Source organism: Brachyistius frenatus, unplaced genomic scaffold (assembly GCF_029030835.1).
Source record: "Brachyistius frenatus isolate BFR_SWC_R1_liver_20210118 unplaced genomic scaffold, ASM2903083v1 Contig_9, whole genome shotgun sequence".
NCBI lineage: Eukaryota > Metazoa > Chordata > Actinopteri > Embiotocidae > Brachyistius > Brachyistius frenatus.
This window is the reverse complement of record NW_027210608.1, coordinates 1581670-1636969: the sequence shown is the minus strand read 5'-3', so window position 1 is coordinate 1636969 and position 55300 is coordinate 1581670. Positions and strand designations below refer to the sequence as shown.

The following is a 55300-nucleotide window of genomic DNA, read 5'->3' as shown; positions in this document are numbered from 1 at the left end:
TAAAACACCATCATTAAAAAAAAACTACAATCCTATAATCCCGCTATCTTATTATGATGTGTTTTTTAATGTCAATCTTCAGATTCAGATGTTTGTCTTTTTTAGTGACACTTTTTTTTTTTTTTTACGCTTTCATGTTTGTTTTTGTTTTTTTTCAAGAGGATGACGGAGAAAAAGAAACAAGACGCAGTGAATGTGCTCCTCGAATTGTCATCAGTGCCGGACGCTGAGGATGAATCCCAGCGTGACAACAAACCAGGCAGAAAAAAGATCGCAAGCTCACCAGGAGGGAGGAAAACCAAAGGCATCAATCCATCAGGAACATTTGATGAACAGCTGAACAATTTACAGGTCTCAACATGAACTTTGGGCTCTTGGTGCACATTATTATTATTATTATTATTATTATTATTATTTTAACAGTTTGGGAACTAAGGAAGCTCCCATGTTTCAAAAAGACTTTCCAATGATCCTTCAACAGATAAACATCTTTTTATGACAAATTATTAAATGTATGGAGAAATTGGTTTTAGTCACATGTGTTTCTTGCCATGTACAAACAGGAGGCCAGCAGTACCTGTGTACTTTCGCACCACTGCTTCATGTAGTCACTGTACAAAGAGAGCCTCTGCTCCTCACGCTGCAGCTCCTCCTTCCTCTCAGTCAGCTCAGCATGCTGGTCCTGCAGCTCCTTTATCGTTGCCTCCTGTTGAAGCCTTTCTTCCTCCGCCCTCTCTACTTTCTGGAAGACTTTATCAAGCTCTGTCTGTGAGAGGGAAACGGAGCTTTAGTGGGTTTGTTGTTCCTGGTCCAGCCATACAATTGAAATCCAACGTGTACAGTCCAAGAGGAGCGGATGTGAAGTGGACTCTGATCGTACCTCGAGGAACTCCTCGAACTTAAAGATTAAGTCCTGTGTTTTCTTAATGTTCTTGTTCAGCTCCTCTTCACGCTGAGCCCAACCCTCCAAAGTCTACAGAAAAACCACACAATGCAGAAAAAAAAGGAAAGATTACTGAGGAACATTTATGAAGCATGGACTTTCAAGACAGTTGTAAATGTTGTATTTTTTTTTACTCCATGATGTTTTTCTGACAGATTTGGATATTAGTTGCTTTATGAAATTCATATTTTCACATATACGTAATTATAAATTGCTTCGTTGTAAATTACACTACTCGACACAAGCAGAGCTGAACGCTTAGTCGATGCATTGAGGTTTGTTGGATTGGCTTGGCGATGAGATGGTGTCACTTTTGGCTCTGGGTATCTGTGATCTCATCTCAAGGATCTTTCAGTTCATCAAGAAAATAATCAGCACACTGATATAAAAATGATCACTAGTCAGAGTCCTCTAAAAAAAATAGTTAAAAATGAGGCCCACCTCTACGATACCAGTCTGATAATATAACAAATAAACTCAGTTCATATATTATATTGCCTCTTTTTTAGGAACAGCATGCTAACAATAGTTAGTTAAAATTACTCTCAAACAGCCTCATTTACTTTGAGTTTATGCTTCATGTTAACATGATTCCTCACATTATTTCTGCTTTTTAAATAAGCAGAAAAATGTCAAATGTGCAGCTAAAAACATGTTTTTCTCCTGTTCTACCAAATCCAAAAGATGTTTGGAGATCTGGTGACTGCGGAGGTCGCTGATCTCAGTCAGGTCCATCAAACCAGCTTGTGAAGACATTTGCTTCTTGACACGAGTCATCATGCTGGTAATAATTGCACTTATGAAGGGATGCACATGAACAGGAACAAAACGGGGCAGCGGCACCAGACCATGTCTGACCCAAAGTGTGGCAAGAAACCCCCCCACCCCGTCCCACTCCGGACATCCCCGCGACCAGCTGATTCAGCACCTGTTTGCGCTCCTTCAGCGTCGCCTCGAGCGAATCCTTCTCCAACTCGTCCAACTGTCTTTTATAGAGGACACCGCCGCCGTCACGTGCTGTTGCAGTCACGTGTTTCTTCCTGCGGGTCGACATCCTTTTCGCACACAAACACAGAAGGACGTCGTTGGCGTCGTTCGTCCAGCTTCACGGGCTCAAACGGGGATAAACGCTCATGAACTGACCTTTGAAGCTCTTCAGACGGAGGCAGCGACCAGCGACGTCACAGGGTTTTTTTTTCACGACTCCTCCGGTTTTGCTTATTTTCAAACTGGCGTTCATCCCCGTCGTTGATGTGGCAACGCACACCAGGACATTTATTTCATTTAAATCAAACTAATGTATGATTCGTGTAATAAATCAGTTTTATATGAATTAATTAACAACTGGAGATTTAAATGTCGGCTCATTGGAAAGCAGTGTCCCACAAAAAGCTTCAAAAACACAATTTATTTTTTTACTTAATTTAACCTATAAACCATCTCTTAAATTATATTTTATTTAGTTTATAAATCGATTGATGGAATGAATTGGCAACTACTTTGATTGGAAGAAACTCCCGTCCCTCCTCTCCCCAAAGACATTTTGTAAAACATAAAACATATCAGCTTTGTATTATCATTAATTTTTTTAGTGTGTGTGTGTGTGTGTGTGTGTGTGTGTGTGTGTGTGTGTGTGTGTGTGTGTGTGTGTGTGTGTGTGTGTGTGTGTGTGTTGAGGGCAGTCAGCCAATCAAACGAACGTGCACATTAGAGCATGTTAGTCGATTATTACTGTTTAAATGAGTAAATTTAAGAAACTTTCACAGATAACAGATAAAGTTATTGGAGTGTGCAGTTAAATAATCACCGGTACCAGTCCTACAGGTAGAAATGGGAGAAATGCCGTGGGAATTTAGAAGATTACAACTGATGGCAAACTACTGGCCTAGTCTGCAGCGACAGTGATTGTCACCTCACAAAAGGTGTAATGAGAAAATGGTGGTAATAACAGATGGATAACTTTGGAGATTGAAAGAAAAGAAAAAGATAAAAACTTCATTAGGGCATTCCAGGATCATGCAATAAGACAATATGGGGATTTTATACATACACTCGAGGAAATAATTATTTGATCCCTTGACAATTTTGTAAATTTGCCCACTGACAAAGAAATGAACGGTCTATAATTGTAATGGAGGTTTATTTTAACAGTGAGACAGAATATATGTTTAAAAAAAAAAAAAAAAAAAAATCCAGAAAATCACATCATATAAAAGTTATAAATTGATTTGTGTGAAATAAGTATTTGATCCCCTAGAAAAACATGACTCAGTACTTGGTGGAGAAACCGTTGTTGTCAAGCACAGAGGTCAGATGTTTCTTGTAGTTGTTCACCAGGTTTGAACACATCTCAGGGTGTGAGAAGGTTTCAAGGCTGTCGCTTGGCAACTCGAAGCTTCAGCTCCCTCCACAGATGTGATATGGGATGAAGGTCCGGAGACCGACTCGGCCACTCCATGACCTGAATGTGCTTCTTCCTGAGTCGCTCCTTTGTTGCCTTGGCTGTATGTTTTGGGTCATTGTCGAGCTGGAAGACCGTCCACGACCCGTCTTCAGTGTCCTGGCTGAGGGAAGGAGGTTGTCGTCCAAGATTTCACGGTACGTGGCCCCGTCCATCGTCCCCTCGATGCGGCGAAGTGGTCCTGTCCCCTTAGCAGAGAAACACCCCCAAAGCATAATGTGTCCACCTCCATGCTTGACGGTGGGGACGGTGTTCTCGGGGTTATCGTCAGCATTTCTCTTCCTCCAAACACGGCGAGTCGAGCTGATGCCAAAGAGTTTGATTTAGGTCTCATCTGACCACATCACCTTCTCCCAAAACTTCTCTGAATCATTCAGGTGTTCATTGGCCGACTTCAGACGGGCCTGTACATGTGTCTTCTTGAGCAGGGGGACCTTGCAGCGCTGCAGGATTTTAATCCATTATGGTGTCGTGTGTTACCGATGGTTGTCTTGGTGACTGGGGTCCCAGCTGTCTTCAGATCATTAACAAGTTCTTCCTGTGTAGTTCTGGGCTGATCCCTCGTCTTTCTCATGATCATCGATACCCCACGAGGCCAGATCTTGTGCAGAGCTCCAGACCGAAGGCGATCGATGGTCATTTTGTGTTTCTTCCATTTCCAAATAATCACACCAACAGTTGTCTTCTTCTCACCGAGCTGCTTGCCGATGGTCTTGTAGTCCATTCCAGCCTTGTGAAGGTCTACAATCTTGTCCCTGACGTCCTTAGACAGCTCTTTGGTCTCGCCCATGGCGGAGAGGTTGGAATCTGATTGATTGATTCTTTGGACAGGTGTCTTTTATACAGGTAATGAGTTGAGATTCGGAGTACTTCCCTCAAGCGAGAGGACTAATCTAACCGGTCTGTGGGAGACAGAATTCTTTCTGGTTGGTAGAGGATCAAATACTTATTTCACACAATCAAATGCAAATCAATTTATAACTTTTATATGATGTGATTTTCTGGATTTAAAAAAAAAAAAAAATTCTCTCTCTGTTAAAATAAACCTCCATTGCAATTATAGACCGTTCATTTCTTTGTCAGTGGGAAAATGTACAAAATCGGCAAGGGATGAAATAATTATTTCCTCCACTGTATATACACAAATGGTGCAAAAAACAAAACAAAGACAGGAGTGACAGGATTTGGGGTGGCAGTATACAGCAAGAGGGCTATGGGGTTAATAGAAGAACACTGGATAAATTAGGGATTTACTGTGGAGCAGTAATGCAGAGGTCAAATGTAGCCTGTAATATGAGAAGAAAAAAAAAATCAACCAAATGTGGCAAGAAAGGTGGAACAGAGGTCTGGGAATTTACATGGAAAGGTGTATTGAGCACGCAGAGCTCATCTTTTTTTGTAGGATATGATGGGGTATCAGTGCTGGGGTGGATTGTGTGTCGTCCGATTCACACTCCGGAGCGGAAGGTGGCGCTAATGCACCAAACACGCTGGATGCCAACACGCCGTAAAACAATCGGTGGAGAGTCGTCCTGCATGTCTGCACACTCCCGGCGGGTTCCTCGACCAGTGTGAAGGCTTTGACCACCTGTGTGAAAGAAGGATTTCGCAGTATGGCGTTAAATCTCACCATCAACACAAGCAACCCGCCTCTCGGTGAGTCCTGAATGAACCCGTCGGTGCTTCTTCTACGACAGCTGCTGAGCTAGCTGTAGCCTCGCTACGTGTCATCGTTACATATTTTGGGGGAAAAATTATTCCAGTTTATTTGTGTATTATCAACACTGGATGGCTGCCTGTCGAAATGAGGAGAGCGGACCGGTCTTTAGGGTGATGTGGATAATGCGACTGGATTGGAAGACAATTAAATGTAAAACACTAAAAAGTTGTGTTTATTTAGTTGAGATCATCTGATGTTGTTCTCTGAAACCAGACGAATTAAAGAGCAGGTTCCGGAGAACTCAGGAAATAACGTGACTTAGCACGCAGCTTCGTAGTTTGTTTCTCCCGGAACAAAGACTGTAACTTGGCCCGTAAATGAATGAGAGCTGGTCGGGCTGCGTGTTGTGGTCGCTGTTCTCTGACGTCACGAGCCCCCCTTTCCCTCCCCCGGTAGCAACGATAAGCTAATGCTAACTAGCGTGTAGTCGTGGCACTGAGAAGACCACACGTGGACGGTTGGTGGACATGTCCTTTTAGTTCAGTCTCACACGTAACGTGTCCACCGTCACGGTGAGGGTCGATAAACACGTCGTTTAAATACGTGGAAGAAGAACTTGGAAATGTCTCCTTGACAAATGACAGGATCCGGGAGCGTGAAGTGACCCCGGTCGGTTCATGTCCGCGTGGCTGAAGATTTTATTTACGACGTCGTACGTCACTGATCGTGTCTCCACGTGGCAGCTCGCTCTGTCGCGTTCAATAAAGGGCTTTGCGATGGTTATTGTGAACAAGCGTTGCACCCACACAGTTGGTGTTTGCGTGAAGGTGAGCTGCTGAAATGCGCAGTCACTAAACAGCGCCGCTGTTAGGTTTGGACGGAGTACTGCAGGCTGATGCAAGCACCCTGAAACGTGGACTCCGTGGACGGACTGGACAGTTTCCCACTGATTTCTGTTTCGTTTGCTTCACACTGGCACTCTTACTGGAAAGTGGTATTTCTCTGTAGAGATGAACCTGACTGAACCATGTCTGCAGCTTTTCATCAAGCAACTTGAATATGACTTCGTAGGAGACAGACAGCGAGTTAGAGATGCTTACAGAATGAGGAGATTGATTACTTAATCAGAATTTGCACTCCATTTTAAACGTTTTGCATTAGAAACTACCCTGATGTCGCTTACAAGCAGCTTAGTCCCAAACGGTTTACGTGTATTGACATCGTCCATGAGATTATGAGTTTTCTACTCAACACTCGCTCAATGTTTACATAATAAAAAGCCACTGCATGAAATTACTGAGTGTTTTGCCATGTAAGCTTATTTAAGGATGGTTGGTTTGGCAGAGCTTGAGGAAACACTGGAGTTTGCCTGCTTTATATCACAGGACCAGTTCAACTGGTTGTCAAATCTGTGGCGATTCCAGCTGGCCTTAATAAAGCACTTCTCGATTAACTTATCAAAGCTGACTGCTTTCTGAAGCTGTTTTCAGACATATTTTGTGAGACTCTTAGGCCGGCGTTGCACAGACCCAAAATCACTGCATGAATGAATATATGACTGCCACCCTCCATCGAGCATTAATTACAGTCATCGTCTCCTACCTGCTGTAGACCTCGGGTTGATTTTGAAACTATTAGAAGAGCCTTTGACTAATCAGCTCTGACCAGCATATGTGCTGAAACTCCACCACTTCAACTACATTTAGATAAAAACGCTTGATTTCTGTGTCATCGCACTTAGCCATCAACTGATTGTTTCGCTCTTCAGAGTGGCTTTGCGAGCCTTAATGCTAACAGGGTTTCCAGATTATAATCACTGCAAAAAAAAAAAAACCTCCTTAAACTGTGAGCAGTTGTCCGGTAACGCCAGGTTAAGACTCCTATCCAGTAATGAGGTAAAAACAACCCGACCACTAACAAACAGTGTATTCTCCTCTCTGTCCTGCAGGAGCACTTCTAGCAGCTGAGCATGTGAAGAGCAGCGTGCAGGTATCAGTGGAGGAGGGCAAAGACACCCGGCTTCACATCTCAGAGTGGGTGACACACTTCTCAAACTGCTTTTCCCGTTTAAATTGCAGAATGTGTAAAGAGCGTGTGAACATACAGGATTTGGAATTTGTTATTTTAGTTTTTGACTTATTGCTCATCTTTTCGTCCCTCAGTTCGATCCAGTTCAATGATGCCAACTCCATCAGTCGCTACTTGGCCCGGGTGGCTCCCGCTCTCGGCCTTTATGGAGCCAACACAATGGAGCAGACTGAGGTGTGTATGTTTCTGTGTGTGAGAGATATTTTGTAACAGCTTTGGATTCGTCATCCACATTTGAGATTCTGTGTTTTCAGGTCGACCACTGGCTGGAGTTCAGTGCTCGGCGTCTGTGTGATCAGTCCGGTTTGACCGCTGCACTCGGTGACCTGGACAAGGCCCTCTCTCTGCGGACCTTCCTGGTCGGACATGCCCTGACCCTGGCTGACCTGTCTGTCTGGGCCGCCCTCAAAGGTCAGTAACGTCCAGGACGTGCCAGTTTTCCTGTCTGTCTGCCTTTACTATTACACCTTTGTGGTTAAACAGGTAAAATGCAGCGCTGCATGTCGTGGCTGTTTCCCTGCAGGTCATGGGGAATGGCCGAGCAAAGACAAATCCTTCCACCACGTTAGTCGCTGGTTCTCTTTCCTGAGCTCCCAGGTTCCTTTCTCTGCTGTTGGCAACAAGTACGCCAGTAAGAAAGCTCCACTGAACAAATCCAGTGTAAGTGTCATTTCAGGTTTAAACAAATAGTTTCTATAAAAAATTCAGTTCATCAAAGTGAATGTAAAACTCTGCGAGGTTGACCCAGGGACTTACACAGAGTCACTAAACTGACGATCAATATCTTTATTTTATACCAAACCTTGATCTTCACAGATTGATTGGCTCCTTAGATTAAAACATAAGTGGCCAGGATAAGGTTATGACATAATTGCATATTTTTTTGTCATATTTCCGACTGTTTGTGTGTCTGTTCGACAGTCAGACGAGAAGAAGCAGGATGTCGGGAAGTTTGTTGATTTGCCAGAAGCCGAAATGGGAAAGGTGGTGGTTCGATTCCCTCCTGAGGCCAGTGGGTAAGTGTTGAACTGACCGTTAGGAGATCGACTGATTATAAACGACCATTGTGCCTTTAGAGTTTAGTACTTTTCTTAACCATTGCTCTGCCTGTCTGTAACCAGATACCTGCACATCGGCCATGCCAAGGCCGCCCTGCTCAACCAGCACTACCAGGTCACATTTAAGGGAAAGCTCATCATGCGCTTTGATGACACCAACCCTGAGAAGGAGAAGGAGGACTTTGAGAAGGTGAGTTACCTGTGGTTTCAGAGCATATGAAAACTGGTCAGATCGGAAAAAAAATACGAGAAAAGTTAGTTTTGTCTTCTTATTTCGACATTTCTTTGCTCCTCCTCAGGTGATCCTGGAAGATGTTTCCATGCTCCAGATCCATCCCGACCAGTTCACCTACACCAGTGACCATTTTCCCATCATAATGAAATTTGGAGAGCAGCTGCTTTCCGAGGGCAAAGCCTACATCGACGACACCCCTCCTGAGCAGATGAAACAGGAGAGGGAGCAGCGTGCCGAGTCCAAATGCAGAAGCAACAGTACGCCTCTCAGTTCCCTGGGGAAACCCACAACAATTACCAGTCTGTGAATATTGAAGCTCTACAACATGCAATTTTTTTTCCACAACTTCTCCATTTCTACTCTGTAGCTGTGGAGCAGAACATGAAGATGTGGTCGGAGATGAAATCGGGGACAGAGCGCGGTCAAACCTGCTGCATGAGGGCCAAGATTGACATGAACTCCAACAACGGCTGTCTGAGAGACCCCACCTTGTACCGCTGCAAGAACACCCCCCACCCTCGCACTGGAAGCACCTACAGGTACTCGGCTGATGGAACCAGGGACGGGCACAATAGATTTGATTTGACAGCAACGTTTTAAGGCATTTATGACAGTAGGGGTGTGTCTTATTGTATTGTTCAGAATAATCCTGTTATTTTTAATATGATAAAAAAATATAAAAAAAAATATTACATTTTGAGTTTTGTTGATGTGATGACATACCGTCTGGTAGCGTAACAGTCTGAATCCCATTATGTCCTGATAGATCACCCCTACAGTGCAGCGTGGTGGTAGCATCATGTTATGCCGGTGCTTCTCCTATTTAGTCCTGTCAGAATTTGAACATGATCGCGGTTATTTAGGCTGTCATGTTTCATCACTATTTCCATGTCATTTTCCAGTTTCAGGTTTTACTGACGTTTTTTTTTTGTATTATTATTATTATTATTGCGTCATTTAATTGCGCCCTCTCTTTCTGCTGTGGGTCAATGTGACATGAGTGGACAAGTAGCGTCACCTACTGTTTATCTTAAAACATCTTTAAAATTCAACCTACGGCATTTAGATGAACATGGATTTAGTCGCAAAACCAAAAACCCCAGCCAATAAAGGGCTCTGTCTTCATAAGTATGTATGTGTGTTATTAAACTATTATTAGTTTAACTACTACAATAGTTGTAGAATGTGAACTGAAAATTTAATGACGGCGCTACTGAGAGTGAATGTGACTGATTTGTCCAAATAACAGCCCCAACTATTTGGGGTTTGTGTCAAATATTGTAAATATTCAGGTATTGATTGTCCTCACCCTCCCCCTCCAGAGTCTACCCTACATACGACTTCGCCTGCCCCATCGTGGACAGTTTGGAGGGAGTGACCCACGCTCTCAGAACTACCGAGTACCACGATCGTGACGAGCAGTTCTACTGGATAATCAATGCTCTGCGCCTCAGGAAGCCCTACATCTGGGAGTACGCCAGACTCAATCTCAACAACACAGTGCTGTCCAAGAGGAAGCTCACCTGGTTCGTCGAGCAGGGATATGTCGATGGATGGTGAGTTTCTTTGTGTATCTGATGTGATGCGTTGTAGTGTGCCTTTTTTTTTCTTTTCTTTTTTTTTTCCTCTCCACCCCGAAGATTTATTTTCACTCTTTCTCATCTCGTCCTTCAGGGATGATCCCCGCTTCCCAACTGTCAGAGGAGTCCTGAGGAGAGGGATGACAGTGGAGGGTCTGAAACAGTTCATAGCAGCACAGGTACATCTGTCAGCCGGTTAAAAAGGAACAGGAGAAAAACCTGTTTTCGCAGATCACACGAAAGGTTGTGTCAAATATTATATACCATGTGATGTCTCTTTATAGGCATAGACCACATTATAATGTCATATTTTTCAGTTTTCTATTTGCTGTAAATGTTCAGGATACTTTTTAAACAACAGGACTCTGTAGTCTGTGCCAATGTCAATGTCATGAATTAATTTAAGTCTTTTCTTGTCTCTTCCTCTTTCCAGGGTGGATCGAGGTCTGTGGTGAACATGGAGTGGGACAAGATCTGGGCCTTCAATAAGAAGGTACATTTATAAACGTTGTCATCTCAAACTTCGGTCTGATTGTCTGAACCTAGTGATGAAGATGATTCTGATCATGAATTTTAATCAGTTGCCATTAAAAGCTGTTCAGGTTTGCTGCGGCAGTACAAAAAACACCCAAAACATTTAGATTTGTCTCACTGGACATCTCTTAAAAGAGCACGGAGGACAGACGTGTGAATTGTTAATTACACAAATAAAACACATTTACTTTTCCCATTTCATAAATCAGTTATGGTTCATGCAAAAATAGTGACTCTCTTTTTAGCCTGCTGGTGATGCTTTTTTAATTTAATTTAATTCAGACTGAAATATTTGCTGTAATTTATGTTTCATGCTAATTAACAAATGTCAGCATGCAAGCATGGCAAACTGAGTTAGTGACAGAGTTAACTGTTATTGGCTGACGGCTCTTTGTATTGTTAAAATACAACGGCAGGTCATTTTGATGAATTAACTTCTATCTAATGAACTAGCTCTTTGAAGTTTAAGGGCTCTTTGAAGTTTAAGGGCTTTTAATGAACCAGAATAAATCATATGTAATGAATGAACAGGACACAAACCTCTCAGACTGACGCCTGTCGTTGACACGGGTTCAGAGAATTGCCTGTGTTCTTCACTGCTGGCATGGCTTCGATCTGCTTGTCTGTTCTCATTCTGTTAAATGCTTTCATTTGCTTCCACCTCCTCTCCTCTGCCTCATTATCCCTTCCTCACACTTTTTATTAACTCTAATTATAATGACGGCCTCAAAAACCACATTAGTTTGGATTCATGATTTGTTGTTCCCATTTTCATCCGTCTGGACTTCCATCAGTGTTGCTTCCTCTGTGTGGTTTTCCTTGCTGGCACTTGCTGCTTCATCCCAGGGTCAGGTAGAAGGTGTGAAACATGTACACAAACACAGGGAGCTCAGTTTTATTTAAAAGTCCATTGGACAAGTTCTGACTGATGGAGGTGGATAAGACACATTTAACAGCAACCAAGTGTAGTGATCAGTTATAGTTAGGATGAGACTTAAAAACAAACAGCTCTGTCCATTCATCTGCATGTGTAACTAACCCGCTCCTCCCTGCCCTCTGACAATTTCATGCCCCTAAACTTCCTTCATGTGAACTTGGGTATATGTAAAGCTTCTGTATGTTTAAATGTGGTTGCCAGCGTTCCTCACACGTGTTCAGTTCTACCTGGGAAGTTTTACATGTTGTATCTGTGTGGTCTTTTAAAGGAGACTTTTCTCACTATTGTCTCATAGAGTTGCTCCTAAACACCTCAGCACATTTGCAATTCCAGATGTTTGAGGGTAAAAGGCCTTCTCGTTAAATCTCTGTTTTCTGTGGTGATGATTCAGATTTTCAATATAATGGAACTATATGCCCGTACACTGTAACTAGGGCTCTATGTGCCACACCGATAAAAGAAAAGCACCACGAAGAGAGCTATTATCCTTTTACAAACTGAAAACATTGTAAATACAAATTTGAGATTTGTGTCTGGAAGGTTTATATTTAGGATCGATTGTTTTCTGTGTCCTCGTAAAGCCAGGCTTTAGTGTTAGTGCTCTGTTTGGAATACGGGCGTAGCTAATATTAGCTAGGTCTTATATATGTTTTTAAATTGGGACAGGAGTTGGCATTTGAATGTGAAAGAGACGCACATTGCTCTCATTCCACCGCGTGTTTCATTGGTGTCAGGGTCAAGAACAGGTTTGTCGTGCTGCCATTTTGAGTTCAACATTTTTATAAGCTTCAAACAGCACCGTGCTGTTTTTGACATCTGACTTTGCAAAATCAAACTATTTCCAAATCACTGAAGCATCGTGATTACCTCTCTTCAGTGTGTTTGACTGCTATTTGCACATATTTCGGTACAATCATGACTCCAGAAATCTACTGTCAATTAAGGTTTTTTTCTCTTTTTTTCACATCAGGCAAAAAAATTCATACTATTTATATGAACTTGATATACAGGCTTAGTTTGTTGAAATCTTAGTGAACTAAATCGCAGTCCACTTTAGCCAATGCTAAGGAATTTTATCAAAGTTTATTTAGTATTGATTCAGCTTCCACTTGCTCCTCTTTTGATCCCCCGTGTACTCAAGTGCAATTTTAACAGTGATGCGCAATTAGGTGTGATGGGGAGCAACGATTGTGTTGTTGTGGGTGAGAAATGTGATCGTTTTGTACGTGTTAAGAGAGGGCGCGTTGTCATGATGGAGAACCGATCAGCCATTGCACAGAGTGTTTAATCTCAGAACATCACAGTGCAACTTGGTGTTGACAGTCTGACCATGGGGGAAGAATTCATGGTGCACAACCCCTGGTTCAAGAAAACGAACCTGCTTGTGCTCCTAACCTGAACCACCACCCTGTCTGGGACAATGAGGCTCTGCCACTCTTGAAACTCAATTAGCACTCACCACACCTCACCCAGGCTCACTGCTTCATTGCTGTTTGATGCACTTCAAGGGTCTCTGTTGTAGATTTCCCAAATTCAGTGACAGTTATAGCTTCCCCCGGCTGCACTTACATCACTGAGCTGCTCACCATTCGCACTCATCAGGAACCACCTGTCAACTTTTTGATCGCTCCTCGTGACGTTGCTGATGACGTCGAAGAGGCTGCATTATTAAGTCAGGGATGCTCAGAAAAGAGCACAGGGCACAAAGTGGGGCTTAGTTAGAGGTTGAGGTAAGAGACAAACAACAGGCGGAAGGTGTAACGGCTTTACAGAGGTCAAAGCGGCGAGGAGAAATTATGTGACTGGTCCATTCTATGTAAATGTGTCTCTACCTCCTTCCTCTCTCTCTCTTCCTCCCTCCTTGTATCTGACATTAAACAGCATCTCACTCTTCTGTTTCCAAGCTGCCAGTTAGCTGTCTGAAGGTACTCCTCCACCTCCTCCTCTTCCTCTTCTTCCTCTTCCTCATTTTCACCCTCCCTGCTTTCATCATGTGCCGGTTTACCTGAACGTCCACCAACAGCCTGAGCTATTTTACCAGCCAATCAGGACTCTAAATCGTAGGTTCGCAAAGATGATGTTTGGAAAGTAGTTTTCAGGTTAGATTCTGTAATATTATGAATTAGGCATATCGAGAACTTCAGTTCCTAAAACAAACTGTTAATGGTGACATTGATGCAGGAAATTAGGTAAAAAAAAAAAACGTCAAGATGTTAATGTGTCTTGACAAAATCATCAGCTTAATTTAAACCATATTAACTGTACCACTTAAAGAGCAAGTTTACAACCACCTACTGTACACACTCAAACGTCCCTCCCTCTCTTCCTCTCCATCTGTTCCCCTTCATCGCTCACCGCACTGCAGATTTTGGTCGAAGCTTTTGAGATGTCGTCCTCTCGTATGTTAAATGTATTCTGATATGTTCATTGTTCTTAGATGAGTTTCATTTCCTAAAATGTCTAACATGACAAACATCAGTTACTAAGGAGGTCTAATAGAGCAGTGTGAAAATGCCCCTTCAGCTTGTTTATATATTGACTTGTTCATGTATATCTGAAACTACCGCCACTTAAAAGATTAAACATCTAAACTAAAGGGAAGTACTTTTGGTATTAACTCTAGAAAAAAACAATTCCTTTGAAAGATACTTACAGATTTTGTGGAATTCATACAAATCAAATCTAAGTGTTAATATTCCAGAGAGCTGCTTTTGAAAGCTGATTTGTGGTGAGAAATTTTTAGCATACTGTATATACTGGTCCCATTTTGTTATGATAATTCCATGTTTAGATTCTGCTGAAATAAATAGGTTACATATTGTTTTAATACATTGGTTTGCAGAAAAGCATTTGCCAACAGTTATTAGTCATTTTCTAGTATAATCTGCTGGAAACAACATTTTCCCCTTGTAGTTTATCCATCTACACTCACTGGCTGGTAAAATAGTGGATGTGGATGGGGACTGAATAAGCAGCTGAACAAAAGCTTGTGTCACTGACCTGCATACAGTCATGATTCAGTCATGAAATCTGCTTTTCTTTCTCCCCGAATGGCTTTCTTTCTTTCTTTGTCACTTACTGAGCCGAGGTGCCTTTGTTCAGAGTTTTTGGTTTGGTTTCAGAGAAACCTCTTTTTGAATGAAGTTGCATCATTTTCTGCTTTGTCCTTTCATTACTCAGCATTTTGTCCATGGAGATTGTTGCAAAGTGCTATTCCACCGTTTCTCTCACTGACCTCTGTGTGTACGTGTGCGTGTCTTTTCCGTTGTTGGTGTTTTAGGTGATTGACCCGGTAGCTCCCAGGTACACAGCTCTGTCCAGCTCCTACGTGGTTCCTGTTTCCGTCCCAGAGGCTACGGAGGAGATGAAGGAGGTGGCCAGACATCCTAAGGTTAGCAGTTCATTGTTGATTTGAACTTTTCTAATGTTTTGCTGAGTTATTTAGGCAAAACAAATGTTGATGTTGTTCATTGTTTCGCCCATTAAAACACCTGTCATTTATAACTCAGTTTGTAAAACAATCTTTTATCCACTGGCTACTTTTCATGGCGGTGGTGTACATTTCTTCTATTAAGGACACCACTCTAAAAGGGTTCAACAACTTTCTCTACTTTCACTTTGTACTCTTGGCCTCAAAAACACATTCTCTGGGGAAATACAGTGTTTTCTGTCCTTCCAGGATGAACCCACAATTTTGTTTAATGATTCTTAGTCACAGACTATACTGTTGGAAACATCTACTTTTTTGATTAGTCATCATAATCTCTCATAATTTCTGTGCCCTTCCAGAACGCAGAGGTTGGGATGAAAGACGTTTGGTACGGACCAAAAGTTCTGGTTGAAGGAGCCGATGCCGAGACTTTTACTGAGGGAGAGATAGTGACCTTCATCAACTGGGGCAACCTCATCATCACCAAGATCAACAAGTGTGTATTGATCATTGATCAGCTATCCTACATTGTTAAACATCCCCTCCAGACGCATTTTAAGACATACAATAATATTCTGCTTGGAGCACTAATGTGTCTGATTTGGTTTGTCCACAAAAAAGTACAATTCATTTGTTAAACTTCTTAAAGTTAGAATATCCAACAGAAGTGACATCACTCCTGTGTTGTCAAATGATTAAAAAGTGCATCACCTCTTAATAATCACATTATTTCTAAGCTGACAGTGGGATACTTCCTGTTATGAATAAAACAAATTAAACAAATAGGTTATCAATGGAAAACAGCATTTCACTCTCTGACAAATCAGACAATGTGAAGGACGTCAACCTCTACGAGCAGCGTTTGAGAAAAAAAAAAAAAAAAAAACTTGCTTGCTCTTTGGAACAAAAGATACAATTTTGCTGTGAAACATGAAAAGAGGCTGGATGAATATTGGAAGCAGAATCTTTAAGACCAAGGAAATGCATTGTGCTAACAGTAAACCAAGGAGGTGGGAGTGTGATATGGGGCTATGTGAGTGCAAGAGGTGCTGGAGAGACGACATTTATAATTGTATGTGGATATACCAAAATACAAAAAACGCTTAGTGATTAGAGCAATGGCAGAAGAGGAGTATTCAAGCATGATAAGGATCCAAAGCAAAGAAAATACAAACTATGACCTGAACAAGTATTTTGCATTGCCTGACTTAAATCCAGTATGGTACCTTTTGGGGTATTTTAAAAAGAAACGCAGACAGAAGCCCTTCAGTAAAGAGTAACTAAAACAAATTGAAGAGTGCCAAAATATGTCTCAAGAAATCTGTGCGACACTGACATCCTCTAGGCTGAGAAAGTTTGTATTTATCATCACAAGTAAAGGTAGACATGAACTATAGAGTGGAAGAGGACTTCATGCTGAATCATGCAGTGTTGGGTTAAAGTAGTGATATACCTTCTCATCTGTTCACGTTCTCATCCTTTCTTGCCACTCAGAGGGGCAGATGGTAAGGTTGTGTCCATGGAGGCTCGTCTGAACCTCGACAACAAGGACTACAAGAAGACAACCAAGATCACGTGGCTGGCTGACACCAACAGCGCCCCCCTGCTGCCCGCCATCTGCATCAACTACCAGCCCCTCATCTCCAAAGCCATCATCACCAAAGAGGACGACTTCAAAGACTACATCAATAAAAACAGCAAGGTCAGCTCTTTGCGCTGTGTTTGAGGTTGCGTGTTTGAGGCTGTGTGTGTGTGTGTGTGTGTGTGTGTGTGATTCCCTGTGTTTATTCCTATAATGTCTTGTGCTTCAGTTGGAGGAGAAGATGCTCGGTGATCCCTGTCTGAAGAGCCTGAAGAAAGGAGACGTCATCCAGCTCCAGAGGCGGGGTTTCTACATCTGCGACCAGCCCTACGAGCCAGTCAGGTGAAGGAAACAACACCTGAATCTGCTCTCTAGCCAGTTTTATTGTCATACTGTTTGTGTCTAACTGTGGGTGTGTGTGCAGTCCTAACAGCTGTAAAGAGAGTCCTTGTGTCCTGCTCTACATCCCTGACGGTCACATTAAGGAGATGCCGACTGCCGGGTCCAAAGACAAGAACAAGAGCCAGGCCTCCAGCAAAACAGTGAGTGCTTTTGTTTTGTAATTATATACCCGCTGCTTTCATCCTCAGTATTATCTGCTTATGTTTTAATAAGTGTGTAACATTGATTCAATAACAGCACTCACTCACTACGAAAGCGTTGCCATTCACCTCAAGTCAGCTTGTTAATTATTTATACTACTGATGTTTTTCCACCACGTGGTACAGCTCAACTCAACTCGACACCCCATGCTTTTTGAACCAGGTACATTTTCATTTTCCAATGCAGATAATATGCTCTCACTGTAGCTGGTTGTCTTAGAGACGCTACATGAAACTATCATTTACAACATGACATACACTCACTGGATCCTTTTATTGGCAACCAAACAGAGAAACATCTGCAGTTATGACAGCGTTGTTTTGTGGGTTGACATTAATCGAGTTTTCCAGAGGATTCAAAATATTGCAGCCGCTGTATTAATGAAGTAATGGAGAAGATGTTCCCACCTATAATGGTGTTCAGGCTCGCAGTGGGCAAACATAACATCACATATTCAAACAGCACTGTATTGGGACATCAGCAGCAATAGCAGTAGCCTAACATGGTAATTGTTCACTGGTTTGACCAGTAATACAAAGGTTGGACAAATAATAGAGACTGAGGTTAGAAAAGGGCCGAACCCAGATTTAAAGACACCAGGGAGCCCCAGTCTTTAATTACAAGAAGGAAACCGTTTCAAAGAAAGGCAAAGAAAAATGTGCCGTCATCTCTTAGACTTCTGGGATAAACCTTTCAATTTCTTGCTCTTCTCTGCTCTCTTAGCCCGCCAACCCGACCAAGACTCCTTCAGCCTCTGCGCCTGCCTCAACCTCAGCAACTGGCCTGTTCTCCAGCATTGTAGCACAAGGGGAAGCTGTCCGCCTGCTAAAGGCTGCCAAAGCTCCCAAGGACGAGGTGGACAAGGCAGTTCAGCAGCTGCTTTCTCTGAAGGTAAGTCAGCCTCAGCTTAAAGCTGTTTAAAAGATAAAGATATTTAAATCAAATGATTTGTAATCTCATCCTCTCTTTGTAGGCGCAGTTTAAGCAGCAGACAGGGATGGACTACAAGCCAGGCATGGCTCCTCCCACCTCCGCTCCAGCCCCACCCACCCCTTCATCAGACTCCGCCTCCTGCCCATTCACCCGTGTTTCCCAACAGGGCGAGCTGGTCAGGAAACTGAAGGCAGAGCAGGCACCAAAGGTACAAACATCTTTTCAAGTTATAATCGTGTCCACATCTGTTTGTCTTTGCGCACGTCCCAATTCATCTGTCCGTTCGATTTGTCCCGTCACTTTTCGTGTTCTCATTCGTTGGCCACTGAATTCTTGCGTCTTATAGTATCTGTCCAGTCACCATTCGCTTGTCCGTTCCCATCCCATGTGCATGATGAGTTTATTCTAAAATACCCCCAACTGTGAGATGATTTGTCGCCGGAACCAGGACCAGGTTGACGCTGCGGTGAAGCAGCTCCTCGCTCTCAAGGCGGAGTTTAAAAAGATGACCGGTCAGGATTACAAACCAGGAATGGCCACGCCCGCCTCCTCTGCTCCTTCTCCTGTGACATCCACCTCCTCCTCCCCCCTCTCTTCTTCTTCTCCTTCGGGCCTGTATGAGCGTGTTGCACAACAAGGGGAGATTGTGAGGAAACTGAAGTCTGAAAAAGCCCCCAAGGTATTTAGATGGAATTATGCAGACTGTGAAGTTGTCCTGAACAAAGCACAAATTCTTAGCTGACTAATAGTAATTAAGAAAAAAAGCTTCCTTCATCTTCGTTCGAAGCCGCGTCATCAATCAATCAAAATGAAAGCGAAAAACTTTGGGGAAGAACAGACAGTTTTTCATGTTAACATAGCCGTCTAGCCTGAATGCCCACCCTGCTCCCGAACTGTGACTAGCCCGCTTGCTTGATTATATCTTGTGTTTTCATATTTGATGCATTAGTACTTTAAAAAAGAAAGGGCACCTTCACATGAATACTAACGACATTGCTTTGTAAACAGTGTTGGCGGGTCTTTGCTGCGCCTGTTAACTTTGTTTAGTGTGCTACAGAGCTGGGTGTCCAACTTCTTCAATAGTATCTACTATTAGAAGAAAATACCTTATTCGGTACCAAATTTCGAGGCCTCAAACAACCGCTGCTTTGTTTACGCAGGAGTACATTTTCTAAGCGCTGCAGTAACTGGAAGCTTCATTTCGCAAAGCTGGCTAGCTAGCATCTACCGATAGCAATCGTAGCATCTTGTGGTAACAAAGTCAAGGTATCAGTATCAGATTTATAAATGACACTAAAACTCAAAAACGTCATATCACATTGAAAGACAGTCAATACAGTTATGAAAAACTGAAAGAGAAATTTGACATGTGCTTAACATATTTGTTTTTCCCAATTACAACACATATATAAATAAGAAATACATTCAGCATGTATTGTATTTTACTTTATTACTTGGTTTGGTTCGCATTTTAAATCTTCTACACTTCAATAATGGTCAGCCAAGAGTGGGACTTTATGGATCCTTATGATGAATGACCCCAGACTAAAGACAAAACTACCATATGTGCAGTTAAATTTCATCTGGAAATACATTTAACACCAATGATATTATTGAATGACCAGTGAAATTTAATTATTGTTAACTCAACACTTTGATGGAGTTCTTTCATCAGTAAAAGTAATTCTGATGTTAATTATGTACATGTGTCATAACAAAAATGTTCAGCTGTTTATTTGATTATAAAAACCTTCATGAATTGAGTACCGGTTCCCTTCATTGCATCTCTCCAGGACCAGGTCGATGCAGCAGTGAAACAGCTGCTTACCCTGAAGGTGGAGTACAAACAGGTCACAGGCCAGGACTACAAGCCTGGAGCGGCTCCAGCTCAGAAAGCCCCCACCCCCGCCCCCGCCCCAGTCCAGAACAGCCCCAGCTCCGCCCCCGCTGCCACCGGCCTCTACGAGAAGGTCGCTGAACAGGGAGAAGTGGTCAGGAAGCTGAAGACTGAAAAAGCCCCTAAAGTGAGATTTCAAGTCTTATTAAGCATTCAGTTGTCGTTCAACTGTTCGTGCTGCCTTGACTAAAGGTTTTCCTCTTCCTGGCTGTTCATCAGGATCAGGTAGATGCTGCAGTGAAGCAGCTGTTGGCTGTGAAGGCCGAGTACAAACAGCAGACTGGACAGGATTACAAACCAGGATCACAAGCCCCAGCTCACCCTGCCCAGACCCAGTCCAGCCGTGCCTCCACCCAGTCCAGCCGTGCCTCCACCCAGTCCAGCCCTGCCTCCACCCAGTCCAGCTCTTCCCCACAAACCCATGAGCTGTTCTCTCAGGTGGCCCTGCAGGGAGATCTGGTGAGAAAGTTAAAGTCTGAGAAGGCCCCCAAGGTAAGGAACCAATCACAGAAAGGAATTAAATACAGCTCGTAATGACGAGGGGAAAAATAACACGTGTTGTATTTCAGGACCAGGTGGATGAAGCCATTAAGACTCTACTGGACCTGAAGAACAAGTACAAGTCTCTCACCGGAGTGGACTACAAACCAGTAGCTGCCGCCGGAGCCACTGGAGGAGAGGACAAAAACCGCAAGGAGAGGGAGAACAAGACTGAGAAACAGGGAGGAGGAGGAGGAGGGAAGAAGGGTAAAGGAGACAAGGCCGGTCAGGGCAAGGAGTCGTCAGGAGGAGCAGGAGGCTCAGGAGAGGGTCAGGGACCCAAGAAACAGACACGGTGAGAGACCGGGAACAGAGGAGAGCTGAAAGCTTTAGCTTTGCGTTACGGTTGGATTTTAGGCAAAATGATAATCTTTATCCCTACAAATAATGTGAATATTCTTAGAAGAATATTGAGGAACAAAATGTTTTTACTTTTTGCATCCACAAGTGCAAATGTATCCTCTCACATCAGCATTTTCCAAACATCAGCCTGTTTTCAGTTGTATTTTGGTATTTCTAACTGCACTGACTGCTGGAGGTGTTAGCGGCGAAAGAAAACAAAATGTACTGCAGATATGTGGATAAATAACGTGGTATTTGGAGGAAATGGAGGGTTAGAATGTCCGAGCCAATAAAAAGCCTTCATGCTGAGTCACATTGTCAGATTTCTGTTTTGAGCACATTATCGTGAATGGAGTAAACTTCATTGTTTGGTGGGAAGTCATTGGCAGCTGGTGGACGTTACAGTTCCATTCGCTGTACATTTTAGCAGGATTGTTGTCGTGATGATATGAATGAATAAAACTCCAGTTTTAGTGCCCGGCGTTAGATCAGTGCTGAAACACACGTTGGTAAAGGGTCGGGTTGATTTGGACTCTGAAGATGGATCATCTGTAGCCAAGACTGTACGCTGCTGTGGCTTTAACGGCTGAGGACGGTTTTTAAAATCAGATTTGGTGAGTCTGAATGATTGATGTGGTTTTCATCTGCTCGTTGTTTGCCGTCAGTCTTGAGATTGTTGGCTTCATGGGAGCACTACGCTGCTGCTTGTGCTTATTTATGTTTTTAGTCATACTTGTGGTTACGGCTTGAGGGATGGCAATGTTGGTCTGGTTGGTCCTGACTAATATATAAGAACAGCTATTGGATGAATCAAGAGGAATACATTCATGCTCCCCAGAGGATGGACATCCCCTGACATTTCCTCTTATCAGCACCATGTGGTTGTTTGGCCTTTAGGAAAATTTCCTGACAATTACTGAGTGAATTGTTATGGATTTTGGGGACATATTCACAAGTTGGATCCATTATTTACAATATAATGTACTACATTTACGACCTGCCGTTTTTGTGTGCGGGTATTCTAACTAAATTCATCCAGTATATTATGCACTCAAAAATGTATAGGGAGTCATGAAAGAATCAACAAGGGTTAGGGGAGGTGATTTTGGATATGGCCGAATGTCGGATGTTTTGGTGGATGACCTACGAAGATGACATTCCCATCAGCCTCAGCTGTATTTTGTGTTTCGTGTCTTAGCATGCCAACGTTTGCTAATTGGCATAAAGGATTTTAAAGAATTTAATGATTAAACTAACTTGCTTAATATCGTACCTCCTTCACATTAGCATGTTATCATTGTCATTGTGAGCATGTCAGCATGGTGCAGCCTCACCGAGCCACTCTTAAAACTTTCATTTGAAGACCTGCTGAGAGAAGATTGGGGTTTTAAATGATAATATGTTCATATAAGATGCAAAAAAAGTAAAAAAAAAAATAAAATAATAACTTTTGTTCCTCGGATCCATTTTTATACTCTGCTAAAAAAAACAGGTGATTATCATTTTGTCCTTCTGGTGCAGCGCTATGTTTTATCAGTCAGCAGCAGAAAACTGGTTTGCTTGACATGCAGCAGCGACAGTGTGTCGCAGTGAGGAGAGACTCAGTTGCATGATTGATTGGACTGGAAGTCGTAGTCATTACTCCTGTGTGTTGGTGCACTCAGGAGTAATGATCACTGAACCTGCACTTTGATATTTCTGTGGGTTGAACTAACGAACCGAGCATGAGCTGACACATCAGTGTGTGTGTGTGTGTGTGTGTGTGTGTGTTTCCCAGGTTGCTCTGCCATTGAATCTGAGCAGAGCTTCATCGCCACCGCCTTAAATCTGATAAATAAATCTTACTTTAGGAGCTCTTTTAAGTGATGCGATAAAACAACTTTGGTTGACAACACTGCAACACTGTAAAACAGACAGTTTACTGCAAACAAAATGATTTGCGATTGAACTAAATTTGTGGTTCACATGTAATTATGACCTCCTCCTCTCAGCGATGGCGTTACGCTAACTCATTCATGTGTCTCCTGTCAGGTTGGGCTTAGAGGCCAAGAAAGAGGAGAACCTGGCTGACTGGTATTCTCAGGTGAGCCTTCACTCTAATGAAACTTGTCTCTACATCTAGTAGTCCAGCCTCCTAAAATGTCTTTTTTAATGTTGACCCTCCCCTTCAGGTCATCACTAAAGCAGAGATGATAGAGTACTACGACGTGAGCGGCTGCTACGTGCTGCGGCCCTGGGCTTTCTCCATCTGGGAGGCCATTAAGGAGTTCTTCGACCGGGAAATTAAGAAACTGGGTGTGGAGAACTGCTACTTCCCCATGTTCGTCTCTCAGGCCGCCCTGGAGAAGGAGAAGTCCCACATTGCAGACTTCGCTCCAGAGGTAAATATGAACCCTTTTCACAGCATCTTCTCATGAAGCGATGCAGAGTGTGACTGCACAATGTGGATCAGTTAAGGCTCCCTGGAGGTCAAAACGGCCAATCAGAGCTGGCCAAACAGAAGAGGAGCTAAAAGGCGCCCTCCACACAGAAGTTGAGCTGAGGGTGCTTAACTATAAGCTATACTGTAAATAAAATAAATAGTCATACAAAAATGTGCAAAGAAAACCCCAGAATAAAGATATTGAAACATGCAGCTAATTCCCCCTTTAATGGTGCTGATGTCCCCCTTTTTTTTTTTCCAGGTTGCCTGGGTAACCCGGTCAGGAAAGACTGAGCTGGCAGAGCCCATTGCTGTGAGACCCACCAGTGAGACAGGTCTGCACCACACATCTTTGATGGAGTCTGATTTAAAGATCAACGCTCAACATGTAGCTTTTAAATCATTGTTTTTAATGAGGCTGCCGTCATCAACCTGTTTTCGGTTTTCTTCAGTGATGTATCCGGCCTTCGCTAAATGGGTCCAGTCCCACAGAGACCTGCCAATCAAACTCAACCAGTGGTGTAACGTTGTGGTCGGTGTTCAAATTCACGTCTTCCTTTCTCTTTTTTACTGAATGGACTGGTGCCCTGTTTCAGTCCTGCTCTCACTTCTTAACTCTTTCTCTCTTCCACTCTCTCCTTTTAGAGGTGGGAGTTCAAACACCCCCAGCCGTTCCTGAGGACAAGAGAGTTCCTGTGGCAGGAGGGACATACAGCGTTTGCCACAAAGGAGGAGGCAGCTGAGGAGGTAACGAACCTGACAACACCGCCTGACATCTACAAACAGACCTTTATCCACCACATTTAATGACTCAAACTGAGCAGTACTGAGACAGTGCAGTACATGTGGTACATTTAAAATCCTAAAGGGAGTTGTTTTTGTTGGATTTTGTGTACATAGGTGCTGCAGATCCTGGATCTGTACACCAAGGTGTATGAAGAGCTGATGGCCATCCCTGTAGTGAAGGGGAGGAAGACGGAGAAGGAGAAGTTTGCAGGAGGAGATTACACAACTACGGTGGAGGCATACATCTCTGCCAGCGGCCGAGCTATTCAGGTAACACAACGGGTTTATTCACTTGATCTGCTCATTCATTCACATCAGTCAAGCAGAATATGAAGTGTAATGAGGCAAGTAGACCTTGTACTGAACAGTGATGTCCTCCTCAGGGAGCTACATCCCACCACCTGGGTCAGAACTTCTCCAGGATGTTTGAGATCGTGTTTGAGGATCCCAAGAGGCCGGGCGAGAAGCAGCTGGCTTTCCAGAACTCTTGGGGAATCACAACCAGGACCATCGGCGTCCTCACCATGGTCCACGGAGACAACATGGGCCTCGTGCTGCCACCCAGAGTGGCCTGCCTGCAGGTACACACTCACATATTCTCACACGCATATTAAAATTTGTTACATAAAACAAGACATCTGCTTTTTTATACTACTTTGTTTTTATATTGACAAACCACTGCTTTAAGTAAACAACCAGTCTAACATGTCTCTTTCCCTTTTCCCAGGTTGTCATCATCCCATGTGGGATCACTGCATCCCTGCCAGAGGCGGAGAAGGAGGTGCTGATGGCCCAGTGCTCCAAATACCTGAGCAGGCTGCAGGGCGCTGGCATCAGGGTGAAGAGTGACCTCCGAGACAACTACTCCCCAGGGTGGAAGTTCAACCACTGGGAGCTCAAGGTCATTAATAAAATCATACTAGTAGTAATTCTAACTTAATTAAGAATAGTAAACAATGAAATGGAGACGAATCTGTGATCACCTTATAACAAAATAACACTTTCTTTGTCTCTGTCTTTTTTTTTGTTGTGTGTCTTTGTCTCGTCCAGGGAGTCCCCATCCGCCTGGAAGTCGGCCCTAAAGACATGCAGCAGCGTCAGTGTGTCGCAGTGAGGAGAGACTCGGGCGCAAAGGTGACAATACCAGAGGCCGAGGTGGAGAAGAAGCTGGTCACCATGTTGGAGGACATCCAGAACAGCCTGTTCAAGAAGTAAGACATGCTGCTACACATCAGGGTCGGGTTTGATTTGGTAGGGTGTTTGGCTTTTGTTAAAAATGGACACATCAGCTGTTTGCAACAACAACACAGCAAGACGTGTTGCTGATGCTGGTTGACCAGAAACACATCAAAACAGGAAGTGACAGGTTTATGGGTAATGTTGTCTTCTCATGAAAGTTAGAGCACCAGGTGTCTCTGCATCAGTCTAATCATAAGGCATTTATGATTTCACACGTTGTCTTTGTGCCTACAGTATGTGTTAAATTTGTTATTTTAAATGCATTCAAAGCACTTACTTTTTACATAAGATTTATTTGATATTACAGCCACACGCATCTGTCACATTTGATAAAATTTTTTGTAACTTGTCTTTTTTGCCAACTGCCACAATTTTACAGCAAAAAAGAATGTCATGAAACTGAAGCCAAATGCATCGCTATTTTTAAGAAAAGCCGCTGCTACACAAAGAACCTTTGATCACAAAAACAACCGTCGTGAATCCTGGTGGGACTGGTCATTGCTGCCGGTCACTGCTGATCACCTCTAGCAGGGAGCAGTGACGTGACAGACTGTGGACGGGACACGGGAAGATTAATGAAAGTGTTTGTTTGTCAGAGCCTCAGATGACCTGAAGACTCACATGGTGGCTGCAGACACAATGGAACAGTTCCAGAAAGATTTGGACCAGGGCAAGGTGAGCCACGTGACCCACAACGCAGATATTTCACTTCACTTCTGACTTCACCAGAGTCAATAATTGATCATATATTTGCCTTGTTTGATAGATCGTCCAGATCCCGTTCTGTGGAGGAATCGAATGCGAGGACTGGATCAAGAAAACAACAGCCAAGTACGTCCCACCGTCTGAGGGAGCTAAAGGGAAACTAGTCACCCAAAAACTCAACTTTTAGCACTTTTTGACGTTCAGTCGTTTCAAATGTATATATTTAGGATTTTTGATTATTTGTAAAATACTATCATCATTTGTCCCATTCAAATTAGGTTTTGATCAAAATAATTCTCTCTCGATTTCACCTCACTCTGCTGCAACTGCTTAAATTTCACCCACTAAAAGATATTATTTTTGCCTTCTTCCTCCTACAGGGACCAGGACCTGGAGCCAGGCGCCCCATCCATGGGAGCCAAGAGCCTCTGTATCCCCTTCTCTCCCCTGAAGACGGTGCAGCCTGGTCAGATGTGCGTCAGCGGCAAGGAGCCCGCCCAATACTACACCCTGTTCGGACGCAGCTACTAAAGACCTGCTCTTCTGGAGCAGGAGAAGGAACATCTCGGTAGAAAAGGGCTCTCCCACCTTTTCTTTACCCATTTCTTCACTTTATCTCGTGTGGGTGTCCAAGCTAATGGAGGCGACTGAACTGTGGGATTCAAAATGCGAATGTTATTTTTTGTTAACACGTTAACATTATTTGAATACACGTGAAAGGAGGAAAAATAGTTTACTCTTAGAATTATGTTATGATCCATTATTATTGTCCCCGGCTGATTATTCTCTAATCGGCAATGTCGGTGAAGAAATGATTTACAAGGATTGAAGGTTTGTCAACATGTTATACTGCATGTCATCTCCCGGAGTCCTTAGTATGGTTAGTGAAATGATAATACCACCTGGCAGATTTGGTTACCACTTTATTGATATTTTTGTACAACTCAACACTTAAAATGTAATTTAGCATTTTTTTTTATTATATGTTAAGCATTTATTATTTAAGTGGGTTTGGGCCTTTTCAAAACTGGCAAAACTCTCAAAAAAACAAACCAACTAATACTGATGAATAAAATGTCCTGAGAAACTTAACTGATGACGACTATCTGTGGAGAAGAACTCTGTCTGCCAACAGTCCCATCTCACTCGCAGCCAAACTGTCTCAGGAACTCCGCAGGCTTGCAGGCGGGGTGTTATTCCTACAGCTGTGATGAACTACTTACTATAATGGTTAATTGCCGGTGATGTAGCCTTCTGTCACCTCTCTCCCATGAAAGGACCCTGCAGCTTGTCTGTAATAAAGGTATTTCCATTGCGAACTGTCTGGTGTGTTTGTGTATCCTGGATAAAAATGGGGGATGACAGATTCCCACCCTGAAGAGTTGGTTATAGATCATTTGTGTTGGACTGCCATTGTGAAATAGCACGAGTATTCTACATATCAAATTAAGGGCTACTGTGTCAATTTAATGATTGAATGGTCATGTAATAATTTAAATATATATTATCCCTATATATGCCATCACCAAGCTACAATAATCTGGCATCATGATACATTGAACAGAATCTTTATACCATAATTTCTACAGATAATGTAAAGTAATCCCATTGATTTTATTTATTAAGGGCATACTGTGTTCCCTATAGGAGCTTCCTCCCTTACATAATACTTGTCTGGAGAACAACGACACTACCTGTCTTTACTTTCAAAATAAAACGTCTGAAAGTCTTGCCTGCTAATAAAATTGTGGCCCACAGATGTTATCCTCAGACTTTGTTCACAATTAATCAGATGTATTTGAAATGTCTGAGTACATGATGCAGCGCACATGAATTTGGAATGTGAAAACGTGTTTTTTGATACCGATGTGGACACAATTGAATCAGACACAAAGTGGGCGTGCTTGTACAATGTTTCAGGATTTATTATGGATCATCTTGATCTTGGTACATTGTACTTTAAGGCGTGTCCACCCAACTGTCCCTTTGACAGCATATTTCAGCGTGTCATAATGATGCTGGATGTGTGTTCGCTCCCTGACGTCACCACAGCAGCAACTTTGACCTGGTAACAGAATAAATGAATTCTTATGTATTTGTGTTCCTTCAAATCACTGTGGAAACTATGAGCAGCCTTAGTACGTGTATTCATGCCTCTTTGTTCTTTCTGCTAATCTACCAAACTGATTAATATTTTTGTACTTTTTTTGTACTATGAAATTTTATGTATATGTTAGTTATATTTTTCTCATTTTCTACAGTTACTTTTTTTTTTAACCACTTTTTAGTTTTATATTGTTACGCATTGCTACACCAATACATTTTTATGCATTATCAAGTGAATTCTTCAACAGTCGGTGACTTTTATTTTGAAAGCTGGTGCAGGAAGTTCTTTCTGTTAAAACTCCCTCCGCCGGATCCTTCTTCCTGTCCGTCAGCCGCGCAGAGCTGCAGTCCGGCATTGTAACGTCTGCAAGCAAAAATGAGCGACAAAGGTCTGTCAGACGAGGCAGCGGCAGCAGCTTGTAAAGATGGAGACCAAATAACTAAGGTAAGGTGTCTGCTGTTCCTCCTGAAGTTTAACTTAGGAGTTTAAGAGACTGACAAACCTTCAATCCCAGCCAGCAGGCCAGCGACTTCCACACAGGTTAACCTGCTATTCCCGCTGCGCCCATTATCGGACACCACTCTCCACAAAACCGGGTTTATTCCTCCTGGCAACATGTGCTTAGGTTCATTTTTACACGGTTTCCAATGCCAGTGGCGGCTGTTGTCGTTATATGAACATTTCTGGTCGCTAAAACGGTCTAGTTTCATCACGGGCTAACTTTTTTTTAGCCGGACTGTCTGGAGATCAATTCGCTCCAAACTTGGTGGAGGAAAAGCGCACACGTCATTCAGCGAAGCGTGCGTAGAACAAGTCTGTGCGTAACCGAGGAGCTGCCCGCACTGCGCCCCGGAGAGGTGGTATTTAGGCGCGGTCGGACCAGAACACACTCCCAGGCTGTGGAGAAAAGTAGGCGAGACTGGAGTTAGCTCGTGTGGAGGGCAGAGCTAACTTATCCAGTCGTCTTGTCAAATGCACCCACATGTTTCAGATTTGATATCCTGCCTGTGTTCTTTCTCCCAAGTCAAACACACTCCAGCATGGAGTTGTGTATGTTCATTATTGGCACACGATCGTGAGCTCTACTGTTTTGGCTGTCCTTCCATGACTGTGTTTCCAGACTGAGTGTAAAAGCTCTGGACATTCTGGCAGCTTCCAAGTTTCGGTGTGAACTTCGACCTGAGCTTCACAATACTTCCGTGGAAAAGCCTCATGCAGCATAATCAATATATCAAATATCACTATATCGATGCTGCAACGATATTGCAATAATGTAATAATCATCAGTGATGTGGATATCATGACTTAAGTGGGTAAAAGTAAATAATAGAACAGCCAGAGCAGTTTAAGTTTAGAAAATCACATTATTGTACTGTAATACAGCCTTTGAAACAAAGAAAAGACAACACGTGTAGTTTCTCACAATATCCTAAATCTAAGACGATATCTAGTCTCGTATCACGATACAAACAAATATTGATATATCGCCCGGTGTCAGTCATCACATCACCCTTCGTGAGGGTTGAAGGTTGCCTTGCAGTATATACATATATTGGTATTGACCCCAAAAGTCCAGCGTCAGTCGTGCTCCTCCAGTAGTGAATTTAGTCGGCAACGCGGCGATGCTCGGCACTGATGGATACAGCTAAGTGGAGACATTCATGCTGCTGCTGCAGTGTTTGAGGAGTTTCTATGGATGTGTTGTGAAAACGTGACACTGGAGGAGGAAGAGCGCAGGAAAGGGGAACAGAGATAAGGTCCAACTGTGAAACACGCACTCACACAGCACAAGTTCGGTTGTCGTACACTTCAAACAAAAACAATATTCAGGGTAGAAACCAGACGCAAGCTTTACCATGTTTGTAACATGCAGGCTGTGATTTTCAGAGATGTTTTCTTCTTGCATTAGTTATGATACATTTAATTTATATAAACCAGACCCCGGCTCATACTGGATGTTTTGGGCTGATACCAACATACCGATATTAAGGATTGAACAAAATTCAGCTGTCAACTAAATTCTGGTTATCAAACACTTGTGACAAAGATATATAATGGAGGCAGGATATTTTACAGTTTAACGCTATAATTTACTGTCAAATGCGACATTGGTGCATTGAAACAAGGAACTTCACTGGTAATGTAATAATTCAAAATAACTACGAATAAAAAAAAGCACAAATAAAACTATTTCTAAATCACCTGGAGCATCTTTGTCTGTTATGTTCTGTCGGAAAAAAAGTTGTATTATCGACCAACGTATATGCTGATACCAGTTTATCTGTGATGAGCCGATATCGGCCGATAGCCGTGACCAATCGATAAATCAGTCGGGCCTTAATCAAAACACGCCACACTTATGACCCGTTCGTCACCCTGTGGCGTCTGTACAGGAGTTTTATCTGCAATTTACAAGCAACAGTCGTTCATGAAATGTGATGCCGTCACCATGAAGTAGTGACTTCCACAGCACGGAAACAACATTTCTGCATAGAAAACAAGGAAGTAAATTAACTCAATCCGATTGTAACACTGTGTGTGTGTGTGTGTGTGTGTGTGTGTGTGTGTGTGTGTGTGTGTGTGTGTGTGTGTGTGTGTGTGTGTGTGTTCGGTGGCACAGAGGTGCCATTTGGCTGAATCCCTGCGGAGAGGAATTTCTATCCTGACACTGTTATTATTGCCTAAGTGAGATCTTTTTTTGGTCTGCATGATCAGGCTCTCACACGAAGAATATAAAACACTCCTTCATATTTATCTGAAAGATTTAACATCTTTTAACTGTCCTTGTACTTCACATCTCAAATATTTTGATACGGTAGCAGGTCTACGCCTCACTGGCGTGAACAGAACATATGCACACGTGTACAGAAGGAAGACCAGTCACGAGTCTACTGATCGTGGCTGACACGGTGGTTTTCTTACTTGTTTGTGAACAGGAGTTTGGCTGTTGGAAAGCGGCAGCGTGTTTCAGAGCAACCTGTCAGCTCCGAGCTCCGTTCCTCTGCCACACCCACAAATTAACCAACGCTGGTGCAACACATTCAAATTCGCGCTTCAACGCGCTAATGTTGTTCCTCCTCTTGTGAGGACCTCCATTAAGTCATAATCAGTAACGGCTATTTAAACAACCAAAATCTAATATTCAGTGAAAGTCTGAATTCTGACCCTGCTGAGTGTTTCTAAAGAAACGATAACTGCCCGTCCTGTGATCTGTGTGATTGGTTAACAGTGTTGCTGTTGCTTGACTTTAAGCAGTGAAGCTCTGTTATTATGTTTCTGTGCTGCAGGACTTCATGATGCAGCAGACCATGCTGAGGGTTAAAGATCCGGTTAAATCCCTGGATTTCTACACCAGGATCCTCGGCATGACGTGAGTATCTGTGAGGACTTCAGTTGAAACTTTTTTTTGGTGTGTTTTTTTTGCATGAACCGGACTTGGTGAAACGCTTTCTCTCTGGTGTGCTATATCTCGCAGGCTCCTGCAGAAGTTTGACTTCCCCTCCATGCGCTTCTCTCTCTTCTTCTTGGGCTACGAGGACAAGAAGGAGATCCCCTCCGACGTGAAGGAAAAAACGGCCTGGACCTTTTCCAGACGAGCCACCATCGAGCTGACACAGTAAGGAGGGATGTCGTACAGAACAGGAAGTGATGCCTGGATTTATTCGGCTACAGTTCAGTCACAGGACGAACAAAATCACTTTACTGCACTGTTGGAATCTTTAAAAGGATCTCTTTGATTTTTTTTTTTTTTTCAGAACGACCTCCTGTGGTTAAAAGCTTGCTTTTGAGCCACAGTTTGTTTTGTGATTAATATAAAATGTTTATTAACCTTCAGTTTAGGTATATACATGAATCTGATCTCTCTGAATATGATCTTTTCCTCCTTCCTCTCATTATCGTACCTCTTGTCTCCCTCCTCTTGTCCCGCCTGTCTTTCAGTAACTGGGGCTCCGAGTCTGATGAGAGTCAGTCTTATCATAATGGAAACTCTGATCCTCGTGGCTTCGGTAAGATCCACTCACTTGTTGTACAAACAGACAGTAGGACGTCATGGTTTCTAAGTTAATCAAATTCTTGCCCCAAATGTAAAAGCTAAAAAAATGACTTGTAAAAGTAAATAATAGTGTATAATGCATAAACGGCACTATTTCAGTTGTTGTGACCTGTGTTTTAAATGTTGAGCATTAGCTTTCACTTTTTCCAGAAGTCTAAAGTCTTTTTTAAATAATTCCCTCTGGTCATTTCCAGGCTGGGTACCAGACTTCAATACTTTTATGGGACTAACTGAATTGCTTCGGTGCCATCTGGTATCTAAAAATGTAATTTAATACAGAGGCAAAAAAGTGCAAAAGAGGAAGAAAGTGCCAGTGTTGTTTTTCTCTTTCTGTGACTCATTAAATGTATTAAAGAGGCCTGTTTGATGATACATGCATCCCCGTATGTATACTGTATGTATGGGCTTACTAGATGGAAAGGTGTAACCGCAGTGTGTATTCACAGTGAACTCTGTGTGTGTCGACCTGATACTTGACAGGACACATTGGAATCGCAGTTCCTGACGTCTATGCAGCCTGCAAACTGTTTGAAGAACAAGGAGTCACGTTCGTCAAGAAGCCCGATGATGGTAAGATGTGAAGAGTGTGAGGCTCATAGACGGGTTTACTAGATGAATGTTTACAGTCTTGATGGCCTTTTTTAGTAAATATACTGAACCAGTCAAAGGTTTAGACACACTTACTCTTTCGAAGACCCAAGTGCTCTTCATTTTTGCCATTTTCTACATTTCAGAACTAAACTTTCTCTTCCTGTATATTACAGATTTATTCCTGCGGTATTTACACTTCATTCATGAGCCTCACTCCCTTCTGTTACTGTTATTCTCAGGTAAAATGAAAGGCTTGGCCTTCATTCAGGACCCTGATGGTTACTGGATTGAGATCCTGAGTCCCAACAACATGGTTTCCATCACGTCCTAAAATCCCACCGACGTGCTACCTGCTGCAGCGCGTGCAGAACGTTTGAGGGTTTAGCAAAGAATTTAGCATCATGCGGCGGGAAGCTGAGGGCGAACGAAGCGGGATCACGTGCACGATGGCAATCAGTGTGCCCTGGCATGAGCCGGACTTCTATTGGACAGCTGATGAGCAACTCGAGTAGATACACGAGTTATTGCTATGAAAAGCAACTACTTTGTGTAGCTGTTGCGTTTGTTTGCCATCATGTTTGTGTGATGCTGAAACAAAGCGGTATTACTTTGTAATAAATGTGAAAGCCACAGTTGAAATAAAAATGGATTTGTGATTTATTTTATTTTCGTTTTTAAACGTATTGTACAGGATTTTTTTTTCCAAAGCAGTCAAGAAAAAGGAAAAGCAGCGTCAGTCAGTGATGATTACAGATAGTTACAGTAAGGTGACCTGTTTTTTTTTATCTGTCCAGTCATGAAAGCAAACATGTGATTTAATATTTCTGATATACTCAGAATCAATTCAGAAAATTACAAATAATATTGAAGACTAAACTGCTCCTACTACCTTTGATGATTAGCATAACAAATGCACACTAAATGTTGAAAATATTAAATTCACATTAAAAAGTTGTGTTTTTTCTTTTTAGATCATTTCTGAATGCACACACAATTCTGTGAAAATGGGAATTGTAAATTCCATATTATGCTAAACAACAAATTTCAGTTGAGTTTGGACTCGCTGTTGTTGAAAAAGAACAATAAAATTAGATTTTGGGATGATAATGAGTGATAAGCACATTTTAGTGAATTCATCTCACCTAGTTTAATCAGCAGGCATATTTGTCAATATATTTTTTTAAATCTTCAAAGCACTATCACAGTGATCAAGACTCTTTTTAGACACGTTTCACGTGCCATAATTCTGACTTCATTAAATATAGCGACACTTTTCAGAGAACTAACTGCTGATGTTGGGCCTCATCATGCTGGTTGGATTTTGTTCTTTAATGCTGTGATCATTGTGAACATTCAGTCGGCCTGATTTACATCCACTACTCCAGAGAGACTAGACGATGTCATTTACTTTGCTGTAGAAGTTCGTTTCTACTTGCAGATTGCAGCTGAAGAGCACTGCAGCCCTTTTAAAGCTCTTTTTTTTTTTTTTTTTTGACATAGTGAAGTCTGGCTTGGCTTCATCTTTAACAGCCACTTGAACCCTGCCAGAGGACTCTCACTGAGGATATTAGCTGGTCACAGGTTTAGGTTTCCAGCCCACCCTGGATTGATGTGACTATATTATTGTTCTGTGCGTGTGTTGTTGGAGCATGACAACCATGAAGTCACAGTTGTCACTGCAGTCGAACTGCATCGAGCCCTGGATTTATACCAGTGCTGTCAATCCTTCGTTCTCTGAACCTGACAGTATGTGTTGTTGTTGTTGTTGTTGTGTTAGCGCCGCTTTGCAGCAATGTTTGTTCTCGTAGACTAGCGGGTCTGTAGGCACACATGCAAATACATTAAAACAAGACAAGTGTACAGCCACATAAATGATACTGTGAATCTATGACAAAGCTGCCATATTAATACAATGTAAAGCATTACAATTATGTACAAAACGCTGTGATAAAACTATATTATATGTTCTGCGGAAACAGGCGCTGTGGCTAAATTGGTCAGCAGATACTGGGTTCAAATCCCAACAACGCCTCAAGGAGAAACTGTAATGACAGATAGGACATCACTTTATATATTAATAATGTTTGTTTTGCCTTCAGATGTTCTTTGGGGCTGATGGACCTCTTTCTCTGCAGATGTTTTGGCACAGCTGTATTCATGATGGCTACCTCCCCTGTAGGAGATGCGCTGCTGTTGTGCATAATGCTTCACTGTCTCAGCTCACTGGGACTTTTAATGGAACCGAGCCATCATGAATGTTATCTGTGTTTTTCCGTTTGATGAGCATTAACGTCTGCAGTGAAAATAGTCTGCTGGCGTTGCCTTTAAAACCCTCTCAAGTACATACAGTTACAACACCAGTATTTGTCTGCTGTCAGTTCTGGATACATTATTTAAGAACTGTTCTATAAACAGGGCTATAGACGGGCTTTCAATGAAAAGTTAAATCTGAAAATACTTTTCAAAGGTCTGCTCTTACAGGAGGTGTGGTTGGTTAAAGTGCCTGTCTAGTAAACAGGAGATCCTGGGTTCAAATCCCAGCGGTGCCTTTACTCTGAGTCTTTCTTCATTTCCTTGATGACAGCAATGCTCCCAGTTGGTGCAGCCACAATAAAATTCATGCTACCCAAAATGTTCCAGTGTGTTAAAGTGTTGTCATGAGTCTCTATCTTGTGTTATTCACCCAAGTAAATAAAGATTTTAATTCAAATACAAATCTACACAGGAATTTAAGAGAAATAAAACACGATGCTTCTGTTGTTCATTAATCAAAACTGTGAACTCACTCTGCTTTGCTCCACTGAATATATTTGACTCACGAGGATGAGTACTGTTAAATATTTTGTTTGTATATGTGATGGATGAACAGGAGAATGACTCAGACTGTCACACTGGGACTGGAAGTTGTTTGTTTGTTGTTTTGACACTGTTTTGACTGATCAGTGCAGGCAAAGATGACCTAATGACAGCTCTGATGTGAAGTGAGGTGGAGGGAGACACATATTTGGCCCTGCTTGTTTTTGTCACAAGTTAATGTGCTTGCTTACACCTGAATTAAATTAAGTCTTATTTGATTTCATGAGCATATAATTCTTAATAATAAAACATTGATTTTAAAGAGGGTGTATGTATTTTTGCTTTCAGTGAGATTAAATCATCGAGGTTTCTTGCATAAAATAAAAGAATAAGTACACCAGCACATCAGCAGTATATTTTCGTTTTCTTTTAAAATATACCCTCTGACTACTTTCAGCCTGTTTATAACATTAAATAATAATATGCTGCAATTGGATCCCCGGATCTCATTAACATAGAAATGCAGGAGATGATGTCTGGACACACTCCACCCTCGAGCTATCTGACGCTCAACATGGCTCATGAATAACTTTCAGAACAGCATGTGAACTTCATTCTCTGTGTACATGGTGAACATGTACACCTTGGAAAAAATACTCTAAAATGACATGTCAATTACACAAAGTATACTCTTATTGAGATCTCTGAGTTCAATGATTGTGTTAATAGAAGCATAAGTAGATACTTTTGGTTCAATGACTGCTGCTGATATTCAAATATCTCCTGTCTGATTTGTTTGTCACTAGAGGGCACTGTTAACCAAATAACAGAAGCTCAGTCAAATAGAAACAGCACGACTGTGCTGCAGAGATCTGCGGTACTGTTATGAATGTATATTAATTTCTGCAAACAGTACCAGGATTCCTATTCAATTCTTTATCTATATGATATTCTAATATGCTCATATACGCAACAACAGGCTTAGTGAAGAGTTCTGACAATGAATATCTATTCTTCAAGAATCAGCCCTTCAGTCTCCCTTCATACATTTAGTATGTTATCTCTTTAGATTTGGATTGAAATGTGCCCAAATCTCCACTGCATGAAAGTGTAAAAGTTCTACAATGTAATTACTGAAGCATATCGTGAGATCAAAGACACAGAGCGTTTATCCAGTCAACATTTCACAAGACAGGTGCTCTGCAGCTCCCCTTAACCTCAAAGCATCGTCTCATATGATAGGCTTCATCAGTTCTGCAGTCAGCTCCTCATCCAGACATCCCAAAACCATTTATACCTCAGTTCATGTGCTGCTGACGACTATCATCCATGTGACCTCTCGTGCCACAGGAAGAACGACAGGTTTAAATGTATGTAACTCTCCTCCTGCATGTAGAAGCCACGAAGCCCGTTGATTGAGAGGCTGTGTGTCCTTATCTTTACAGGTGAATGGACTGGAGCAGGAGATGAGCTCTGCTGAAAGTCTCATCAGTTCATCAGTTTACTGGCTTCCGTGTGAATAGGAATGTTTTCATTCTTACATGAGATGGTGAGGCTCGTGATTTAAAGCAAATTTCACCTGGATATAGTCTCATCTCCATCTGACTCCACAGGTGCATTTTTACCATGATGTGACAGTCATGGTTGCAGCAATGACCATCAGATGGTCAGTCAGTCCACCATTTACGAGCTGGATTGCCATGAAATTAGCCGGTTGCTTTCCAGTTACTTTTTTTTTTACTGACTAAATAGGAATTATTAATCCACAGTAGGCTATGTGAAACCCAAATACTGTGATTGAGTAGATCAAAACGTGTAGTCCCTTCAGAAAGTATTCAGACCTCTTCACTCATTACACATTTTATTGTGTTGTAGATTTATACTGACAAGGTGAAAACATGATCAGCTTTTTCTCAAGAAAAATACAACAAAATGCAATATTGTAACTAATTATGAAACCACATCTTCCGTTTCTTTACTGAGGACTTTTTTCTGCAGGTAATTTACCTGCTGCGTGACTGTCCGCTCACCTCTGAAGGTGAAGAGATGTGCTCATGTTCTCAGGCAGGTGAAGATTGAAGTCGGTATGATTCAAACAGGCAAATGACCGTGTGTGTTTATGAGTCTAAAATAATTGTGCTTGTGCCTAATTTAACTGACATTAGGATGATAAAAAAAACTAATTAAAAAAAAAAAACTCGGATGTCCACTCTGAATCCTCGAGCAGCCACATCATACATTTTTCATCACTGTTCCCCTTCCTCTGGCTGATCCCTGTCAGGCTAAGGATTCTCAACATTCCTCAGTCATGTTGAGCCTGACTTGAGCTTCCTGCTTGTTATATGACAAAATGACAAAGATGACCAGTGCTCCGACCGCAGTGACTCATCTCCAGATACGAAACGTCCAGCTCAGCCGTTTATTGTCTGTCTTGGTGATCCTGAGATGACTTCCTCTGTCTGAGTTGCTCTTCATATTTCCACAGAGGGGAGACAGCCGGACAAGCTTCAGCACTCTGGAGGAAGCGAGACGAGACTAAAAATATTTTGAAAGGGTTTTTCTTAATTCATAAACCTTAACCACTTCCTGTACGGTTTCATCTACAGCAGAGTGAAACCAGAAAGGTTCATATTTTACATTTAAATACTGTTGATGTGGAGAGATGTAGAGGTTTAGCGGACTTTAGATAAAACTGTGCTTTGCTCAGGAGTAGTTTTAAAATTGTCCGATAATGAACACACACATTAACTCTTCCACAAGACCGTCTGTGTAATCTGGTTCCAGACTCGAGATGACTGCCCACATTTTGAAATTAATCTGATTACAGCGCTGTGTCACGTGCTGTTTTCCAAATGCCTACTTGTGTCGTAACACTCACTATTTTTAATGTATAAGTGTGTTCACACTGTCAATACAAAAACATGCAGCGAACTACAAGTCCCAGGACGATGCACTCAAAACGGTCCAAAATAGAAGTGTGAAACACTGGCCATCTTGGCAGGGGCCACAGACGTACATTTAAAAAAATTAAAAAAAGTAATTAAAGCATCTGATGAAGCTGCAGATGTTCCCAAACACTGCACAAAAGTGGTTCTTTTTCACGACTGCTGATGGACAGAATAATCAGTGTGTTTATTGAGTGTGTTAAACAGAGGGCACGAAAACATCTTAATTCCTGGGAAAAAAAATAATTAAAGCTGCAGATATTTTGGCTTGTGAGTTAACATTGAAACAACACTACTCTGTCAAAATTCCTGCTCTACACAAGTCAGAGTCCTAACATGTAAGAGCACTATTTGTTGGTGTACTAAGGGAAGAATGTAATTTGCAACACAGCAATAGTTTTGATCCCGTTGCAATTTATTGTTGTTCGGTTTGCTCCCGGTTGTCACGACTTCCACCCACCAGAGGTCCTCAGATCTTGTCTCTCACCATGCCCAGTCTCCTGCCTGCCACGCCCAAACAACATGCTCCCCAGTTACCCAGCTGCAGCCTCTCTGTTACTTAGCTGGTCACGTGTCTCTTTTCTTGTGTCCTGTCCTCCACATCCCCCTCACCTGCTGCCAGATTGCTGATTATGTGGACATTTATATGTACTCCCAGTTTGCAATTTACAGGTGACTAGACTGTCGTGGTGGACAGACTATTCCTGCCTCTGTTACTTACTAGATAGTTTGAATTTTGCCTGCTGTGTATTTTAGTCATTGCCGTTTGGTTTCTTGTTTTTGCTGCAGCTTGTCTGTAAAGTTGACTTTCTTTTTTTCTCCCTGCTGTCTCTAGTGTCATGTATTCAGGTCCTCTCTTTGGTCTATCACAGAATCTGCTCTGCCTTTCAAAGCTTTGTTCACAAACCATTCTGGCTGCCTTGTGTAAGTGCAAACTGTAACCGGCCTCCGTCTCCCTGGGTGTCATTGAACTCACAATCTGACAGTAAATTATATACTGGCCAAGGATATGGTGTATTTTAGAGGATGGCAGTGCTGTTTTTGTATTTTATTTCTCAGTAGTTTGTCTCCTGTGACCTCATCACACTACAACAGAAGCTGTAATCAGTCATTTCAGTGTCCACCAATTTCATCAGTTTGAATTTGATTCTAGCCATGCAGTAATGTAGTTTCTTTTGTAAACACATTACAATTAGATTTCAGGTCAGTACTATTTTTTGAAAAACTCCTCCAAAGATTTATATTTGTACTTCTCCCTATTCAGAACTGCACTTCAGAGTTTAAATAACATCATCATAACAATGAGTCAGAAAACACAGACGCTGCTGACATTGTTCAACTAGAACTCTACCTCAAACCTTTTGAAAATGTGAGCAGGTATCATTTTGACAACAGATCCAGCACAAACACCTGCAGGTTGGAAAGGGTTGAAATATATTTAATTGTAGTTATTTTACTGCAGAATCGATGGGAAAATGTAATTGTTTTCCTCATGCCATTCATAAATACCACACAGCCTTCCTTCAAGAGGGCCTTAACTTGTTTGACAACATGTGAAAGTCTTATTGATGGTGTGCACTTTGTGTTGTGGGTTGTTGCCACTCTTTTGTCCATTAAATTTGAAGTGCGAAGAATTGAATCGTGCCATTGGGTGTTCAACAAAGACAGGGCAAAATATTTAATTTCTCACCACTGCTAATACTGATCCATTTGATGAAATGGAAGTGATTCATATGTGCTGTGGCATTTCTAATTCTCCCAGGAGGAAAACATTTTGTTTTGCTCTTCCGCATGATTTAATGTGTTAGTCAAAGAAGCAGGATGTCTCCGAAAGCTTTTAAAATTTAACGTCATCATCAGGATGATTTTCTCTTCATCTAATTCTTGGTGAGAAAATGAAATAAAGGTTCTGACGCCAAATGTCTTTGTCGTCGTTTATTCTTTGCAAAGAAGGTATCACAGTCACAGAGTACATGAGCAGTCTGGAGAAAGTGAGTGTGAGACACCCATTAGGAAGAAAACAGGAGGCTTTTTATGGGAAAGTCCGCTGTCTCTGTTCATGGCAGGTGGAGAACTCCCCCTGCATGGGAAGAATCCTCCTGTCTGGTTCCCATTGCACTCCCTACTGCTGGAGGGACCATTCTGTACCAGGTCGAGGTCACAATGAGATAAAACATATGTGATGTGAAGAAACAAAGAAGACATTTGTGTTACATAAAGAGTATGTGGAATCATCTGGGGAATATGTGGGTGTGCTGGAAGAAAAACAAAACGTCATGTGTTAGCAAACAGAGAATATATGTATCACACAGAATATAATGGTTCGGAGAATTACCATTACAGAAGACAAACCAGGTGATGTAGCAGACAGTTAGAGGACATAAAAAGTGATGGAGGAGGGGAAAAGAAACATACATTTGTGTTTATATTTGAAGGTCCATCTTGCGAGACCTTATACAGAAGAATTATTAATGTGTTTGTCTGGACTGTGAAATAAATAATATAAAACAGATTTCCCCTGATTGAATCTCTCAGATTTTCATGGTGTTCAGTGTTTGTCTGTTGAGATTCATCATCATCATCATCATCATCATGGATTCTTTTGGGTTTGACACTTGGCTCTCTTTGCCTCCATCACAGGCTTGAGGTTCAGTTTGATTAAAACTTTTAACGAGTACTTATACTCCGTGTGCCTGCAGCAGAGAGCCACACAATGGAAAAGACTCCATATGCCTTTGGATTTTGTTCTGTGATTTTCATGCCCAGATGAGCCTCTTGACTGTGGCGAGTGTTGAAAAGTGTGTGTTAATTATCTGGATGGATGTCAGAAAGCTTTCTTCTCTCATTGGAGATAATGTGAGTTAGAGGGACAAATGGTCACCGTCATTAAATGGTTGAAGCTGTGAAGCTCATCACAGTCAACACATAGTCTTGATCGTTTTGTTTTATGGCTGAACTAAATAAATGAAACACAATGGAGAACATGCAAACATGAGTGAATATAAAACGCATGCAAATTTACATGGTTTCTGCGTTACGTGTCCGACAAACACTGAAAGTGACTTTATAATTCTGTGCTGCTGAATTCTTACAGAAACATACCACATGCTGTAGGGGTTGTCTTGTGATTTCGCCACAGCAGAGATGCTCCCCAGCTGATACTTAATAGGGCAAAAAAGTAGACCTCAAGATAGAGAGCTATATATTTAGGGGTCCAAGCAGCATAGCTGCACGGGACCTTTTGTCTTTGATCCCATTATTATTCTGCTTCTTCTTATTTTTCTCCCCTTAAAGTGATTGTGCAGCAAAAACCCATGTGGTGAAAACTCACCAAATTTGGAATGTAGGTTTGCAAATTGCTCCCACTGCTCAGGCATAACACATTACACCAGTTGGCCTAAAGGTGACCCTGGTGGCGGTGACCTTTTCCAGCAGAAAACAAACTGTTTGACTTTCTACCTGCGACTGCAGATGTAGTAAATCCTCGTCATAACAAACCTCCATCTGCCTCTGCCTCCTCCTCTGCACGACTGCAGTGCTGGACTCTGTGAACCCTGTGTCCTCTTTCACTTTCTCTGACGCTACTTGTTCTTCAGCGCTAAAGATAGTCCAGTGGTCTACGAACAAAGCTTCAGAGCGGGAAATGACTACATGAGGATGGTAGTTGGAGTCTTGCTGAAGGTAGATGAGACTTCCAAATCAAACCAAAATGCACATACGCACTAAAACCAAGCAAAATGCCAACAACAACAAAAATCTAAAACATAACAATACAACCTAAAAACCTAAATCAAATAACCTAATAAAAAAAATGTTTTAATTATTTTTTTTATATGAAGGTAAAAAAACTAAAACATTTTGCAGCTTCCAGAGACAGACAGCGTGTAGGTGGAGTGTGTTGAACAGCTAACTTGCACATAGCCAGCCAGCTTGAGAGGTTTTTGTTATTGGTTGATGTTAGCATGTCAGCAGTTAGCTCATTAGCTCTCTGATACAAACAGGTACAAAAATGATATTAAACAACAACCAGCAAATAAATAACTTTAATGATCCTCAAGTCACAGAAAAGAGGTACAAAAAACAATTATAAGACCTCAGGAAATTATAATATATTATGTACCCAAATGAGTTTATTGATCACGCAGGATTATTTAGTTCTGTCACAATCATTGTGTTACATTCAGAAAGGCTGCTACCCATGATGCAAAAACATTATAATATTATTTGGTACTTTTCTAAGTCCATCCTTACAATTAAAGAAACTATTTTTAGATAATTGACAGTGAAAATGCTATTTAAAATAAGCTTTATTGTTTATTTTATTTTCGAAAAGATTCAACCTGTTTTGTTTTTTACCATTTATGCTTGTAAATTATTAACATTTTATCTAATATTTACCAATTTCTTGGATTTCTCTGAACTACCACAAACTTTATCCCCCAAAATCCTGTTAATAATTTTTTTTAAATGACTTTTAACATGAAATAAAGCAGCAAACTTCAGTTACTGTAAATTGTCTGAGGGTGGCAGCGGAGGACAATTTATATAATAATATAAACTATATGCTTTTATAAGAATGAAAAAAGAAAAAAACTATGGTTACTACATCATCACATGGCTGAGTGGTCTGGTAGCCAAGTGGTCAAAGCAAGTGCTTCATGGGTGTAAATGCCCTAAGCTGAAGGTTGCGCGTTCAAATCCTGCCCAGAAGAATACAGTCTAGTTTCTTTCAGAGTTTTGACGTCAACATTTTGACTGTTGAAAGTTTTACTTAAGTTTTGGCAGTGTGAAGTTATTCTAGATGTTGTGAATCCTCGGTTTTGCGTCCTCTTTTATGTTATTGGCCATCGGGTCCAAATTATTTTTATTTTTTGTGGTCGTAACATCATAAATTGTCCTCCCTCCACATATTGCAAATAAATGGATAGCAGTCTCTTTTAAAGATGGAAATCATTTATCACTTAATTTTTTTAAATTATTTTATTCAATTCAGTTCAAAGAATCATGGCCAGTTCATTCACTTTTTTTTTTTTCTAAGGATAGGTGGTTGCATCATCACTGTTAGTTTAAATACATTCATCAGAACATGAATATATAATCTTTCCAAAGCTCTTCAGGACAAAACAATACATACACAAACACTGCTTCCTGTTGCTGTTTCAGATGTACGTTCAGTTCTTGTCAAAGCTGATCCATTCAGTTCAGAGCTTCATGCTCTGTAAATAACATGAGTTGCTGAGCAGCCAATTGTGTCCAATGATTTATTCGATTCTGATGGTTTCTGTCACTGGTGCTATCGTTTAATGAGGAAGCGATGTTCTGCATCGCACACTACATGCTGCTGGTTCATTCAGTGGAAACAGTGATTCAGTGTTCTCAGTTCACTTTAAAACAGCCTCAAGCAGACCACACATGCACTTTAGATGCACGGTCAACACTACATCATTCATCACGTTGCTAAAATCTGAATACATAAATAAGATATATCAACCCTTATGTCTGGAAGCACAACTGAGGGTGGAGGTAAATCAAATGGGGTCGTATTTACCGTGTGCACGAGAAAGAAGATTCTATCTGAAACTTTCTACAAGCCTCGAGTCCACAAGTTGTGACGTGTTTGCTGAGGTTTAGGGAAATGGCACAGGCCGTGGAAGTTATTTGGATGTTAAGCTAATATGTTGTAATTTTAGTCACGTATAGTTTTTCATCATATCTTAAATAATGCATCTGAGGAAAATGTTGATGTTCCAACAGCCTGATCTTCTCCCGCCGTCATCATGCTGTTAGCTTGCTAAATTGTTAGCCTCTGTGGCTTCTAGACATCATCCATGTTGCCGTTGCTTAGCACCGGTGTTCCCAGGACTTAACCACTTGAACGCCGAGCATAGCGTGAGCCCAACTTCCCATCTTGTAATCACAACCTCACGAGTTCCATTTGAATGCAGCAAAAGTTTAGGACAGGCTGAAATTTACATGATAATGGCACCAGATCACCAGAGAATTCAATATATCCCGTAGGCAACACAAATATCTGAGCCAAATTTCACGACACCACATCAATGTCATGTTGGCGTTCAAGGACGGGTAGAAGAATCATCTAAATGAGTCAGCTCCATCCTCTGGGCACCATGGATGTCTGTACAACATTTCATGAGTATCCATCCAAAAGTTGTTGACATAAGTTCGTCAGGACCGAAGTTGTGAACAAACAAAGATACAGGCTGTGTTCCCAGTGTTGTACTTCCCTTAGCACACTAAGATATGGAACTCTTACATGTTAGGACTCCTATTTGTGTAGTGCTTGAATTTCAACATTGTCCCAAACCGCACGCTGCTGTTCTGCACTTAATGGAAATAACAATAACATTTGAATGAATCACCTGCCAACATATCTGCCGGCTTTTATTATTTCATCCATAAATGAAAGTGTTCTTGTGCCCTCTTTTTAACGCACACAATAAAAATACAGAGGCGTTCTGTCCAGCATCAGTATGGTGGTATTTAATGAAAAATAAACACTTACGGTGTTCTGCAACAGCTGCAGCGTCCTCAGAAATCTTGATTTAAAAAAATGTTTCCCCTTTTTTTCTGCTACGTAACCACGATGGCAACCATTGAGTGTGGAAAAGCGTCCAGCATTTCACACTCACACAATTTTTGGTGCATCATCCGGATATTTGTAGTGCACTGCATGTTTCCATACTTGACAGTGTGAACGCACTTATGCAATCAAAATAGTGAATGGCAGTACATAAGTATGCCATTTGGACAACAGCTACAGACTTTGCAATCTTTTAAAAAAATGCAGCTAGCGTGGCTCAAAACACTGACTGTAGTGCTGGACCACGTACCAACAGGGCATTAATTATCAATCAGTGTAAAACTGATAAAAACTGAAACATTTAGTCCTGAGCTGTCATTACCCGTTGTTAAGTGGCTTGCCGGATGCCTGAGGTACTTGGTGCTAAATGTGCTGACTCGGCCAGGATGACAGACAGTCGAGAACAACCCTCTTGCTACGTATTAGAAGAAGAAACATCATTAGTGACCTATTTTTAAGGAGGGCCACTCCAGATATTTTTAGCATGCACTCACTGGAGAAAGTGGAAGCTGTGTTTTGCTCTTTACCCTTCAATTCCCATCAGACTGCTCACAGCTTAGACCTAGTTCACCTGTGCAGTGTCTTGACTTCTGACAAGAAAATGCAACAATGCACAATATACAACATTTCTCTGCATACGAAATATTCTGGTAAGTGTTTGTTTGTTTGTTTTCTTTTAGATTGTTTTCTCATTATCCTGCTGTCACTTTGCAAATGCATGGAATATGTTTGTGTGGCTCTCTTGGATTTGTATTTCACATACAGCAGATCACTTTAAACATGCAGATACTTAAACAGAATTACCAGCAGCCTGTTTGCTTTTATACTTTTGTCGAAGAAAAGGAAAAACGTCATCTTTCACTTGAGGAGCCTAAAGAAAGGGACAAAACTCACGTCTGGGGAATCCTACTTATTTCCCAGATGTAATGTTTGCATTTGCGCTGTCTTGATAAAAAACACTCATAAAATGACCGTACGGTTCAATGATCACACCAGTCTTAACATTAACTGAACACAATATATTTCCAACAGTAGCAACAAGATTTATTGCAGAGCTGTTCTTATACTTTTGATTATATTGTTCAGCATGTTTTATGTTTCCATATATTTAAATACTGCAACAATTATGTCCTCAAACAGTCAGATTCTCATTATATTTGGGAGACATAGTTCATATTAGATCATTGCAGAGGCACCAGATTCTTCTACACGTCTTAATTTTTTGACGATTTGATTATCAATATTGTTTTATGATAACTAGCGGACACTTTGATGTCAATGTGGCAAACACTGTAAAATCATTATTAAATCGCTGCATTATAAATACTACTATAATCCTTGGTTACAGTAAATCACCAACATTACAGGTAACAAGCAGTAGTCAGAGGTCGGAGGTCAGTGCATTAAGACTTGTTAAAGGGAAAACAAGAACCCAATTGAAATAAGACCAATCTGAGGAAATGATGGCTGTGGTGAAATGAAACACATCTTTCACAACATCCTTTGGAAACCAACAGCAGATTACAATTTGTATAGTGCTGTGAACAATGACGTGTTCACAATCAGAGGATTGCAGACCTACAGTTTCTTGGTCCTACCCAGAAGCACAGCATCTGTCTCGTCCCGGCTGGTCATATCTTCAATGTGATTACACTGCAGGCTAAAGCAAATCTGTTTACGCTGAGTGTGCTTTCAGTGTCTTCATACATGTCAGCTCAGCCTTTTGTCAAGGTTGACTCTGCTGCAGTAAATTGACTGTAACATTATCCAGTAAAGTGGTTGGATTCAGGTGACCTTCAGTGGAAGAACTGCCTGTGTACAGATAAGTGAAATGCTCAGTCACTAGCATGCTTCTTTATCAGATCAGGTTTAGCATTCTTGAACATGAATGGTCACTTCAGTGCTCTCAAGGTAAAAAATTTTTAAAAAAGTACAATTTTATAGAAGCAAATCAGGGACAAAGGTCAGTTGAGTACAGCCTCCAGGTAATATCCATTAGAGGAACCTTTCCTCTCTGGTTGAAACAATCAGCCATTCAGACAGTCTATCATTTACACACAACACGATAAGTTATATTTCCTGTGACAGCTACTTTTCATTTTCACCATCAATTGTGTCCAGTCATAGCTCATCAAATTTGAGTGGTTGTTATTAGATTTAAATTAAGCGTATGCGTAAATTCAATCAGGAAAATCTCTTCACTGATATTTAATCTTCATCTCTATGGGCTTGCTTATCCTGCTGCTCCATTTTCTTTGTTACTTCCGCTTTCCCACAATGTCAAGTCACTCATTCATAATGTTGTCATCACCGTACTTGCCCAATGATCTTTCTGCTTGTGCTTTTCAGACCATCAGTTTCATGAGTCATCTCCAATCTTCCCAACCAGTTGAGGCAGATAACCGCCCACCCCTGACCCTGCTTCTGTCTGAGGTTTCTTGCTGTCAAGAGAGGATTTTTTTTTCCTTATCACTGTAAGAGGTTTCTTCATGTTCAAATATTTTTTTCCCTCCTGTTTCGGGAGGTTTTTCTTCATGTTATAAGGGAGTTTTTTCCTTCCCACCATAGCAGGTTTTCTTCCTGTAAAATTGAGTTTTTACTTGCAGCTGTTACTCATGTTGGATTTGTTAAATCATTGGGTTCCGATCTTAAGTGCCCTGAGATGTCTTATGTTATGATTTGGTGCTAACTAAATTTAAAAAAAAAGTTGAAATCCTCATACTCCACTCCACCACCTCCATCATCGTCTGGGCTTTGGGGGTCTTGTCCTTTTTCATCCTTTTGGGACATAGCTGTATGAAGCCACCTCTCATCTTCAAAGTCTAACTACTTAATTTAGATAGATAGATAGATAGATAGATAGATAGATAGATAGATAGATAGATAGATAGATAGATAGATAGATAGATAGATAGATAGATAGATAGATAGATAGATAGATAGATAGATAGATAGATAGATAGATAGATAGATAGATAGATAGATAGATAGATAGATAGTTTAATATTAAATTAAGTTAGTTTAATAATTAAATTAAACTAACTAAACAATAGTGCAAAGATTTAGCAGCAAACATACAACCAACAGTAATATCGTTAGGTGATGGATTTAACCAGAGGTGAGTTATTGTACAGTCTTATTGCGGTGGGCAGGAATGATCTCCTGTATCTGTCCTTGTGACAGTGGAGCTGGAGGAGTCTTTTGGAAAAAAGTGCTCCACTGTCCCTGCAGCAGGTGGTGGAGAGGGTGGTCAGGATTATCCAATATGGATACTAGTTTGTTCAGCGTCCTCCTCTCCACCACCTTTTCCAGACTTTTCAGTTTGCACCTTTTCCAGACTTTTCAGTTTGCAGCCAATGATGGAGCCGGCCTTCTTAACCAGTTTGTTAAGTCTGTTGGTGTCTCCGGCTCCAATGCTGCTCCCCCAGCAGACTACTAGAAGTACAGTTCACTGGCCACAACAGATGGTAGAACATCTCCAACATCTCGCTGCACACATTGAAGAATCGAAGTTTCCTCAAGAAAAAGAGTCGACTCATCACCTTCTTGTAGACAGCGTTGATGTTGGTCTTCCAGTTCATTCTGTTGTCGATGGACACACCCAGGTACTTGTACTCCTCCACCATGTCCACCACCTCCTCTCCCAGAACTCTCAGCGGTTGTGGAGCCGTCGTCTTCCTCCTGAAGTCGACCACCATCTCTCTGGTCTTGGCCACGTTCAGGAGCAGGTGATTTCTTCCCGCCCACTCCACAAAGTCCTCCACTACTGCCCTGTACTCGTCCTCCCGTCCATCCCTTATACATCCTACCACTGCAGAGTCATCAGAGAACTTCTGCAGATGGCAGGACTCTGAGTTGTATTGGAAGTCAGTTGTGTAGAAGGTGAACAGGAAGGGAGACAGAACAGTTCCCTGAGGAGCTCCAGTACCACTGACCACCGTATCAGACAGCACACTGCCCAGACGGACAAACTGTGGTCTGCCTGTCAGGTAGTCAGTGATCCAGGAGACGGTGGACGTGTCCACCCCCCACCACCCCCACCACCCGCAGCTTCTCACTCAGCAGCAGTGGTTGGATGGTGTTGAATGCACTGGAGAAATCAAAGAAAGTGATTCTCACAGAGTCACCGGTTCCATCCAGGTGAGACTGAGCTCGTTGCAGCAGGTAGATGATGGCGTCGTCCACTCCCACATGAGGCTGGTACGCAAATTGCAGAGGGTCCAGAGAAGATTTCACCAGCGGCCTGAGGTGGGCCAAGACCAGCCTCTCCAGCACCTTCATCACATGAGATGTGAGGGCAACCGGTCGGTAGTCGTTGAGGCCAGATGAAGTCGTCTTCTTGGGGACAGGAACCAGGCAGGACGTCTTCCACAGCACCGGGACCTCCTCCTGCTTCAGGCTCAGGTTGAAGAGGCGTTGTTGGACCTCAGCCAGCTGGACGGCGCAGGTCTTCAGGACCACGGGGCTGATGCCGTCAGGTCCTGCAGCCTTGCGCTGGTGGAGTCTCTCCAGCTGTCTCCTAGCCTGGCCAGTTGTCACAGAGTTGTCTCTCTCTCCCCTTGAACCCAGTAATCTCCTTCATACCGGTCCACACCTCCCTCACGTTGTTCTGCTGGAGTTTGGCCTCCAGCTTCCTCCTGTAGGAGTCCTTGCACTCTCTCAGCTTCTCCTTCAGGTCGCGCTACACTCTCCTGAGCTCGTCCCTGTCCCCAGACCTGAAGGCTGCTTTCTTCTTATTAAGAAGCACCTTCAGGTCACTGGTGATCCACGGCTTGTTGTTGGGGAAGCAGTGTACAGTCCGGGATGGTACGGTGGTCTGTTCACAAAAAATAATTTATTCTGTGATGCAGTCCATCATGCTGTTGATGTCCTCCCCATGTGATCCACACAGAACATCCCAGTCAATTATAAGTCAAACTGTCATTACCTCAGTAATTCCTGTGGCTGAAAATGGTTCTATGGCTCTGGTTGTGTGTCTGCATCTGCTGCCATGCCACCAGTATTGCACCGTTTTACTGCAGAAACCCGGTTAAGCAGCAGGACAGGAGAGAGGACAGTTATCTCAGGTTTGTAAAACCGGCAGGTGATTTTGGAAGCTGATGGATTCCAGCTGGATCACAGTGACGGAATGAATAATAATAATACTTAACCTCAATACAACCACCACAATCACTGTGGATTAAACTGAAAATGAGTCTGATGTCTGTGGAGCTGTGGAGGTCATGGCCCGTTTGGACAGTAGCCCAGAGTCTGTCATCTCCATAAACCAAAAGCCAATCAGCTGTTCCATCACTTTGAACAGCTGATAATCATCCACTGAAGACCTGAAGATGGCAATGACGTACCAGCAATATGTGTGTTCTGTCCAATGCCTGATGACAGCCCAACATCCCTGATAATTAAAATGTACGTTGATTTATCTAATTTATTATGAACATTTCCAATCCAGCCCTGCTGTGATTATATCAAATAATTTATTCCACCTGCATGAAGGGACAGTGCGCTATAACCGAGTCTCTCATTTGATTTTTTTAAAGACAGTTTGGACGACTGCTTGGTACTTTAACGAAGGTTTAATGTATGAAATTATGTTGAAAGTCCTTATGTGGTTTCCTGCCTGATGGTTAACAAAGATGCACAAACATATCAGTACTCTTCTCTGTTCTGAGGCACAGTGAAGGCTTCATACCAGCAGGCACGTATCCTGTAGGTCCCTTCAGATTTAAACCAAAGTGGGTCTTACTGTAAAAGCATCACCTGCTACTTTAGTTCTTGTTCTACTGCTAAGGTGCAACTTTCAGTGGGGGGTGAACAGATGCTTTTCTCTCCTCTGTTAAAACCAGATGCCTAAGCGTCATCATGTAGCGGCAAAGATGAATTTTGATAGCTTAGCTGTCTAGGTCATGGCGTACTTGGTTTGAATCCAGGTCACTACCTCTCCCACAATGTCAACCCATCTCATCCTCATTTCCATCTCTCTGCTCTGTAGAGATAAATGCAAAGGGAGGAAATATTTCTAAAAGGGCCATTAATTCTTTCAGTTGAGGCAGTTTTTTATATCTCGCACTTTTTATATTTCCATTAAAAAGGAAACAAGACGGGGTTCGGTTAAATCTCGCTGCTAAATCTTGATCCTCTAACTGTGGTTTCATCAGCGACTGCACATACTGTTTTTTCTCAAGTGCCTATAAAGCACACATCACAATTCTTATGTTACTTCGGTGTCACATTAATCACGCTTTTGTGGTTTCACATTTTTCTGTATTTTTATTTCCTTTTGTGACTCACATTTTCTCTCGTTTCATAGTCTAGTCTTCCTGCGTTCATATGTTTCCTGCCTCTATGACTGTCTGCCCCGTCCTGATTGTGTCCACCTGTGTCTTCCCTCCCTCATGTGCTCTCAATGACAGTTCGTTGTTGGACAGGGTGCTCTTTGGTCTCCTACACTCAGTTTGTATTCATGGGTTATTGATCCTCGCCTGTATTTTGCTCCTGATTCTGGTCGGCCATTTTGGAAGGATTTGCCTACTTTGCTTGTTCTTTTTGCACTCAGGCCGAGCAAAAGACTTAAACTTCCACCTTGTTGTTTTTAGACGTGATTTTTAACTCAGTCTGTTCTTGCTGCACTGTTAAATTCAGCACAAATTCTCATGTTTAAAGGTTTATTTTATTTATATAGGGCCACATCACAACACAAGTTATTTCAAGACACTTAACATAGTAAAGTCCACATAAAAGATCCTGCCATTATAGAAAGGAACCCAACAGTTCAACAATCCCACATGGGCAACAGCTGGGAGGAAAAACTTCCTTTAAACAGGAAGAAAAACCTCTGACAGAAGCAGGATGATGGTGAGGTTAGACAAAGAGAGGAAAAGACAGCATAGACACTAAACTGCTGGTACGGTCAGTAATCGCAGAAGCACAAAACTACACCAACGAGAGGAACTGCATGGAGAGACAACAAACAATTAACAAAACTATCGGAGAGAGAAGGCATGTTAATGAGATGTAATGCTGTCCTATTAATGCATAGAGAGAGGAAAGGAGCTCAGTGCATCATGGAAAATCCCCCAGCGACCCTATGACAGCATAACTAAGGAATGACTCAATGTCAAATGTGCCAGCTCTGACTATAGATTTATCAAATAGGAAAGTTTTAAGCCTAACCTTAAAAGTAGAGACAGTGTCTGCCTCCTGAACCGAAACAGGAAGCTGGTTCCACAGGAGAGGAGCCTGAAAGCTGAGGGCTCTGCCTTCAATTCTACTTTGGGAACCTCAAATAAGCTGGCACTCTGACAGCGAAGCGCTTTGTTAGGATGATATGATATTATCTTGATTTTACAGGAAGCCAATAAAGACAGCATGCTTTAATTGAAATAATTATATTAATTAAAGTTGATCAAACTAATTAGGACATCCTGACAACAAGGAATTACAATTGTCTAGCCTGGAAATAAACAAAAACATGAATTATTTTTTTCTGCATTGTGTTGAGGTAGAATGTTCCTGATTTTATTAATATCACAGGTGAGAAAGGACAAAGGACATATCCTCATTAAATATGACTCCAGGGTTCCTCACAGCTGAACACAAGGTGTAAACGATACAGGTTTTCATGATGTGAAAGGTTGTCGTGAGAGAATGTGGCCTGTTGTATGTGTGAAAACAACAACAATCTCCTCACTGCTGGAAACATAACATTTCTCTATTAGTGAGCCGTTAGTGTTAAACTTGTACATTTAGCGCTGCGAACCAATACGGTTATTACATGTTTTGAGGTGAAACTGTGTTGTTAAAAAGAATGGTTTGACATTTTGGAAAATAATGTGTTTTCTCTTACTTGCTGAGAATTTGAGGATTCACCTTTGGATTGTCTATGGTAAAAAAGAAGACACATGTTGATGAAAAGGTCACAGGAAGTGATGGCCTCCAGCCAGGAAATAATCCCATGCAGGTTTCAAATAAAGCTTTTTCAGTAGTGAGTTTCAGGTAGCCTGGTTTTATCTTATTGCCGTTGGGCAGAGTTAGGTAAGCACTATTTCCAGACTTCATGTTGGGCTTAGCTAACCCACTTCCCTCTGTCACATATCTGGCTCTATAGCTGCTAAATGCTCCACTTTGTTCACTAGTCTCTAACTTTGTCTGTCTGCTGTTTGGTGTTGGCAGCAGATTGATTAGATGCAGCTGTTTGTTGCCTGTTGAAACAACTAGAACGATGAGAGCAGTGAGAGTGGACTGACAAAGTGATGTTGCAGGCAGGAAGACCAAAACAAATAAACTGAGAAATGTTCAAATGTTCCACAGAACTGAGAGAAACCAAGGTTGGATTATAATTATTTGTTCTTGTTATTTGCTTCATCATCTTAAGTGACACATGTCACATGCTCAAAGTCATATGGTTTGTTGTTACAAAAATACTATAATATAATGATTAAAGTTGCTTTAGATGTTGTATTGTGACATTGTTGGATCTCTTATAAAGAGGCCTATGTAAATCCAAGGGTTTAAATGGTGTAGTTTGACTAGTGAATCAAGCTGTAAGATTGTGGTGGTCATGTCTGGATTTACACTCATGTTTCAAGTGAAAACGTCTGGCTCAGTATACCTGGGTCCTCAGCGTGAGTCTGGCCTTCCACATCTGGATTCAGAGTCATGTCAACAGCCAGCGAGATTAGCTGTGAGTGCACCAAAATGATTGTGGAAGTATCTGACAACCATGTCGCATTATAGGCCACACTCAGGCAGAGAAAGCAGAATTATATCGAGCTAGAAGAAACACCAGTATGTCTGCAGTAGACCTTTTCTATCTGGGCGGGATTAAAGGTCTATTTCTCCCTCTCATTCTCTCAAACTGAACATTTGAACACCCAAACTATCTTCATGACTCAGTAATACTTGTGGAAAGAGGAATGTGTTTTATGTGACTTTGTTTACCCATTTTACCAGTGCGTGATTTGGGTTTTATAAGAACTCATTTCAAATGCAGAGGCTTGAGGCTACAAAAAACATGGGTTTATTGGGTGTTTTTGCATTCTGCTGTTATGTATAAAGCTATATTGTTGTTGCTTGACATGGCACTGAATTTTTTTGAGGCACAATAACCAGAAGCGGTGCCTATTTCTTCAAAGCTTTACTTTGATAGTCTAAATTGGGCTGCAGATGATGTATGGAAACTACCTGAGCAGTGAGAAGGTGAAAACAGCCAGCGAAGACGGCGTGTACCCGGCAGTTAATGTTGAACCTCGCAGCAGACAGCACACATCCTCGAAAGGTTCCGTCCATTATTTCACTGTTTCAGCTCCACTGCTAATGGGATTGTGATGTAAGACTGAAAGGTAGTACTGAGCCTCTTACTGTGACAGAAAAACAACAACGTGTACCTGAAGAAAACTGAACTGATGGAATTTATTATATTCAATGAACCAGGCAGGGATGGACAAAATAAGAAAACATGTGCCCAGAGGTGGAAGGAGTGCTACTCGGATATTAGGTAAAAGTAACATCACCATGAAGAGTACTCAATAAGAAGTACTGTATTTAAATTACATAAGAGCTGTCAGCAAAATGTACTTAAAGAATCAAAAGTAAAAATACTCATGATGCAAAATCGGCCTTTAGAGTGTTATGTCATAGTAGAGCTAATTTTAACCCACGATACTGTTGAAGAGTCTAATTTTTGTACATTAATGTAAACATTGCAACTGAACATATATTTTAGGGACAAAATATTGAAGTGAAAAGTAACGGAAGCTGTTGTAGTGGAGTAGAAAGTACAATATTTTCCTTTGAAATAGAGTGGAGGTAACAAGTAGCATCAAGTGGAAATACTCAAATACATCTCACTTTTACTTAAGTAGAGTAAATGTACTTAGTTACTTTTCAGCAATGCGTGTGGCAACTGTCATGCAACAATGCCTTCAAAAATGGGTCTTAAAATAAGCACAGAGTTAATTCAACTCCAACAGCTCCATAGAAAGTCATCATTTACGCTTGGCTTCTTGTATGTATGTTTACTACCAACAAACTGAACAAACGGATCCCCAAGGCATGCAGTGACGTTGTTGGGGTGGAGCTGGACTCTGACTTCAGGGTCAGAAAGAAGGATGCTAACATAGTGTCTTGAACAACACCTCCCATTCCACAATGTGCAGGTCAGCAGCACTTCCAGTGACACACTTATTACAACCTGATGCACCACAGGAAGTCATTCCTGCCTGTGGTGCATCAA

General features: G+C 41.8%; 3 protein-coding genes across 5 annotated transcripts in view; 2 read left to right on the top strand and 1 right to left on the bottom strand.

Annotated features, from left to right (window-relative positions):
• Nucleotides 1–1997, bottom strand: part of LOC138616145 (coiled-coil domain-containing protein 42 like-2-like) — a 3065-nt gene extending 1068 nt beyond the window's left edge. The window contains exons 1-3 of the mRNA XM_069690252.1: nt 1872–1997; nt 891–973; nt 578–785 (exon numbers count right to left, since the gene is read on the bottom strand). Of these exons, the coding sequence (XP_069546353.1) occupies nt 578–785; nt 891–973; nt 1872–1997 (417 nt within the window). The remainder of the gene's footprint in view (nt 1–577; nt 786–890; nt 974–1871) is intronic.
• Nucleotides 1998–4899: 2902 nt separating this feature from the next.
• eprs1 (glutamyl-prolyl-tRNA synthetase 1) lies at nt 4900–27294 on the top strand. 3 transcript variants are annotated; one of them, XM_069690309.1, is made up of 36 exons: nt 4900–5060; nt 7013–7097; nt 7227–7326; nt 7407–7563; nt 7676–7812; nt 8074–8168; nt 8274–8400; nt 8510–8702; nt 8813–8984; nt 9768–10001; nt 10120–10204; nt 10459–10518; nt 13401–13421; nt 14777–14887; nt 15286–15422; nt 16421–16628; nt 16738–16850; nt 16933–17050; nt 17835–18002; nt 18085–18252; nt 18493–18723; nt 19838–20068; nt 20161–20433; nt 20511–20776; nt 22855–22906; nt 22995–23204; nt 23508–23580; nt 23698–23777; nt 23891–23992; nt 24146–24301; nt 24415–24612; nt 24759–24932; nt 25082–25242; nt 25867–25945; nt 26037–26101; nt 26356–27294. In XM_069690309.1, exons 1-36 carry the CDS (start codon nt 5018–5020, stop codon nt 26504–26506), a joined length of 5034 nt encoding a protein of 1677 aa, XP_069546410.1. In that variant the 5' UTR covers nt 4900–5017; the 3' UTR covers nt 26507–27294. The 3 variants fall into 3 exon arrangements, with proteins under 3 accessions (XP_069546410.1, XP_069546411.1, XP_069546412.1); XM_069690310.1 differs by lacking the exon at nt 13401–13421; XM_069690311.1 differs by lacking the exon at nt 18493–18723.
• A 1099-nt stretch (nt 27295–28393) lies between these two features.
• On the top strand, nt 28394–33387 carry LOC138616182 (lactoylglutathione lyase-like). Its single transcript, XM_069690308.1, has 6 exons — nt 28394–28526; nt 31370–31452; nt 31558–31698; nt 32022–32089; nt 32617–32706; nt 32967–33387. The coding sequence occupies exons 1-6, from the start codon at nt 28458–28460 to the stop codon at nt 33056–33058; spliced, it is 543 nt and encodes a 180-aa protein (XP_069546409.1). The 5' UTR covers nt 28394–28457; the 3' UTR covers nt 33059–33387.
• Nucleotides 33388–55300: the final 21913 nt, after the last annotated feature.

Excerpts from the sequence above, each read along its gene's own strand:
- LOC138616182 (XM_069690308.1), top strand. The coding sequence starts at position 28,458 with ATGAGCGACAAAGGTCTGTCAGACGAGGCAGCGGCAGCAGCTTGTAAA. Across the intron at positions 31,699-32,021 it reads GCCACCATCGAGCTGACACA|TAACTGGGGCTCCGAGTCTG; the intron begins GTAAGGAGGGAT and ends CCTGTCTTTCAG. Across the intron at positions 32,090-32,616 it reads CTCTGATCCTCGTGGCTTCG|GACACATTGGAATCGCAGTT; the intron begins GTAAGATCCACT and ends GATACTTGACAG.
- eprs1 (XM_069690309.1), top strand. The coding sequence starts at position 5,018 with ATGGCGTTAAATCTCACCATCAACACAAGCAACCCGCCTCTCG. Across the intron at positions 8,703-8,812 it reads GTCCAAATGCAGAAGCAACA|CTGTGGAGCAGAACATGAAG; the intron begins GTACGCCTCTCA and ends TCTACTCTGTAG. Across the intron at positions 8,985-9,767 it reads CGCACTGGAAGCACCTACAG|AGTCTACCCTACATACGACT; the intron begins GTACTCGGCTGA and ends CTCCCCCTCCAG.